The sequence below is a fragment of the Meleagris gallopavo genome, chromosome 4 (genome assembly GCF_905368555.1).
Source record: "Meleagris gallopavo chromosome 4, MGAL_WU_HG_1.1, whole genome shotgun sequence".
NCBI lineage: Eukaryota > Metazoa > Chordata > Aves > Galliformes > Phasianidae > Meleagris > Meleagris gallopavo.
In genome coordinates, this window is record NC_139407.1 from 2,936,654 (window position 1) to 3,008,742 (window position 72,089).

The following is a 72,089-nucleotide window of genomic DNA, read 5'->3' on the forward strand; positions in this document are numbered from 1 at the left end:
CCTTGATGTTTAGTAGTTTTATATTTTAAAAATCTGAACAAAATACATTAAAACTTTCAGTGTTCTTATTTCAGTTTCCTTCTTACGGAATCCTTTTATGTCAGCCTGCTTTCATGCTTGTCAGTAAGTGACTGTCTAAAAGGCTCCTGCAATCCGGAAAGTGACAACATCTCCATAACTAAACCCCACTGCTGGTCAGAATCAATCATTCATTTTCTTTTCTGTCATCACTGTGGTCTATACCTTAGCACGAGTTAGAAAATCACATCTTGGCTGTCTGCACTGGAAGGACTTGAGCAAAGTTTCTGATGAACTTACATCATTGAAATGAAATGGGAAAAAGCCAAGAGTTAACCACTTGTATTTACACACTATGATATTTTGTACATACTGTTCCAGTCTGACAGCATCTGGCCACATCTTGGAGAATGGTGTCAACTTAAGAAGGAAATAGGAAATAATATGATTGTGATTTTTTTAATTTTACTACCTGCCCTTTGCTCCTGATGTATGTGCATTGTTCTTGGAGACTATATAATCCACAACCAAAAAATAGTCTGCTCATTATTATTGGGAACCTGTAATGTTCTCCTGTAAGTTGTTGCTTCTCCACTTCAATCTCCTGTTCTTTAACTGCATTTGGTTTCATTGTTTTCTTTTGTTCTTTTCTGTAGCCTTCCCTCATTTTTTCCCTTATGAGAATTTTTACAACCTACTCTTCACATACAACATACAAAAACAGTCAGAATAGACTCTACCAGATGAGACCCATTTATACTGCTTTGTTTAATTTACTGTAATGTTATTGGCTTAAGGATGAAACATTTTATACTTTGCAGAGAAAGAGCAGCTCCAAACCTTTCCAAGCCTAAATTGCACACTGAATCCAGTCCAGAATATGTGAATAATTGCACTTTCCTCTGTTTCACAGAATGTTCAATTCTAGACAATGATGAAGAGGAACACTAAATACTACATGAAGATGGAGAAAAGCAAGATAGGGGCAAAGTAAAAAAATATTATTTCTAATTTTTTTTTCAGTGTTACGTATCTTACAAACCTGAAAATAACTAGGTTAAAAGTTACCTGAAAGAGGATAATGATTTCTGTATTTCTTATATGTCCTTATGCAGGTATTACACACTGTCATTCTGACTACTTTAGAAATCTAGAAATATATGCATTCATATCAGCATATAGGTTCAAAATCCAGCACCGAAGAACTCATTGAAAGACATCAAAACAAAAACTTCTTCCTGGGATGAGTAGCCTGTGTGCATAGGCATACTGCTGTGTGCAATACTGGGCATTGTTTGGGTATGACATTATTTAAAATAATAATAAATAATAATATTTTTAAAAGATTATATACACTACCTCTATAAGCCTATAGCATTCTCTTTGTAAGTAAGAGCTTCTTAAAGACCATATCTCTAGACATTAATACGAGAAGAATTAGGACTGTCAATTTGACTTGTTATTAGTGCAGTGGAAAGAACATTAATACAGCAGTTAAAAGTCTTAAGAACAAGTACCAAACCATTAATCTTTTCAGTGATTCATTTTAATCTTCTGTGTGCTGCTTATCAGTAGCTGGGAGCAATTGTCCCATGTTAACAGGTCTTAGTGAAAGTCCTGCCCTCAGAGAGTGAGGAGAGCTTTCCTAACAACAGTCCAATTCTTCTTTATTTATTTCCAACCATTTCATTAACATTTTAATTTCACATGTTTCAGAGGTGCAACAAAATCATCATGCACAGAGTCAAATACTTGGAAGACATAATTTCACAGAACCAAGCCACACTTAATGTGTGAGCTGTCAGTTTGAAATATTGTTATATAAGGCTGCATTTTAATGAGCCTTGAGGCCAAATTTATCAAGAACTTAGAGCAAACATTTGAGTATTTTTTAGAACTGCAGTCTTAACCTTTTTGCAAGAGCAATAATATATGTATTATGTTCTTTTAGTGAACCTGATTGCCTTTTATAATATCTTTTGTTCAGATAATCTTGTTTTCTGTTATTTTCAATTTTCGGGAAGAATAAGAAATGCTTAAGAGAGCAGGATTAAGAAGTTGCAAGGTAAAAAAGACAAAAATACTTCTGCGTAAGTTGAATTCTATTTTTGAAGTTCTTTGGAACTAAAGAAGTTAAACAGAATCTGTCTTAAGAGTGACGACATGAACAATTCTGCAGAATGATGAAGCAAACCGGGGAGAAGCAAATGTATGCACTGAAGGAAGAGTTAATGAAACTTCCACTTGTGCTGTGATTGTATTACTGATCAATGTAGCTGTTTTATTTTTTAAAAATGATACTGAAAGTTTTAGAGAACCATTATAGAATGGTACTTCTATCACAGTCCCTTCCAATGAGGGGGAACATGTAACACAAGGAACAAGGCACAGTTTGCCTAAGACATAGCAGGCCAACATATAGGATTTTCTGGCCACAGCCAGAAGGGACTGTGGCTGGCTCCTGCACTCTATCACAATGCTCTTTTCTATCTTGCATCCCTTAACAGACTTCTTACACATGATTAAAAAAGTTCTGGCTTCTTGAATAGAGAATTTAAAGGAAAACTTTGTGAAATCTTGGATTTCTGGCTCAGAACAAATCCACAATAGTACATAAAGTCGGTCTCAGCTATGAATCACATACTATTAAAAAGCAGCTGTGGTGTCTCAGGCCTTAAAATCCTCTGAATTTTACAGGACATCTGTGATTTATTTAAATGGCTTTTTTACCCCCCTCTATCACAGAACAATAACATTCAAAAGATTTCTTTCTGCATCTGACAAATATTCTGTCTTTATGATTTCTTTCACCATTTTCATACACACAAGTCTGAACTCCAGGGGTCTCCATGAAAGCTTATTTCTGTTACTTGAGATACTCTTACTTTCATCACACAGCAGCAAAAGTGTAATTTTAATACTATATTTTGAACTACGTTAATATATTGGAAAAGAATGATAAGAGATTTACTGTGTGGGAAACAGCCTTCTGGAGGTACGTTTTTTTTTTTAGTAGTTCAATGTCAGTGGTTAAATGTTATTGCTAAAGCTATTGACATGCACTTGAGTACTTTAGGAAGAATAGAGTAAATAGCTCAAAGGAATTACTGAACAGGTGCTCCTCCTTCTAATCTCCCTCCCCACCCCAGCTCTGAGATTACTGGAAACAGTATTAAATTGTCCACTACATATTTGTGCAATATATAGATGAGTTTGTGTTGTATTTATAGAAATGTCATCCTCACATACCCAAAGATGAAACAACGGCCACTCCCATTATTGCAGGTGAAAATAATGTGCTAGAACATCATAAAATAGTTAAAATACAGTGCACTTCAAATAGAGCTAGAAGGAAATAATAAAGCACAATAAAAACCTGAAATGCTAAGTAGGAGCACAGAAGTGGAGATGAAACTGGTGTGGCTGTTTCCTTACGTGGCATCCTGTAAACTGAAAAAAAAAAAAGAAAGGATAATGCAGATAGACCTGTGGTAACTTCAGAGATAATTTCTTGAAAAGAGGTAAATATCTGAAAGATGTGATCACTTAGCTTAAAAATGTGCCAGTCATAGGCTGTCAAGATAGAACAAGGTTTAAGGATACAGTTTCTGAACTAGTCATATATAAAAGGAAAGCAGGAAGAACACAAAAGAGAGGCAAATTCTAATTTAATTCTAGAGTATCTCTGTGGGAGATCACAGAATTAGGAAATAGAACTGGAAGGAAACTTGAGATGCCATTTCTTGGTCAGAAGATATGATCCACTAAACCAAAGCTGTTCCTTAGAGATATTGTCTAATCTTTTCTTAAAAGTATTGCAGAAGCCCAAGGTCTGGGAAAAGCTGTAGTGGAAAATCAGTAGGAAAGAATTCTATGACATTTGCAAAGCAGTCTGTTTAATAACATCCAAAATAATTAAAAAGCTGCTACCCGAGGCGAGGCTTAAATTTTAGGGGTAAGGCATATATACCAATGTGCTTTTTACAGCATTTTTTTCTCAGTACTACTTATTCTTTTTTTTCTTTAAGCTTTTATCTTAAATACAAGAAAATAATAAAAGCATGCTTCTATTCTTAAAAGTATACAGCAAAAATAATGCTTCTAATAGAAACAATAGCAAAGATTAATATTTTATTATTATTTATTTATTATTTTTGAATATATTTAGCTACTGGAATTCCTCTCAAAAGTGATTCTCCTTACTACAAGACTGTTTTCAGTTCCACTAATCTCCATGGGATGAAACTGAATTGCCAGGCATCCTTTTCCTTTGTCTTTTTTTCTTTCCTTTTTTTTTTTTTTTTTTTTTTTAAGTTACTTATAGATGGCAAACTGTTAGCAAATTCTTTACAGGGCATCAAAATCCCTTCTGATATCAAGTTTGTAATTTGGTCTAAAAATGACATTTCCAGTAACAGGTAAATATGATCACCTGAGGTTATAACATATCCTTTGAAGTATTTAAGCTATGGTTTCAGGTTGCTGGCATCCTCCTCCCTGTTTTGAGCATTACTTTTATTCTAAACAAATCTACAAATTTGAATATAGCATATTCCCAGAGAAATTAGCATATGTTCCCAAGAAATTAGTTCTGCATCTCAAAGCAAAACACTCCCCTCTGCCCCACGAAAACGTTAAAAAGAAAATGTCAGTATAGATTTTTTTCAAATAAGATTCTCTCAAATATTTGACCTAAACGAAGAGCATGCTCTGTCATTTTTTGCTGTTTTTCGAAGATGATAATGCTACACTTCAACATTGGATCAAAACAAAGGACAAAGTACATAGATTACTGGTTGGAGATGCACTTCTTTGCTACTCAGTCTATTTTACAGCAATTTCTCCTTGGCTGCTGACTGGAACTGATGTCTTCCTGAGGCATTTGGTCATCTGCCTTTAAAAAGTAGGCATGAAGCCACCATGCATCTCTATCCTTCCTTCTCTCTGCCTCCTGCCCCTCAACACACCTATCTATCTTTGATTAAGAGTCTAAGGAGAATGTAAGAACTTTCTTGAACTCATTTAAGAACACTTTAATTGCAAATCTTTTGTCTGAGTATGTATATGAGGATAAATCACATTACGGCTTTTGCAAATGAAAAAATAAGTAGTCATGAAATAATGAAGTTCTGATTAAAACCAAAAATACCCACAATGTGGTCAGAAACAAAGTAAATGATAGTAGTAAGGTAAGAAACTAGAACACAAGGAAAAGCACACACCAAGCCCAGTAAGAGTTATAGGAGCTGGAAATGAACAAATAATAACCATGCAGTCATAGAATCATAAAATAGATTGAGTTGGAAGGAACCTCAAGGATCATCAAACTCCAACCCCCCTGACACAGGCAGGGCTGCCAACCTCCATATCTAATACTAGACCGGGATGCCCAGGGCCTCATCCAACCTGTCCTTGAACACCTCCAGGGACGGGGCATCCATAGCCTCTCTGGGCAGCTGTTCCAGCACCTCACCACTCTCTGTAAAGAATTTCCCCTCACCTCCAACCTAAATCTTCCCTTCTTCAACTTAAAACCATTTTCCCTTTTCCTGCCATTGTCTACCCTTGTAAGAAGTTGACTCCCCTCCTGTTTATAGGCTCCCTTTAGGTACTGGAAGGCTGCAATGAGGTCACCCTGCAGCTTTCTCTTCTCCAGGGCTAACAAGGCCAGCTACCCCAGCCTTGATTACTTGATTAGGGGCTTCAGATGTAAACATAAGCTGGAGAGCTGTGAGGGATGGCTACCGACTTTTCAAAAAAGATAGGCAAGGCAGGAAAGGCAGCAGCCCTCTATGCAAAGAAAGAATGTGAATGTACGGAAATTAATGATGGTGATGATATGGTTGAGAGCTTATGGGTCAAAATAAAAGTGAACGCCAATAAGACTGACATTATCACAGGAGTCTGCTAAGTCTGCTACAGGCCATCTAATCAGGATGAAGAGGTGGACAAGACACTTTATAGACATAGTTATAGTTGGGTGAAGTCTTGAGGCCTGTACCCCTTGTTCTTGTGGAGGACTTCAACTTTCCAGACATCTGCTGGATTTATAATACAGCAGATAGGGAACAATCCTGGAGGTTCCTAGAGTATGTGGGAGATAACTTCCTGACACAGCTGGTGAAGGAGCCTACAAAGAGAAGCAAAATCCTGGACCTGGTGTTTGTTAACAGAGAAAGTCTTGTGAGGGATGTAAAGGTTGGAGGCTATCTTGGGCATCGTGTTCATGAGATGCTAGATTTCTCAATCCTTATTGAACCATGGAAGGGAAGTGAGCAGAACTGCCACCTTGGACTTCCGGAGGGCAGACTATAGCCTCTTTAGGACCATGGTTAAGAGGTAGTTTTGGAGAGCATGGGAGCCCATGAAGGCTGGGAATACTTTAAGGAAGTAATTTTAAAGGTGCAGGAGCTGACCATCCCAAGTCACGGAAGATGAGCCAATGGGTAAGGAAGCCGGACTGGCTGAACAGAGACTTTTGGCTGGATTTCAAGAGCGAAAGGAAAGTTTATGGTCTTTGTAATAGTGGGCAAACAACTTATGATGATTACAGGTACATAGTGAAGCTGTGCAGGGAGAAAATTAGAAAAGCCAAAGCCCAGCTAGAACTGAACTTAGCCACTAAGGTAAAGGTCAACAATAAATATTCTATAAATACATCAACAGCAAGAGAAGGGCTAGGGAGAATATCCATCCCTTGTAGGATGCCAAGGGCCTTCTTTGCCTCAGTCTTTAATTGTAAGACTTGTTACTCTCTGGGAACACAGCCCTCTGCACTGGTAGATAGGGATAGGGGAGCAGAATAGGCCCTGCATAATCCACAATGAGATGACTTTGGACCTGCTCTGAAAGCTGGATGCTCACAAGTCCAAGGGGCCAACGGATTGCACCCTAGAGTGCTGAGGGCATTGGCAGATGTGGTTGCCAAGCCACTCTCCATCATTCTTCGGCAATCCTGGCTAACCAGGAATGTCCTGGTAGACTGGAGACTGGCAAATGTGATGCCCATCTTCAAAAAGGGCCGGAAAGATGATCCTGGTAGCTACAGACCTATCAGTCTCATCTAGGTGCCAGGGAAGGTTATGGAATGAATAATCTCAGGAGCCATTTTTGACCAATTAAAGGCCAACCAGGGGATCAGGCCCAGTCAACATGGGTTTACAAATGGTAGATCCTGTTTGACAAACCTGATTTCATTCTGTGACAACATGACCCAATTAGTGAATGAAGGTAAGGCTGTTGGTGTGATCTACCTGGACTTCAGTGAGGCCTTTCACACTATCCCTCACAACAATTCTCATGGAGAAGCTGGCTGCCCACGGTTTGGATGGGCGTATGCTCCGCTAAGTGAAACATTGGCTGGATGGCCGGGCCCAAAGAGTTGTGGTCAGTGGAGTTAAATCCAGCTGGTGGTCAGTCAGAAATGGTGTCCCCCAGGACCACTTCTATTTTACATCTTCACTAATGATCTTGATGGGGGGATTGAATGCACCATCAGTAAGTTTGCAGACAACATCAAGTTGGGAGGGAGTGCTGATCTGCCTGATGGGAGAAAGGCACTACAGAGAGACCTGGATAGACTGGATTGATGAGCTAAGGCAAACTGCATGAGTTTCAATAGGGCCAGTGTCGGGTCCTGCATTTTGGTCACAACTACCCCAGGCAACCCTACAGGCTTGGAGAGGACTGGCTGGAAAGCTGCCTGATGGAAAGGGACCTTGGTGTACTGATGGACAGTCGGCTGAACATGAGCCAGCAGTGTGCCCAGGTGGCCAAGAAGGCCAATGGCATCCTGGCTTATATCAGGAATGGAGTGGTGAGCAGGACCAGGGAAGTCATCCTGCCCCTGTACTCGGCACTGGTGAGGCCTCACCTCGAGTGCTGTGTTCAGTTTTGGGCACCTCAGTACTGAAGGGACGTGGAGGTGCTGGAGCAGGTCCAGAGAAGGGCAACAAGGCTGGTGAAGGGCGTGGAGAATATGGCCTATGAGGAGAGAGTGAAGGAACTGGGGCTGTTCAATCTGGGGAAGAGGAGGCTGAGGAGTGACCTTATTGCTCTCTTCCAGTACCTGAAAGGTGCTTGCAGTGAGAGCGGGGCTGGTCTCTTCTCACAGGTGACAGATGACAGGACGAGGAGAAATAGCTTCAAATTGTGCCAGGGTAAGTTTAGGTTGGATATCAGGAAAACCTTCATTACAGAAAGAGTTGTTAAGCACTGGAATAGGCTCCCCTGGGAGGTGGTTAAGTCACCATCCCTGGATGTGTTTAAAAACCGTTTGGATGTGGTGCACAGAGACATGATTTAGCAAAGGGCTGTTAGAGTTAGGGTAGTATAATTAGGTTGTAGTTGGACTTGATGATCTTTAAGGTCTTTTCCAACCTGAGCAATTCTATGATTCTATGATTTTATCTTCCTATTGATTGGACCAATGTCTACATGTCTTGGGGGAGAAAACGCTGCACAGAGAGAAGGAATCAGTCTCTGTGTCATCTGGAGCTTTTTCCTCTTTCGCCAGTGTGATACTAATGCTAGTCAGAGTGAGAGCACCAGAAGCCCCAAGGGCAGCATAGTGATAACGGGAGGGAACTCATAAATTCTTCTCCCAGGACACAGAGCAGCCATATGGACACTAGCTGTGCTTGTCTTCATTCGGGGAGCTATGCACACCTCAGGCTCTGAAGAGCCATGAGGGTTGACTGATTAAAGAACATTTTCTGAGACTAAACATTGCACTTAAAGCTCCATAACAATTAATACAAACACAACTGAGAATGTGAGCTCAGCTGAGCATGGGTAATCGTGGCTTTCAAAGCACTTGCTGATTTTGTAACGGCTCACTTGAAAGTCCAGCTGTGAAATACAGCTACTACACATTATAATTATTTGAAAGGGAATACACTAAATGTGAAAAGAAAATGCTAACGAGTTGTTTTGCTTGTCATTACATTTTATTGTATCTTCTACTGGCAGCCTTCTCATGGATTATGGTTGTATGTCTTTCAGAATTGTAAGTTGTGCTTTGTTTGTTATGTGTGTCAGAAAAGAAGCCCCCATAATGCGAAGACTGTACTTATTTCAGAAAGGGGGGGAGGAAGGGGAGTAAGCAGTAGTGTAGCTCCTTGATTACTATAAAAGACAAAGAGATATCATTTTAGAGGGTGTATGGGAACTGTTGAGTCACGGCCTGAACCACTCATTGAGCACCTGGAGGCAAGACCCAGCCCTGGGATCACAGGTGAAGGCAATTCACCTGTGTGACTGGAAGGGAGTGGAGCCTGGCTGTACCTCTCTTAGACCTCATTTAAGGGCTGACCGCCAATGAAGAAGGGTTTCTTGTTGGAGATTCTTCCTCTGTAGAGTTTCTACTGTGAGCCTAGATCCTTGTAGAAGGGTGGGCATTTCTCTTTTTTCTTTTCTAACATCTTCTCATCACGCTGGTCTCTCTGCCATTACACTTGGCAAGCCAGGCAGATTAAAATATTAAAATGGCTTTTTTGATAACTATGTTTAATGGGTCAAGGGGGAGAATATTGCTCCTTTTGATAAAACTCTGCCACGGTATATCTCAGGATTTCTGGGATCCCTGTATTGTGAACTAGCAACTGTAGTTAAAAAAAATGGGGGCCCTGGTTGGATAGTGGGAATATCTTTCAATCCCCATCCCATGTGGCGGAATGTTTCTGTGGAATAGATAAAGACATCTTAGTTGCAAAAGAGCAACAGCTGGCTGCATCCACTGTGGTGTGGCCATTACTGAATCACGCAAAGCTCTCAAATAATACCGTAGAGAATGAGAATCAATTATTACATGATTACATTGAGAAACTAGAATAACAACTTGGTGAATTAACGAAGAAAAAAACGAAGCTTAACTTTCTCTGTGAAAGAAATCTGAAATATTGGGTTGGAAATTAACCAGGCTTCTGAATCAATGGACACGGGTAATCCAAACGACAAAATTTCAAGATCCTATCTGAAAGTCACTCCTGAAACAGGCCCCTTTGAAAGCCAACCTACAGGAACACAAAAAACAAAGTACAGGATAGGCTGGCAGGGGTGTCCCTTGATCAGTGGCCCCTTGTTCAAACCCACCTTCACATGACAGCCTGCCCTTATACAGCACCTGACTATTGCATCTACTAGTGGATCTAGTGCAGTGATTTCGACAAAACCATGGGAAAGCATACCAGCTTGGCTTTTAAGGTTATGGGACATGGAGGTAGAAAGTATTATAGTTAACAGACCAGAAATTTCTAAACACACATCTATCGTCTTACATCCTGCCCTCGGGCAAAGATTATATGCTGCTATACAACACCATGATGAAAACCATTTGTTAATGGATTGGTTAATGGTGGTATGCCTCGTTACTTGGCCTAATAAGGCTGATATATCACTACATATGGGTTTATGGACCTCCATGGAGGACTTTCAAACATCTGTGAAGTGGGCATGAAAGAGGCTATATATGAAGAAGCATTTGAAAACCTGGATTTGGTAAAATTTCTGGCCGGGGTGAGAGACCTAATATTACAACAGACACTTTTCCACCACTATGGAACATTAGTATCCATGTTGAAATTCCTGGTGGCTTTGGAGACCACTGTCCAGCAGGCTGCCCAGTCAGTGACCAATCTGAGGGAGACAGAGCACCGAAGAGCAAGGCATAATGTTAGATCGGTAGAAGGAATAGAATATTTCCAGTTATTAAAACTAGGTAAGCTGCCCCACAGATACCCCAATCAAGCCCCATACGGGTGTCCTAGAAACATGTTCAGTTATCTTATATGGGCCAGGGTGGCCTTTGCCAAAGTTGATCGGCAACTGAATCATTTTTTACTGCAATTATGGAAATAATTAAGAGATGACCAGAAATTTCAAAGTATCCTCAGAAGAACAGGGGTACAGATAATTTGACAAATGCCAACAACAACTTGGATTCTGGAGGACTTTATAGTCCCTAATAAAAGGAAAAAGCCTCCTCAGGTGACTTGGGCTATGATGTCCGAGTCACCTGAGGAAAAAGACTTGGCAATTGGGCAGTTTATGGTATGAAAGGGGATATTAGCCCTCCTGTAACGAGGGTCTCCAGATGGGACTATTGGCCCTATGTCAAACTATTTCTTGGTCCCAAAAGAACATATAGTGGGTTATGGCATTGATTGATATGGGTGCAGAAACATCAATCATTTATGGTGATTCAAACTAAATTCCAAGGAGATAGATACATCTTGGGCGTAGAAATAAAATGTGGGTCTGACTCTCCAAACAACTGTAGGAGAGTTCAGACTGAGAGAGATATGTAGTAGTATCTGGTCAGTGCAGATGAGATTAAGAAGTGAAACAATTTGCAAGCCCAATCTGTTCAGGATCACTAATACTAAACAGTATAGACTCCCAGGGTTGCAGGAGGATATACCTAGAACAATGCAGGAACTATAAAAAGTAGGGACCATAAGGCCTGCCCACAGGCCAAATAATTCTCATACGGCCAGTGCGGAAGTCAGATGGCACATGGAGAATGATGGTGGAATACAGAGTTAAGTAAGGTCAGAAATTTTACATCATGAAGTAAAGAATGGCAATTTTTCATTACTTCAGCTAATACAATTTGTTAGTTTAGGACTGCTATTAGGGTCAACTGTTTTATTTCCATAAAGAGCTGCTAAATATTACTGTAGTGTATTTAGGAATATTTCAAAAAAAAAAAAAAGAAAAAAGAAAAAAGAAAAAGAAGAAGAAAGAAACAGGAATATTTTATATTTTTGCCATTATTGGCATATTTTGGTATAATTTGTTATTTATAAATGAAAATGAATTTCTTCAATATTAAGTTTTATGACTCACAGAAAATGACTTATATGGTCCCTTATATAAGCAGAAAAAAAAAAAAACCAACAGAAAAACCTTTTTCCTTCTCTCCCTCCTCCAGCAGAAAGAAAATGCTGATTTAGTAAACTAAAAGCTATGCAGAACTCACTGAGGTTTTCAGGTAGGTTTTATATTTTATTCCTTGTATGATAGCTATCCTGCTTTGCACCAGATACACACTGAAGATAAAATGAGGTACAATGATGGGGAAAAAAAAAGAACAATCAAACAAAGGAAAGATTCAAGCAAATATTATTAGACAAAATGAGACTTGCGGGTACATAACCAACATATGAATAAAAGGACTGAACCAGGCTGTGAGACATTCTGCTGTAATCATTGTCATTTTCTAAAATTGGGCAGTGTCCTGAAGTGTCTGGTTTCATCTGAATTTTGATAATGTTATCTTTTTGCAAAGTATTTGTATTTTCTGAATGATATAATTGTATTATTTTTTAACAGCGAGCACAATTTACAGCATTAAAAAAATACAGTGATAAACATTTCTAGCAGGAAGCTAAAGATGAACACTGCCAAGGGAAGGAAAATAAAATAAAAAGACATTAGAGGTAGGAAGGAAGCCTCTTGTAAGGGTATCCTTAATTGAATTTAGTAGATTTCAGTTAAATTTCAGTGGATATTATTTCTGGTATTGTCATCTTGATCTGTCCTTTTGGTGATGCTCTTTGCAGTAAGTTGATGTGCATACAGACAATGCGACACAATGAGCTTCTAAGCAGCTTTCCAAAATACTTACTTGCATATTTTGGATCATGGCAGAACTTTTTCTTTGTGTAGCTTATGAGAACTATCAGTAGATTGAAATGTTGCTTGATATAATATGTATTTAAATTTCATGAAAATGTAGGCCTCCTGTTCAGTTCCTCCGAACATCATCTTTGTATACACAGCACATTCTTGGTCAGATACTCAGTGAAGATTCAGGTTGCCCAGTTATGCTGCTTCATGCATAAACCATAGGTGTTTGGCTGTGGCATATTCATTAAAATTATCTTAACTTATGCATCAAGTTCAGGTGAGTCTCAGCTGCCCTGGTCAAACTGAGGCAGGTCAATCTTGGTAGTTACAGATCTGCTAGCTAAGAGTTTAGAGAAAAGCACTTTGTCTTTTCTTGGAACTTCCTTGATCACATTGGCTGTTCATCATAAGATGCAGCAGGAAGATATACAGATTAATGCAAAACAAGCACACAGTCCTTGGGCTGTGTCTACTACCTTATTTTATGATTCAATATGTATCTAAAATCCTCTTTTGTTCTGCACTGAAGTAATTTTATTTGGAAGAGATTTGATTCTACTTTCTGGCATGTAGTGCTTTATGCTTTAGTCCTCATTGAATTTTATCTTATTGATTTCAGTCTGTTTCTCCAGTCTATCAAGAACATTGTGAATTTCAATTCTGTCCACAAAGTACTTGCAAACATTTCCATTGGATTTTATAAGGACACACTTTATTCATAATGAAAATCATTAAAGGAGATATTGACCACTTTCTTGTCCAGTACAGGCCACTACTAAACTCTCCTGATGTAACTGAAAAGTAAGTAGTGAATCAATAAAGTCAGAGTGTCAAAAAAGTAGTGATTTCTAACACATCAATCTATAGCTTTCCTCACTGTTGACCAAGTCTCTTCTCACACTGAAAAGCAGAAAAATAATTGCACTGGTTTGACTTGATTTCTTCCTCAAAAAATTAACACTGGCCGTTTCTTATCATCTTGTTATTCTAACCAATCCAACTCTGTTCTTTTAGAATGGATTCGGCAATTAAATTTACGCTTTGTTTATGGCACTTTTTTAATGCAAGTGACTTCACAGGAGATGCAGACGTGTTTAAGAGCTCATTCTATGAGGCATTAATGTGTGGAAGCTGAAAATGAGTATGTTACATTAATTATTCCATCATTTTCACAGCTTAGGAGGGATATAAACAATTAGCAGAGGCATCCTTTTTTATACTTTTGGCATAAGCATGTACTATACTCTTCACTTTACTACGTCGTTTTTCGTAGATTGAAACAAGAAAGATTTTTTTTTATTATTAAAAAAGAGAGAGACAGAAGTGATTCAAAACTGTATCCAACTGAATTCCTCTTGTGGAATCAGCCTTCGCTGACATCTCTCTAGCCTGTTACTTGGCAACCTTGACACATTAGGCATTGGATGTCATCTATGTTGCTTTTTCACCTTAAGAAAAAATAGAAAGAAAGAAAAGGGGAAAAAGAAGAAAATATAGAAAAAGAAGAAGCTTTAAAAAGGTCAGATCAAAGTTGGACTTTGTCTTTCCAGTGCAGTAAAATATACTCTTTTCAGACAGCTCATACTGTGAAAGTCCATGCTAATAACAGTTATTCAAAAAAGAGCAATATACCTCCACCATCAAGTCAATAAACAGAGAACTAACTACAAGCATCTAGACCCAATAGACTTTTATAATTCATGCAGTTATTAATGTCCAGTAAGTTCTTTTTATTGTATCTTTTTTTGTGTGTTGTTGTTTTTTTTGTTTTTTTTTTTTTTGTTTTTTTTTTCTTCTGGAAGGGCAAGATACTCTCCAAAGACTATCATATTGGTAGGTAGAACGGACTATATATTCAAATTTAAAGAAGCATCATAACAGTTAAGAGATAAGGTTATGTCTTTTGTACAGTAAGACTGAATTCTTAATGAGGATAATGAGTATTTTCTGTGTACACAAGGGCCAGAAAGGTACTGAAATGTTTTATTCATGTAAATGTGGAAATATGCAGTGATTGTATCTTTGATCTGTCCCAAAGATGGGACAGTCATTCTGAAGTAAAATACGTGTCATTGTGAAAGATGTGAGAGATTCAGTCTCTAAAATGTAAGAGAGTGTAAAAGCCTCACTATAAATCTAACCATGAGATAAAGCACATCTGATTGTAGATGACATCTGATGAGAAGTAAATCATTCAGCTTTAATTTAAAGTAAAAGATTTGCTCATTACACTTAAAAATAAACTGTATCATTGAAACCCCTTGCTTTGATTTACAGAGAACCCTTTATTTTTGTTATAGCTTCGGCTTTCAACACAAAATATGTCACATGTCCATTTGCTTGTCATATTTATATCTGCATGTATATGCACACCATCTTCTTTTCCTTATCATCCCACCTTTGCTGACTTTCAATAAAAGCAGATGGACTATGCTTTGAAGAATACACACAGGACAGAGCCTTTAATTCAATCTTAGTTATGCTGTTTGAACAGTTGGTAGGTAGAATTGTTATCACCTTCCCTGGTGATTCAAATAACTGATTTACCATTTGAAAATACTTAAGGGCTTTAACACATGCTGAAGCTCTCACTATATTGCAGAGCAATTTACAGTTGCTTTTTTTCATCTAAAGGATCTCAGATTTTTTATTATATATATATATATATATATTTCTGATACTAGAGTCATTTAGGAAACCTTTCGTTTAATTTTGAGGAGCTGGACTATAGTTGATAGAGCACTAGAATATGCTGTGAAATTTCCCTCTCTGGAGATACTAAAAACCTTCCTGGACACTTTCCTATGCAACCTACTCTAGGGAACCTGCTTTAGCAGTGGAGTTGGACGAGGTGACCTCCAGAGATCGTTTCCAACCCTATGATTCTGTGATTTAATCATTTAATTATTTATATTTGATTTTAATATATACACTGCCTGCGCCTAGAGAAGGATGAGGTTTCTATTTCCAAGTAGTTTAACGTAAAGCTCACATGCTGTCTTAAATTTGGTTAGATAAAGTGTAATATGACTGCTGTGTGGGGAAGTTGCTAGTGACTAAGAAATACAAATAACCCCAGAGGGACTAAAGTGGCACAGAGAGAGCACAATTACTACTGTCTTCTCTACCACCTCACTGGCATGCTGCTTTATCTGCTGTAGCTCAAAGCTTCCCACTGAGATTTCTGGCAGAGTTATGAAAATCCCTGAATCTCATAAATGAATTGTGAAATGGCACCTGGTCTGGAGATGAGAGGTATGATTGCAAAAAGCAAATGTACTAAAAGGTAGGATGCAAAATTTTCAACTCACGGTGGTACCGTGTGCAGAAATGATTATTAATAAGATTTGGAAGAAATGTAACAGACTGAAGAAAATGTGAGGATATTGAAGCACTCAAATTAGACGATTTTACGCACTAAATTGGTGCACAGTTGAACACAGAGGAGGAAAATGCCATGGAGCAGAAGAACAAAATGTATAATTAGTGCAGACTTATAGAAGAGTCAGAAATCCCAAAACATGGAAATGACTAAATAGAAGCTGCAAAAATAGCACAAATACAAAATATTTCACAACAAGAATTCAAGACCAGTCGGAGTTCCTGTGTCCAAATGATACATCATAATTTTTTGCCTATGGCAAAGAACTTCAGTTTGCTAGAACCTCTCTCTACCAGTTATCTTTTCTGTCAAACAGCTTCTTTGCCTTGACTTGCTCCACTGGGGCATTGAAAAAGTATGTCCAAAATTTACCAGCATTAAATTTCTGGTAGATGAAAAAATGCATTGTATAGAAATGCTAGCGATGTTAACAGATGGTATAATATTGCTTCCATATGCGATACTGAAGCATAAAGAAATGCTGAAGGAAGAGCTGCCTACTGAAATAATTGTGAGGTGTCAAAACGGAGGATGGATGTTTACAGCGCTAATGAAGGATTACCCGAAAATCATTTGGATCAGGAGACAAGATGCATGCTTAAGGAAAAAAAAACCCACAAACTTGGACAAGATGTATGCTTAAGGAAAAAAAAAAAACTTGTCCTGGATTCATTCAGAGGTCATCTAATGCCATCTGTGAAGAATACTGTCAAGGAAATGAATATTGATCTTGTGCTTATATCAAGTGGAATGACTGCTAAACTACAGGCTCTTTACGTAGCAGCGAACATGCCCTTTAAAGACCATTTGAAGTCTTCATATTCAGAATAACTAATGGCAGCAATTATGCTTGAGATTCTCAAGGAAAACATGGAACAGTGCAAAACTCTCATTATGTTAAGAGAACAGTGACCAGTTAAATCCAGAACTTGTAGCTAATGATTTCAAGAAATACTGTATTTAAGATTCCACAGATGGAACAGAAGATGAGTACAAAGAAGAAACTAGTAATAATGAAAACACTACTTAAATTGAAGATAGTGAGCATAATGACAGAAATGTTGGTCTGCAGAAAAAGTGAAAAGCAATGGTAGTAAAACATATTAGAAAAATGTAGATTAAGTTTAGGCAAATTGTTAATGCAAATATTTTTATGTCTATTCTAGGAATTCAGTGAGAACCTTCCTGTGTATAAAATTCAGTGAAGGTCATCTTAATTTATCTCTTCCTTATGTTAAAGAACTGCAGGAGCTAGTAGAGTAGGTTTAGTCTTTATCTTGTAAGGGGCACAGTACTTCCTCTGAATGCTGGTAGTTATTCATGTTATACTAATGTTAATTCTGTGGCAGGAGACTAAAAAGTCAACATGTACTACATAAATGTGGATATGTGGATAGTTTTTATTTAGATTTTTTTATGGCCTAATATTTTGTTTAGAAGAAGTGGGAAATTAAAATATGTCACCCTTATAAATGTTGCTTCCAATTAAGACTCTAAACAGTTTAAGTATGAATCAGAGGAATAATTTTTAGATACCTAGTCTGAGATAAAACTTGCTTCATCCAGTGGATGACAGCTATGATATTCTTTGCACACTCCTTTTATTTTAACTGAAGCTTTCACAGAAGCTAATCAAAGTAATTCATATTCTACCAAGGCATACTTTCTGTTGGAAACTTCTGTTGAAGTTTTTTACAAACATAATAGAAAGAGTTAACTACAATATCTATAAAACTCTCAGTGAAATCTATTTCAGTTAATATTAGATTAGTTACTATGCAGTGCAATTGATGCAACACTTCCATAAAATTGATTAAATGAAAGAAGATGAAGGATTCAAACTATTGGGATATATAGGCTTCAGTAACAAGCTTTGGCATTATCAGTCACTAAAAATTAATCATCACATACTAATTTGGGCAAAGTATGGCAATTCAAATGAAAAGCTCTTCAGAATTCTGGTCAATTGAAATATTTACCATCAATATCCTTATTCCCTCCTTCTCCACTAAAAAGCAGTTTATTGTATTGAGAGTGAGGTGATAGAAGCTGTATGATGCCCTGGAAAAAAGAGAATGTAGAGAGTTTATGAAAGAGAACCTCAAAAAAAAAAAAAAAAAAAAAAAAGGATTTTTGGCATGAAGAGAGTGGAGTGAGATGAAATCTTCACATCTCTGCCAGAGTGACCCTTACAAGATTCAGACAGACTCATAAAACTGCCAGTCAGTAGGGTCAGTAGGAGCCAGGTTGTAAACATGAAAAAGAGTCATTTCATTACAACAGATTTTTGTTAAAATATGTTCTGGATTTAAGAAATTAAGAGGGACTCAGGGACAAAGTTTAGAAAAATCTGAATGGTTCAGACAGTATGAGATGATAAACAGACCTACCATGCTACAATTGGAAATTCTTTTATTTGACAGTACTTTGAGATTTAGATGTTACTGCAGGCAAATATATTTGCCTTGTTCGTAATCTTCCTTAGACATCTGCTTATCTTCCTTAGACATCTGCTTAGCTTCATTTTTGGAGAAAGAATGCTGGTTTAGACTGACTCAGTCTGGACCAGTGAAGCCATTCTCATATTCTTTCACCAGATCAAAGCCTACCAAAGCCAGTGCATGGGTAGTGTGGATCACATCCTGCACTGGCAAAAAGATGCACCCATCCTTCAATGGATGGACTTCTTCAAATCTGTACTCATCTGTGCACCTAAGTATTTTCATCAAACTGATTATTAAACAGTGGTACTGGTCTTAAGCTGGATAGGCTGGTCTACATAGATTCCTTACTGCATGAAAGGGGCTATGCAACTGCCACAGATTCTCACTGAAATGTGAAATATGATCCTTAGGGGATCAGATCCACTATTACTTTGATTATATTTGCCATCATGTAATCACTATGTTGCACTACATTCCTAAATTATTTCAAGAAGCACCCAGATTTACACTATTTGTTGTTGTACCTGAAAACATGCATCAGATCACAGCTAGAGGCTAGAGTTCCACTGCTGAAAGAAAGACAGAGGTGACTGTTTTGGCAAAGGAGTGGTCTGCCAGACTGTGGAAGTGTTCAGTTTTCCACAAATCCAACAGCAAATTCTTTCAGCAGGCATTAACCTAGCATGAACACAAAATTTTATTTCCCATTCTTTTCCATCCTTCCTGCCCAGCCGCACCAATCCATGAAAGTACATAGATAGCTAGAATATCTGCCAGTTAAACCCTATGATTATTTTCATACTTAAAGATGCACTGAAGTGCTTTTCTGGACCAGGGCCAGATGCTCAGCATCATTCAGGATCAAGTTTATATTTATGAGTGCTTTGTAAGTGAAGAAAATCATAAAATTGAATGATTTCCTCCACACATATATATATTCTCCTTTGTTAAACAAGCAAAATTTTCATCTGGGTGGGGCATTTCCTGGCAGGTGATGTTCAGATGAGAGTTATGAGTTTTAAGTACCACTTAAATCTAGGGCATCTTATTGAGTAAACAGGTGGAGCTTATCCACTTTGAATGTATACAGAGAGCTTTCTTTATCGTAGATGTGAGAATTAGTTTTCTGATTGATTATTTCCTTTTCATTCCAAGCAGACTGTGGGTCAATCGCAACCAGTGCAGATTTTCTGCATGAAATGTGACACTGTATACACAGAGAATCATTTCTAATTGAGCCCTTAGTGTTCTAAAATCTGTACTGACATGAAAGAAAAACAACCAAGCATATTCTTTTTATAACTCGTAGAAATGGGATTTATTAATTGAGACGTGGCTGAGTAGGCAAAGAAACTATTTAAGTCTGACAGGAATCACTGGCAGCCATTTCTAGTCTGACAGTTTGTATGATATAAGCATTAGTTACGAACCAGCTATTAAAGTATGTTAAATCAGTTACCAAGCTACATCCTGTATTCTGGAAAACAACTCAGTGCTCAAAATTTTACGTACACAGAAAGAGAGAATGCATTTGTGAAATGTATCCAGTTTTATTCTAATAATAAGTGGTTAGCAATTAAAAAAGCTTTCCCTCCTCTAAAATAGCTGCCAACACAGAAAGTATCTCATATAAACAGCTTTCAGAGGAAACATACTAGCTCATTGCATTTTCAGAGGTTTAAATGAAGTGGTAAGAGTGGATACGTAATTATTTTACCTATTTGAGGCAAGTCTGGAAAGTAGTTCTCATCCTTAGACCTAAGGATGTAGCTATACACTTGATATACGTTAGTTTATACTTCTGATTTTCAGTCACCAAAGTCCACGATCCCATGGTCAGTGTGAATATGTGAGAAGTGTAAGTTGACCTCTGCCTGTGTTAGCGCTGTCACTCTTTTTGAAATGTACCACTTTACTTATGGCACCTGAACCTGCGAATTTTACAGTGCAAACTCACACGCTAGCCTACAAAGGGCTGCATTTAACATTATTTTCTCTAAGATAAGACAATATTGCAAAAATATTAACCACTTTTTTTTTTTTCTTCTGCATGAATATATACGCATTAGCTACATCCAGCATTCAATAGTTGTAGTGCTTGTTCATGCCACACAGAATATTAAATGGATGCTATTTTTGAAAGGAATGTAATATCTACTTTATGATATGAAGCTTATGAATTAAAAGATGGTTGTTGATTTTAGGTTCCGTTTTCTTTTCAATTTCACAAATTTTAAAGAATTAGTGGAGAATCAAGGCCTTTCAGGTAGAAAAAGATGCAAACACAGATTCCTGTGGTAATCACATTAATGTAGTGAAATTGAGATCACCACTTCTGCTGTATTTTAGTTGGGAAATGACCTGTGCTCTGAGAATTTGTGTATGATACCTTAAGCTTGAATGCTTAAGACTATACTGTGTTTAGTCTGAAGACAATGTTAAATATAAGGGATGAGATGAGCAATTATTGAAGCCACAGACAAAAGGGAAGGACTTAAAGACAAGAAGTAGTCTTGTGGTTCAAAGCAATCCAATATGTGGTAAAAAATTAATATACCGCAATATAAAAGCAAAAAGCAAGAGCATGTTTAGAGGCCAGACATATGGACAGCTAAATGGGGAGTCACAGCATTGAGAAGGGTCTTGCAAAAGGATCAAGAAGGAAGCAGAGGAAAGCAATGTGGTTCTGGATATAAAGGAAGGATGGGTCACATGGAGAGCAAATGTCATGTGAAGAGAGTATCAACAAGGATCTCAACCAAAGAACAGTTCTCCAGTATCATTCAAACAGTCCTTGCCAAGACATCAGCTTGGGATGCTTTAGCAATAACAGTATCTCTATATACATAATATAAACAAACAAACGAAGAAAAGAAGGATGTTGAACTCTATTTTTTTTATTATCAAGTGGGTAGATGGAATATTACTTAATAGAGTCTGAAAAAATATTGTAATTTACATCTACTTAGCATATAACCACATTTTATAACCATGCATGAGGAAACACAATATCAGAATTAGAGTTAGCAGTGTGATCACAGTGACAGTCTTCAGTTACCAGAGGAAGATATATGATTATTTACATGGTACCACATCTTTGAGATCAGCTTTAAAATTACCTTCCTCATCTCTCTTGCTTAAGATTGAATTAAATTATTTTTGTCATGTATTTAAAAGGATTTGTTTCCCAGTCAGACCTTTATCATCAGAGCCCATATTTGAAGGTGACTATGACAGTTTTCAATGATGAAGAATAGAAAAAGATCACAAGGATCAATGACAAAAACATTTTGTTTTTCAAAAGAAAGAAACGTGTAAAAATATATGGACATTAATTTTTTAGAAAAAGAAAATTGAGATATTTGAATACATTTGAACAATGTAAAGCTTGAGCATCTGTTTTCCATTTTTCACTTTATAGCGTCTTGAGTCTTTCAAAAGTATTACTACTCTCAAGGGCATAGATTCCTTCCCGCCCCCCCCAATTTATTTATTTATTTATTTATTTATTTATTTACTGAAAGTAAATAAATTAGGAGTAATGACAGCTATTCAGATATTTGTGTTCAAATAATTAATTCTGCATTAGAACGAAAATTAAAACAGTTACATAGGTTATAATAAGAGGTTGATAATTTCTCTTGGTGTTCTGAGTGACTGTACCATATGAGAAATGGCCTAAAATGAGAAAAGCATGACATGATGAAAGCTAGCTAGATATTACTGAAGGCTAGAAATGGTATTTTAAGTAGTCAAACCTAGATAAAAATACCTAGATTAAAATACCTATGGTATTTTATTTTAATACCATATTTGAAGAACAGAATGCAATAGTGATAGAGATGTTCCTTTAGTACTGCAAGGCTATTTGAAGAAAATATTTTTTGGTGTTTAAAAGCTAGGCTATTCAAAATAATGTCACTTTCAAAAAAAAAACCTGAACTATCTTATGTTCCCACAGTGGACTAAGCCAGAGGTAAGGCAGGTCTTTCTATGCTTAGTAGGAGATAGCAAAGATGGAAAAAAAATACCTTTGAGTAGAAAAGTATGGTGGAAATATGGGACATTTTTCAGTTTTCCAGAGTTCTGGAAAAAATGTTTTATCTCAAGATAGGATCTTATGCACCTTGCTTCTTTCAGAGGACTTGACTTCAGACATTAGCTGATGTTAGGTAAAAATTAAATATCTCATCTAAGACCCTGTTTCCCCGCAACATAGGAGAAAAAGTGAAGCTCTGAAAAACATAATGCCAATATGGAGTAAAATGTGCTTTCAGACAGAAAACCTACCACCTTAGTCCTTCCTCAAGGAGCGTACTAGAGGTTGCTGCAACTTCTGTCATATTACCAAATCAAACTTAATATAAACAATGTTCAAATTGCCTTCATTTTCCACCGTGTACTGCTTATTTTTGTTAGGACAGTTGATTTTCTCCATAGTTTCTTGTGTGGTGCCATGTTTTGAATTTGGATTTTGCATCTGTCTTCCCAGGTAAGCACAGCTTTGCTCAAAATGGCTGAACCTCTGCCTGATGATGGGCAGCACAGAACGAATTCCTTATTTTGATTTCCTTCTGTGCACAGCTTTTGCTTTATCTATGAAACTCCACCCAGACTTCTCCCCATTGCTTCCTGTGTGGGGGCATGAGTGAGTGGCTGCCCCCTTTATTTGAGTGATTAATTTGATCACGTCACATATAGAGAGGATGTATGCTGGCCTCCTCAACTATGACATGCAAAGCAAAGGCAGCAGAGCTGTACAAGAAGGAGTGCTTCATTCAGACTCATCCCTGCATCTGCTTGATATCATTCTGCAGCTTGCATCATCTATGTGTATATATCACGAAACGACACTGTTTTCAAATTTGGCTGAATGTTCAGTATTTCAGGCCTTTTCACCAAGAATAGCTGAGTTTCCCCTTCTGAACATATATGGTAATAGACCTTCAGAAGATTTTAACGTACTTGTTTCATTAGTGCCAGCATAACAGTCTTGAAAAGGGGAGCATTTAAGTTAACCGTGATCTTTTTTAATATTATAGTTTAAGGTTCATCTTTGTACCAGTTTTCAAGCATCTATTTATTGTCTCTTACTAATGCACTACTGTCTGGTATTTTTCTCCTGAATTTATCCTTACACTCATAGCTCCCTTTACAAGAGCATTAGGTACTTGCAGATGTACTTACACATTTGAGACGCTATTCAGGAGTTGCTCCTATCTCCATTGACTAGGCAAATAGCTTAATACAATATGCCTAACTTTTATATAGTTACCAGGATAACAGCTCTTAAACACTTTTTCTCAAACACCGAAACTTTCCAAAGTTTCTTTTTCCTTTTTCAATCTTGTGTGCATTTTTTTTTTTCTGCCTCTCATAAAGATTCATTTCTCTGCAAGCAAGCTCTTATTGCTTCACTGTTCTTGATAATTTATTATCTTGAAAAGAGTTGAAGGGTTTTATTTCCTGCTTCTTTCCTGCTGCATATTTGGCAAATGCTATCCTTTGCTTTTGCAGCACTGCACTTAACATCTGTCTAAAGAAATATAACCAAGTACTACATGACAGAGAGCACTAAGATTCGTGAGAATGTTTTTTCTTCTAATAGTATTACAGTGGAGTTGGATAGATATCACTTTTAATGATAAATTTTTTTCAGAGAAGTTTTTATTACCTCCTTTTTCTAGAACTTTCATCTGAATTTTATGTGTGGATAATTCTTAAGACAACCTGGCTCTTTCAATAATGGAATTTTGCTCTAAGATTGAAATGTTAGTAGTATTTGTGGAGATATGAATTAGAGACACATTCAAACCATACCAATATTAGCATCTGTATGTTGATTTACTGAAATACTCATATAAAACTTTTATTAACGATAACACCAGAAAATTTTAAGCAAGCAGGTCATTGCAAAACATTTATTTTCATCATTAGGTTTTCAAAAAATCTGCTTCTATCTATTTTTAGAATTTTAACAAGTATATACTTCACAAATTTTACTAAAAATTCAAAATATTTATACAATAAAACTTAAAATCGGTCAAAGCAACAAAAAAGGCACTAGACTTGACATCTCATTTCTAAGGCTCTGTAAGCAGTTTCCTTTCAGTGCCTGATAACTGCCTGATCCATGTTTCTTTTTAGACTACAGTAGAGGAGTTCTGAAAATCATACGGGCTAGAAATACACCAGCAAATACTGTTTATCTTATCAGTGGTCTATAACATTACCTATTTGTAAGGTTGTTCAACTGTGGTACGTAAGAATGAAAATATGATATTATTTCAATTATAAAGTAATTGTTTTCTGCAGAATTTCACCCTATATGTTATCACTTGGAATAAATTTTGGAAGATTTTGATAATAATTATTCAGAAATTGCTATGTAAAGAAAGGTAACTTTTAATATTGGTAAGTGATTTGAATTATTTCTCTGATTAACTGAATCATTGTCTTATGAGAAAGATACCTGGCATTTGATAGGATTTGATCAGGAATACCTCACTCATTACAGAGAAGGGGAAAGGGTAATACAGAAATAGAATGATAGCTGAGGTGTCTGCCATTAATTCCACTGAGACAGATTGATCCATAAGGAGGGGAAGCAGAGAGACACTCAGGTCACACAGACACTGACTGTGAATAAAAAACTGTGATGAAACACATGAGATCATGAGCTAAACAGGGAAAGCTCTGATATGAGATGCATTGACTTTAGATAGGGCAAAGAAAAGAGAAAACAACTTGATGAGAAACAGGAAACAGTGTTGAAATCCAGAGAAAGACATAATCTATCTGCTGGAGAGCTTGTAATTCAAAACATCAGTCCTATAAAGAGCTCTTGTGGGATTTTTCTACTATAATGGCTAGGTCTAAGATCTCCTACAGTTGTTAAAGAACATAAGATATATAGTTAGAGATCAACTTTCTAACAGTCATACACCAAACTAAGCCTCTAATAGAGCCAATTCAAGAAGCAACCTACAGTAACTTCAGAAACATTTGGGCCAGTATAGTTCCTTGGGGAACCGTACAGATTTCTGGATGCCCGAAAGAAGAATTTCCACTGACATTAGCTGGAAGTGCTTCAACTGAGTTATTCTGAAACAGCCCATCTGTAATCAGCCACAGTAATGCAGACCAATATCAACATGATAAAATGCCACTAGAACCAAGACCGGCTGACTCCATCAACTCTGCTAACTAGGTAAGTTTCCTCGTGCCTGAGAAACAGCAGCTTCTTGAAGGGAGGAAAAATAAGTTTAACCAATGACATTTTCTCATCTATTACAACATTTTTCTTAGTAGTATTTGCTAAAAAGAAGAAAACCACTACCACCCAAGACCATCATGATATCTCTGGTCAGAAAAAAAATCAGTTCGTGATCCTACTCACTAGCTGAAATTAATCTAATTTCTGGAAAGACCTGATCTCAGGTAGATCTATAAGCCTTGAATCATGCTGCAGTTTAAGCATCTCCAGCAACAGTCTGTGATTTTAAGCTCACATGCTTTTTTTTTCTTGTAAATCCAGAGAAATAGGTCACTGTAAGCTTAGTCTGGAACAATCTTTTCAGCAATAGATGAGAATATGAACAAGCAGGTGCATATGCAAGTACCTAAAGCTCAGTTAGAGCAAGTTATGAAAGCAAGGATTAATTTAGGAGAAATGAGTCACAGCAGGTGCCTGCATGTGCATGCAGCAGTGGGAACCTGTATACACATGTGTGTGCATGCGTCTACGGGTGTATAATTGCAATTTCTTGGGATCAGCTACAAAAAGCACTTAAAAATTTGTCGGTATTTCTCAGCATTTTGTAACAACATAAAATGCTGTTTGTCTGTTGCACTGATACAGATTTTGAGTCATCCACTGATTTCTGGTTAATTATACATCATTAATAAATCAATAAACTCCTTTGATTCTGAGTTGTCTGGAGCTACGTCAACTGCGTAGATTTCCCCTGTGACAGTCAAATTTCTTTAATCAGAATGAAAATTTATTCTGGAAGGCTTTTTAACACGCAGTTTATATTATTACTTTTTTTCTTTTTTTTTCTTTTTTTTTTCCTCATAGTAAGTGAAGTGGAATGCTACAGCTGCAACAGGTAGCAGGTAAAGACCGCAACATCAAAGAGGAAGCAACAATTAAGACAATTGCTTTATGGTGAGGTGAGGACAAGAAAAACAGCATGAAAATATGGCAAAAAGTATTTTAGCATTTCTTTCATATGAATGCAAAACACGGGTTTCCATTATAAAGTGAAAAACGTTCTGATATGTAGTTACTGAAAGGATAATACAGATATATTTTGAAAAGGAACATAGAAACATTAATGGCAATGTAAGTAAGTGCTATTTTTTCACAGAAGTAAGAAGAATGGGCAGGTAGAGACTTCTCATGGTGCTACACTTACACATTCTGTATAGCCAAGTACATAATTCGTGTCTATCTAAGTTCAGGAGATCCTAGAGCTGTCTTTAAAGTTAATGCAGCAATTTAGTTTCCAAAAATTCTCCATTTTTAACCTCTTCCTGAGCAATCAAATTACATTTCAGCTTTTCTTACTTAAAAGTTGATCTGAGTTATTCTGAACCTGAAAAGCTCTTTAATAATCTTACTAATCAGAGTTCTAAGAGTGTGAAACTCTCCACTAAAAAGAAACACTTCCTAAGACAGTTTTCTTAAATAAACAAATATATGATTAGCCAAAAATAACCCATACACACACTTATTCTTCTATATCTCAGATTGTTAATTCTGTCTTCTATTGAAGACTCCTTTTGAAAGATCCAGAACTGATTTCTTTTTAACCAACAGATAGACATGGCAGAGAAGGAACTTTGTAATAGTCAGTTTCTATATTAACTATTGATGTTATTTGGAACATGATTGGTTTCTATCACAACGCCACTGATCTGCCATGATACCACTAATTCTTACAATGGCAGAGAATTACTGGATTCTTTTTACTTGGCAGATGTTTAGAACTGAAGCAGAGGTGGTACACACTGGATGGAGATTATTTTTTGAATTTCTATGGGATGGCACCCAGAAGCCTTCAAAAAAACATCAGCATGATTTTGAGCAGATCAGAAAGCTTACAAAGAATTAGTATTAGGTATTAATATTATTAACCATAACTTAAATATAAAAGGTCCAAAAAAAAAAAACAAAAAAACACCTCAATCTTTCTGATTATGATCAGACTAAGTTGCTAGGGCAACCAAGGTGTCTGCCTGCCATTTGCAGCCAGCACAATTTGAACTCCTACCAGCTAACTTCAAATCCAACAAACTATTAGGGAAGGCTGATGTAGTTTTTGCCCATCCTCAAGAATGAAAAGCCTATGATGTGTATGCTACTGAAATAATTAAAATGTTGATTTAGTGGTTTTGAATAGAAATTATGAGTGGGTTGAAGATCTTTATGTACCCACACTAATGAGTAGGTTGTTCAGATTATAGTATTTTCTGAGCAGATGCTTAAGAAAGTCAATAGGAGAGCAGCCTTTTAAGATTTCTTTTGGCTGTGAGACCAATTCCTAATTATGTCCCTGACTTGAGGCATTTTGGCTTATGTTCATTAAAGTTCTGAAGTGCTGAGTAAAGTCAAAACCTAAAGCTTTCATAATCTGCACAAGACAGAATGGGAAATAAACATGGAAGTGCACCAAAATTAGCAGACGGCAGAAATCTGTGCCATAATTCCCCCTCCCCTGGGTTGACTTGGAGCTGCTTTTCTCTTATCTCCTTCCTGAGATTTTACTGAGAGGGAAGCATTCAGCTCCTTCATTCTAGTTGTTTCAAGTGCTTGAAACATATTGCTTTAAAGTAGAAAAAGTAGAAAACTTTATAAGCAGATCTTGCAATGAAATTTTATAGAATACGAAGCAACAAAACAAATTAAAAAAAAAACAACAAATCCATCTGTAAACTAAGTACAAATGTCCATTTCCTGAGGTCTGCTAAATAAGTCAAACAGCATGCATCAAGCTGACAAGTCTTTGATAGAGCTATTAGACTTCATTTAGACTCGTCAGAAAATGTATACTGTGCAATACTGCATCATGTTCCTAAAATACTGTCTTTTACTTTTCTACTGAGTAAAGAATTTTCATTTTGTATGTAGCCATAACCTTCTAGAATGATCCCTTAGAGTCTATTGATCCTTAAGGTAAAGCAAAGTAAAAGCACACTTCATCTTTTGGAAGGTCTGAAATTGAGAACAGAAGCTCTCAAAATCTGAGAATTATTAGCATACTGAGTGCTGTTGCTGATTTTATTGCTCCTACAGCTTAAAAATCATAACATGTATTTTCAGTTAATACTGCAATGGAGAAGCTGAAGATAGTTTCAGATGTGCCATGGCAAAGCTTCTGTGTGCTTGTCTGTTGATCTTACAGGAGAGAAGAAATTGCATGCTGATTATTTTAATCAGTACTTGCTCAGCTACTTTCAAATTATCTGTTTTCCTCTACAGGAAAGCAGACTAGTTTATTATGGTGTTTTAAAATGCATATTTACAGCTAGAAGGACATGATCTGGAGGCATGTTATAAAATATTATCAGTACACAACCTATCAAAGTCTTTGGACATTCATCTTGTTTCAACTCATGTCCCCTTTCTGCTGGTTTTCAATTAATCATCTAAAGAGTTTCTTATGACAGTAGGAAGAAGACTGTGGGAAAAGGGTTGCAGGCTGTTCTCTAACTGCTGGGTTTTGTTTTTATCAGTGTATTCCTGCAGTTTTTTCATTCCCCTCCATATGTCTGATTTAGTCAATGATTCTTGTTCTGTTCATCTTTAGATTATTAACTTTTTAGGATAGTCAACATCCTTCTTCCTCTTTTGTAGTGTATAATCTATGAGCTATTGCTTAGACCGCTGAAAAGTACCATAGAACTATTGTCTGATGAGTTATCCATACTGCATTACATAATGTATTAAATAATATATAATGTATTAAATGCAATCTCCTGTAGAAAATAGGAAAGCAAAATTTATGTTTTCTTTAGAGGAGAATATAGAATTTTATTTCAAGATTTCTTATGCCCTTTAAGGGCTGGAAAAAAAGAGAAAGAAGTATTTATCTAATATTTTAATTAGGTACTTTTATGCATACACAGTCTTGGTCATTATAACACAATATTATAACTCAGTAGGTTAGCAAAATATTTTTTTTTCTTACCTCTTAGTAGCCACTTTTTTTTTTTTTTTTAAATGTTCTGGTATGTGTCTCTGCGAAGTGTCAAAATCTCAGCTTGCTACAGACATCCTGATGGTGGTTACTACAGCTTCAGACACGTCAAATGTGGAGAGAAAAAGAAGGAGAAAATAGTTTGAAAATGTCAGCCCAGTCACAGGCATAGAACTACTGGAAGACTTTGTAAGGACGCAAGCTTTTTAAACCTTCACCCTGCAATATGAAAGCTATGACAGTACCTTAGGAAAAACTACTTTTACTTTGGGTTATCCATATGTACACATTATAGTGTGGAAGAACATTTCTTTTTCAGGGTTGACATTATTAGGTTCAAAAAGATTCCATCTCAAGGAACATTACTGAGGACACATCTAACAGATTCTGCTTTAGTAATACTTTGTAGAGTCTTGGAACAAAGAAAAAGTACAGTGATGTGAGTGCTAATTTCTACTAATAAAATGAATTTTTTATGCATGTAAGTAATTGCATGGAGTAAGATCACTCTCAGGTGCTTAAATCAGCTCTTTGTGATTGTGACAGGGAGCCACTAAAAGCAGGTAGGTCAGCGAGGAGGACAGTGAGGTGGCTTCCATTCGTTTTAGTTAGATCTATTCCAACATCATGGTGCATCTTTTGGGGGACTCCATGCTGAGAGTAGCTAGAAGACACTGAACCACAGGCTCTGCCATAGCCATTTTGTCCCACTTATCCCTTACTTTTGCAGGCCAAGCAAATGTTGCTTTAATTAGCATCATCTCTTATGGTTTTCTATAGATCTAATGATGATGAGCAGATATATGTCCTGTTTATAAAGTAGAGAACACACTAGCCTTAAAAATACGAGGTTTTCCTTGTAGTGTACTTCTCTGTTTTCCACTATGATCACAAGACTTCATCTAAATGACAAATTACAGATAGGGTATTTAAGCTTACGCTATATATTTTTTTTGTTTTTTTTTTCTTGTCCTTTTTCTGCTTCAACTTCAGTGTCCTATCAAAACAGTACTCTTTCCTACTAACTCTAAGTATTATGCACAATATCAAGATAATTTGCTTGATAAACGTGTACATGATTCCCTAAATGTATCATAAGAGTGACCAGCTTTGAAAACATACATTACTGCTAAGCAGCAAAGTCTTCTGAGCATTTTTTGCCTCAGATTACAAACAACTCCTTGAATTAAATTACAGCCAAACTCCAGCTGTCAGACAGAAGTAAAATGTGAGGGAGAAGGTCACCGCTCTAGAGAAAATCTTTTATGTGGTGCTCAGACAGACTCAATAAGGGAAGAATTAATTGTGACAAAATAATGTAGCCTTTGTAGGTACATCATCAGTGAATGATCCCCATGCTGAAGTCTACACCTGCTAGAATTATAAAATCCAAATGGGGATTCTGCATCATATTTCCTAATTGAAACAGGTATGGAAGGGAGAGATACCAAAATTTGTCCTTTTTAACATCTAAGGAGCAAACTATGAGCTTTCATAATGATATTACTCTTTTGGAATTCTGGGATGAAATGTGTGAACATAACTTTGATAATATTATGAAAGCATGCAGAAAATTGTGCAATTTGAAGACAGTAAAATGTAACATTTTAAGTAAACCTGGCAGTAATAAAGTAATGGAATTTTCTTCACAAACATTAACAATTAACATATTGAGAGAACAGCTGAGTCCAAACAGTTTATCTGCTTTCAAACACATTTTCTTTCTACCATAGAAAAATATTTTCTTTAATATTCTCGACTTTATTTAATTTCACTGGCATTTTTTCAAACTTTGTAGAATACTGCCTTCAGGTGATACAGGAAGACCTTATTCTGAGACTTTTTCAGGCTACTATTTAGTTTTTCCAAAACACTGTGAATCAGGTTAACTCTTGGTTGAATCAATCAGTTCTTGCTTTTCATTGAAGGAATAAAAATTCCTTCAATATTGAATATGATTTCTAATCAAAGCAACCTGTGAAACACGAAAAAAAAATATCATAACTTTTATGAGCTGAGGCATTTAATTAAAACCTGCTTAGCTACTCAGAACAATCCATAAAATTTATCTTTTTAAACAGAGCATAGAAGGACGTAGTGAAATTTCTAACTACGAAAAGTGCTTAGAGGAGTCAGTTTTCCTTCTGTTTCTTCCCTTTATCCTTATTTAATAAAGATTCTAAGCATTTTAAATATGATACGGAAATGAATAATAGAATTATACAATACTCTGAGTTGGACGGGACCCACAGGGATCATGGAGTTCAACTCCTAAGTCCACCAGGAACACCTGAAATTCAAACCCTCTGTCTAAAATGTCATCTGACTGCTTCCTGATTTCCAGCAGTTTGGGTCTCTGACCACTGCCCTGGGGAGCCTGTTCCATGCCCACCACCCTCTGGTGAATAGCACTTTCATTACAAAAATGACAGGGTTAGCAAGATGTTCAAAAGCAAGAGAAAGCTTCCTTTATAAAGCTTTGAGTTGTTCCTATCAGTGTACATTAATTGTGCTTGAAAAACACTTAGAAAATTCAGATCCTAGTATTAAGCATGGATATGCCTGATTTCTGCATTTTAAAGAGCTTCAGAAAGGTATCCTGCCTGCCATTCTAATCAGCTAAACTGAGGAACTGACATTTCTGTTTGATGAGGAGCTATAAAATCATAGAATCACTCAGGTTGGAAAAAACATTCAAGATCATCAAGTCCAACCATGACCTAACCATGCTACCCTAACTCTAACAGCCCTCCACTAAATCATATCCCTGAGCACCACATCCAAACAGTATTTACGTCTATCTATCTATATATATTTGTATGTATATATATATATGTGTGTGTAAAAGAAACATTAACGATGGGCACTTTAAAAGATTTCTGTTTCAAAATTTGCAGCATGTTCCATTTCTTGCTGAAGGTTCTTATTCACCTTATTACAAGTCAAGAAAATACTTCATATTCAACCTATGAAAACTTAAAAAACCTTGTAAAAACTTATAAAAGCTATGCTATTGTTTCCTTTTTTCTTTTTCTTCTCCCTAAACATGGTCTTTCTATTCTTTTACTTGAAAGATTTACAGAGGAGGTAGAATTGAATAATTCAATTCATTGGAAGATGCCTACAAAGACTACCTTGTCCAACTATCTGACCACCTCAGTCATAATTAAAAGGCAAAGCATGTTTTGGAGGGCATTGTCCAAATGCCTCTTGAACACTGACTGCATAAGGCATCAATCACCTCTCTTGGAAGCCTGTTGCTGTGTTTGATCACCCTCATGGTAGAAAATGGTTTCTTAATATCTGTTCTGAATCTTCCCTCGTGCAGCTTTGTGCAGTCCTCACCTGTTCTGTCATCGATTTCCAGGAAGAAGTGACTTCTCCACTTCCCCTCCTCAGGGAGTTGCAGAGAGCAACAAAGTCATCTCTAAGCTTCCTTTTTTTCAAACTAGACTGCTCAAGTGTCCTCAGCCTTTCCACACAGGACATGCCTTCTGCCCCTTTTACTAGCTGGGCTGTCTCGTCTTCCCAGAGCTTATATGTCTAAATTACACTTCTATGAATGGCAAGATCTAGAACTCTTTTTTTTGGAAAAATAAATCCCTTTATGGCTGACAGAAATAGGCAGAATTGAAAACAAATAAAACAAAGTGCCCCAGCAATCCTTCCAAAATGTTATGGGAATTAGTTATTCGGAAATAGTCACCTGCTTATAATCTGTCCATGATCAGATCTCCCTCTATATATGTGTTATATGAATTAAATTAGATTCTTAACTGCATTGAATAGTTATTATCCAAACATTTAGGAAAATCTGGTCCTGAAATCATGTACTGTAATGCAGATTTGGCAGCATGGCATTATTGCCTAATAGACCTAGGCATATACAACAGATGTTGTTATGCGTTGCCCTTGAATTGTAAAATGGTCAAACTCCCTAAGAAAGCTGCAAATGTATCATATCAGATAGAGCAAAATATTCCCCCACAGCTCACTCTAGATGAGAAAACAACAACAACAACAAACAGATTCAAAATGAAACTTGCATTTTATTTCTTCATTTTAGGATTTTAATGTTTTGCACTTTCTAGAAACTCTAATTTCATATACCTTGATATTGATTTGAAAAGTGTACATAAATATATATTTGAATTTTTTAGTTTTTACACTGTTCTACTATATATTTAATATTAAGTGCACCAAGCCATCACATAAATCTTTCACATATATTTGCTTTAGAAATTGACTTTAGATTCCCTCTTTGTTTCATTGCCTAGACCATTGTTTACTAGCTAGGGAAATTAATAATGGTGATCATAATTTTAATCTTCCTACTAATTTCTTTGATATAAAATTATGGCAATGAAAATAGATAATAAATAAGATATTTTCATTCACTTTAGGTGTTGTTGTGGTTGTTTTTAACTTAGATTGTCATGTTTTGAAACTGTCATTCACTCTCCCATGAGAGCTACGGTATTTCATATAATTCTGTGAGTTCATCCACACTTCAGATGGCAATAAATAAAACTATGTATATCTTAATGATCAGTAATATCTATGATTCAGTGCAGCAAGTCACATTAAGAATTATCTTACTAAGAAATAGCAATTGCACTGTATAGAAATTGAGCAGTTATTCCACACCAAATTAACTTCTTGGTTTGACTCAGCATCAGGCACAGTGGAAAAGCAGAATGTAACACATATTTGATTCCAACACATGGACGCAAACTTCAAAACAGTAATAAATTTACGGAGGCTTTCATTACTTTTTTACATTCCTTAATTGATTTCCTAGTGTGTTTGTAGAGAGCACACTGAAATATTTCAGAAGCAATTCTCTCACAAATTTTCTATAGCGGATACCTACAAATCTACAATATAATTTAAATAGACCTCTAGAGATTAAGATTTCGGAGGATGAAAGCCTTTAGAGCAAAATGCAAGAAGTCTTAAAACAGCAGCATTCAATAATAAATATTCTTGTATATTTTAGGGATGTTTTAGACATTGTCTGCTTTTAAAGGAGATTTAGTCTTAATTTCCTTACTCTGGATAAAGTGGAGAACTTCTCACTAGGTGGTTTTACTGTCATACAAAGTTTATGGCACATACATTTTGTCTATCTTCTGTATCTAGAAGAGATACCTACATATTAAAAAAATATATTTAATAGACCTCTGGAGATTGAGACTTTAGAGAATAAAAGCAAATTTGCAAATAAAAGCAATTGGCTTCAAAGCAAATTGCAAGAAGCATTAAAACAACAGCATTAAATGAACTCTGGAATACCTGGGAAAAAGTTCTCAGCTTTATTTCCTTATGGTGCCACCACACAGCTTGAATGATGTGAATGATGTTCTAAACATCTTAACAATTTATAAAAGAAAAAATGGGATCCTAAAAAAAAATCCCAAAACTATTTTCAGTCCTTAAGTTCTTTCTGATGACAGTTTTTTCCTTATTTTTTTAAATTAATTAAGCTTAATTAGGCTACCATTTGGGGGAATGATATATGTGGTATCAATAAATAATTTTTCAGCAAGCTTTAGCTATCCCTTAAAATAGATAAACATATGGTAGGTACTGATACTTGAATCCACATAGTGCAACAAAACTATAACTATAGTACTTAACCACCTAGATCTGACTGACAATGGCCTCATAACACAACTGATCATGGACATCTCAAGGATATGCACGCCATGAGAAGCATAGAAATATTTTGCTTTTCTCCCACCTGCATAACAGAATCCACCTTTTGACACTGCAAGAATGTTCTTCATTTCATTGCAGGTCACAGGTTTTGGTCACAGCACATATCCGTGGTCCAATCCTCCTGAGTGAAATAGCTATTAAAAAAAATAAAAAATAATAAAAATAAATAAATCAGTAATTGCCACATTCTCTATATAAATCTGAAAAGAATTTCAGTATGCCATGGCACAGCAATCTGTATCAGGACAAAGTAAAAAAGACAATAATAATTTATTCCTTAAAATAGCGCTTTCTTTCCTCAAAAATGTTAGAAGGTAAGGTTGGTTTTCTGTTTTTTTTGTTTGTTTGTTTGTTTGTTTTTAATTGCTGTTGTTTGTTCATTTGTTTAATGACAACAGAAAAGTTTGACAGGGTATCCTTTCATTTAGATTTCTAATCTGGCCAGAGAAAATGTAACAGAGTCTGAAGATAGTTCATTTTAGTTCTGAACCCTGGTTAGTCATCATTATAACACTGCCTTCACTTTTTTCCATGTCTACAATGACAGCACAGCCAGTCTTTGAGTACAAAATCACATAATTTCAGTAAAATTAAATTTTCAAGCACACTGTCTATGCTCAGTACTTGCTTTAGTTTTCATAATTAATCATCGATGTCTAACAGGAAAATTATCAGTTTAATTTATTTTATTTTTTTCTCCACTTTTTATTTTTTTTCCCCATTGTTATTTTCACCCACTGAGAACACTTCATCATTTTCATTCTGCTCCATGTACCAGTATAGCTGGTGACTTTCTACAGAGAATTACTTTCTGCAGTTAGGAGAAGAGATAGGTCAGATACACTTCAGTGCAACAACAGCTTAGAAAAAGAGATTGCATAGAGCCAGAAATGCAGCCAGCAGGCTGCTGCAGCTATACTTCTATTCTGACACGTGTGAAACTTCTTCCCAAACTGAAACTTCTGTGACCTAAGACATTTGTTCTCAGCCCCTCTTTTTACCAGTTTAACCATTCTAATTTATATTCTCATACTGAAACTGTGAGGAAAGTGATGTTTAACACTTTAATTTCTATTTGATTCTTTGAAAATGTAAAATCAGCTAGATAAACATCCCCATTCTTTATGGTCTAGGCTTATATCAGCAATCTTGGTTCAGTTGTCAGAACTGTAATCACAAAAAAGTCATCCACAGTGGCAAGAAGAACAGAGAGGAAACCAACCACACATTCTTAAAAGTGTTGGCATAACTTTTTACAGTGATCACAAATAAAAAAGAATCACTTCTAAATACATCGAAATTCCAGGATTCTAATGTTTTAAGCTACATGCAGAAGATCTTTGCACTGCAGAACACAGGTTACTCTACTAGCAGTAGCTCTGCTACTGCAGAAAGCAAGGCTGATTAAAATGCTGCTGTACCCTTTTCCATGACTAGGACACTTTTAAGACTGAGGTGTGTCCCTGCAATCATTGTAATAAGTCAGCGATTAAATTGGACTATCAGAACACGTCAGTTGTAATTACATTTATCAACATTAAAGATCTTTTCATCAATTTGTGTTCACTGTATACATACTCAAACACGTTTTCATTTGCTATTATATAGGTTAAGCTTTGCCTCAATATTTGAAACTATGCATAATCTGTCATCACTATAGATAGATCCCAAAACACTGCAGGCAGCATGCAGTAAGCTTGAAGGATAACATAATTTTAAAGACAACTCTTCAAATTGCCCCAAATAAACACATTCTTATTCGAAGGCTACAATTTTGGTCTTGAATAAAAGCCTTCTGTCTTGCATGTACCATTCATCTTGGACTTCCATGTAACAGAAATCATAAACCAAGTTCATCCAAAGCCTACCCTGTACTATAAAATCTCCTAGAAAGTTGTCAAAGTTTGTAGATCCTAGAAAAAAGGACATATCAGGGCTCCCATTAAATTTTGCAGCAGAGAGCAAACTGAGTGACCCACATACCATCAAAGGGGCAAAGACTGACAAATGCATTCTGCTTCTCAGTATTTTGATAGGGGACAAATAATAAAAACATTCCATATCTTTCTCATTTTCCTTGAGGAAACACATATCTACCCATGGCAACTGAAGGTATTTATATTCCCTTGGGGGGAACAGAAAGAAGAGTTATGCTATTTTATTCTATCCTAGTCTTCAGATTTACATTAATCAACATTTTCTTTGGTGCAGTAGTTGCCATAGTGAAACTGCTACTTAAGTCCCTATGTTACTCCTTTCCCTTTCTTTTTCCTTCCTTTCCTCTCCCTACTATATATATATATATATATAAAACTTTGGAAGTGGAAGGAAAAAATAAAACAACTATCAAAGTTTTGGGTAAATTCTCACAATGCAAGTTGATATACGCTTTAAATTCTGGAACTACTCTTGTCTAATTGTGAAAGACAGAAAATACCACCTGTCACATACACTGCTACTTATGGGTCCTTCTACGTTGTTATTTTACTTTTTTATTTGGTTTGTTTGTTTTGGGGTATTTTTAAAAAATCTTCTTTCCTCAAATAAGCCAAAATGACATTAAAACTGTCACACAGAATACCTGATAGTCTTAAGTTCAAAAGTTAGCAGTAACACAGGCAACAGTCAGACTGGTCACAAAAGAATATATTTCATTTCATTTAACTTAATATGACTTTAACTAGTATGGTGACTTGAGGTACTTTAGATAACTTGCCTCCTGTATAGCCATACTCATTTCATCTCCCAAAATGAGAATTACTACATTTTTTTTCTGACTCTGTATTCATTTTTAAACTATTTAGAATGAGATTTACACATCTATCAGAAGATTAATATCTAATACATTGATAAAGCATTTAAAATGTATTCTGTCCTCTCTGGCTTGCTCCTACGTGGACCAGCGTAAAGCAGATGAGAAAGTTAGAAGACTTTACATGATGCATGAGTGCTCAGCTCTGCAGGCTTACAGTCCTAGGTTATGATTCGTTTATTATCATTATTCAGAATGTCATTACTGATTTATCTACCTACTGCCATATGCCTGAAAAAAATTCAGATAATTATGAAACCTATGTTCAAATCTTACATGCATCTCCGTGTACATGAGTCAGAAGTCCTTTTGTCCTGGATTTAAGGCAATATGTGTATAACAGGATTTGAAAACTGAGTTTAAACTATCATATTCACATGTGAATGGTGATGGAGAATGGAGATGTGAATGGTGTGATTTTCTTTATAATGACACTTTTTAATGATATTGTTATTTTTATTGACTTAACATAATTGTAGTATCTTGCTAGATTGAAAATAAATTGGGCAAGTATATCTAAAAATAAATTACAGAATTGAAATGAAATTGAGTTTCACAACTGTTTTATACAGAGTATTTTGAAGAAAGAATTAAATGACTGAGGACTACATACAGAATATAGAAATGAGAAATACATTAACGTAAAGAAGACACCTGAAATTAGGCCGAGTATTGTCTCAGAAAGATTAGTTCACATAATGCTGCAGAGAATTATATAAATAAAAATCTTAATTTATACTCAGAATTTCTACAACAAATGTTACTATGCCTTGTAGATGACCAAATATTATGAGACAGGTGGTAAAAACTGGGACATTAAAGAGATTTTTTGACCATCCTGCCCATAGCCTATTGTCCAAAGGAACTGAAATGCTCCACAAATACCTAAGTTAAAGGTGAATGGAGCTAGTCTGAACCGATGCTAAAAATGTTTTGAATCAATGTAGCAAACTTTGTGTGGAAGCAGATACTGAATGTTCATAAACCTTGTTCTTCCAGACAAATAGTGGTGCCAATAACCTTCAACTGGAGGAGCAAAACCAAAGAGTCTGTAACTTGTTAACAGGTTTCACTGATGCAAGTTGTTCTATGGTGTATCAACGCTGTATGAGACTACAAGAAATTTCCTGTTTAAATAAATCAAGTAAAAAAGTAATAGTTTAAAATTTTGATCAAGAAACTTTGAAAAACAGCTTATCCAGTATTTTTCTATACTGTTCAAATGGGAAAGTTCCCATTTTAAAGCAACTAAGAATCCCACCTTTACTTCATTCACAGATTTCCTTTTGAAATAGGGAAGAACAATCTAAAAGATTTTTCATGGACAAATAAATTTGGGATAATTTTCAAACTTCATGATTTTAATTAGAAATTTGTTAAAAGTTAGTATGCTATCTTACAGTAAAAGAGGAATTACAACAATCATTTTATCTGCACAGAAAACATTTTATATTACCTGTTCCCAGTTTGGTCATTTTTTTTTTTAATTGTATTTCTTTGTTAATCTCATCCTTTATAAATCTTCAGCATCTCTCCTATTCTGTTTGCATTTGACTTTAAACTCATTTTTCTTTTAGTTATGTTTTCCCCATGGCTTAGTCATGAAATTTTGACACTGAAATTCATTTCAATCATTTTAAATGTATGCTGTTCCAGGTACTGAAGCAGCATGGAAAGAAATATAACATTTTAATTAACATCAGGAATAACTATTAAACTCAGCAAACTACTTGTAACATGCAATAAAAAAATTCCAAGCAGCAGACTGGAGGAAAATGTTACTTCATCCCTTAAATTGTCATTTCAACCAGAAAACCTTACTCACTGATGGAAGGATCTAATGCTACAATGTGGGTGATACAGGTAGCATTAAGTGTGATGATTTTACAGCTAAAAGACATATTTTTAAATAAATCAGCTTTGAAATATGTATTATTCTTTCTTTTTGCTTATTTTCTCTTTCTCCTATGCTATGTTTTCCAGTACATCCCTTCATTTCAAACTGCAAGGAGAACAGAGCATTCTTTTTAACAGCAGGTAACATACACTGGAAAAGCAAATATATATTGAGTGGTGGCATAAGACAAAGGAAAAAAATCAACATTCTAATGCACCAGTACTTGTCATCACATTACATAATTCTATTATTTCTGGAGAAAAAAAAAAAAGGATTAAATCTTTAGTGGAAGGACTTGTTCACAGTATCTTTCTGGTGATGTTGAGAGTACAAGGAGTACAGCCTCTAAGAATGCATGGCTTTGTAGTTGAAGTCCACATAAGAAAGTAGGTGGGTAAAGTCAAGCAGAAATACTAAGTTGAACAGCTTTTTGAAAGATTCATATAATTATTTTATGTGTGTGTGTGTGCTCATATGTAATATATATACACACATACATATTATAAAAGTTTGGCTGCAACAGAAACTGAGTACAGGTTATTTCATAGTAATAGCACTACTGTGAAATCTATTGAAGCCTGCTCCCCTATTCTTTGGGGCTGAATTTCATTCTTTATTATTCAACGTGCATACTGCCTTCAAGGAGAAAGCACATAAATAATTTTTTCAGTATTTAGTGCATATTTTATATTGTAGTTGAGAAGCATTTGTGCAGCAAATGAGTAATATTTGTAGCATTTTCTGCTGGATTAAAATGTATGGGTAAAGTTTCTTTTTCACTATAATATATACTTTCAAATTAAGAACTCATTTTGTTTGGCTGGATGTGTATCCATTGAAATTACTTCAGCTGAAGACAAGTAGTTTTGATTAAAATCTATCTCCATTTTCAGACAATTATATTTGGCTATAGGAGCTTTGATTTCTGACAAATATTATTTGCATCAGGGACTTCAGCTGCACAATGTGTGAACTGCTAGATGCTGTGGCAAATATTATCAATGTTATTATTTAGAATCATAGAATTGCTCTGGTTGGAAAAGACATTCAAGATCAAGTCAACTGCAACCTAACCATACTACCCTAACTCTAACAACCCTCTGCTAAATTATGTCCCTCAGCACCACATCCAAATGGTTTTTAAGCACATTCAGGGATGGTGACTCAACCACCTCCCAGGGGAGCCTATTCCAGTGCGTAACCATTTGAAAGCTCCCTGAATAGTTCTGCAGTTCAACATCAATAATAATAAAGAAAAACTACTTCAACTGTATACTACTGTAAGAGTAATCCAAGACATACTATTTTTAAGCTTTTTCTAAAGTCCCTGTAGGCTGCATCCAACTCAACACATAGATAAATTAACAGCTTCAGGAAATAATCATTTCTGTGGTATCACAATTCCTAAGTGTCTCCACTCTTATCTTTTTCTAAAATTTCCCCAGAGGCAATACCTGTTAAAGTGATGTCTGAAAAAATTTTCTAGATACTATAGAAATTGTCACTAGTATGAAATACTCATTTTCAATCTTCGCTGACAGGTATCTTTAGGCTTAAATCTTCCCCAGCCATTGAAGACATTTACAATGACGTTTGGTTGATTAACAGCTCTGGTGCAGCATATTACCCACGGTTCTAAGCTAACAATTAACTATATATTTTAATAAATAAATTATCTTTGGAGTCTTGTATATATTTTAACGTGTGTGTATGCAGCAAACCAAAGGGTTGTATAAGCATCTGTTTTAAGTGGATTTATTTATTTATTTATTACTGACGGATGGATGAGGGTATTTGTTGACACACACACACACACTTGGCAATTTCTGTTTAGAAAAGTGGATGCTTCGACATATAGTATTAAATGAACACATACAGTTTTAAGTATTCACAGAGAAGATTTACAGCAAGACAAAAATATTTCATCTGAAGCCAGATCACCACTTCAAATATTTTTTTTATTAGTCGAGATGAAACATTCTTTGGTCAATGAAGTATAGAGTATATTTGCAGTTGAAATGTGGGTTCCCTAAAATGAAAGTAATTTCACATTTGCAAAGCATTAAGCAGACTTAATGCAGGTGAGAATAACTTATACCCCTGCATCTTCCTCCCTCAACACAACCAACTACAAACTAAACCAAAAAGCAAAGAAATAGAAGCCTATCATAAAATAAGCATTCAGTAAAACAAAAGTGAAGTGATACGTATGCCATGAAAGAACCCATGTACTGGTAGTTAAAGCATGATATGTTTAAGCCTGAGGATACAGTGAAGTGCATATGTGTTATTCTTTGAATAAAAACTAATAGTTTTGCCATAGAATCATAGCTGCAAACTTTTTAGGAGCAGATAAGATTACATCAGTTTTAATGTGCCATTCAAGGTGTATCGTGGCTTTTAGCTGATCTTGTCTTTGGATGAAGAAGTTCTCTTTACTGACTTTACTAATTAAGAATAATAATTTTTGGTTTACTTCTTGTTTGCTGTTGTATTGTTTTTTTCCCCTTTCATAAAGGACCATCCTACTTTTGCTTGACTACTTAATAATCGATGTTTTGCATTCTAGCACGTATTCAGGAATGAGTGATGATGAGGAAAATGGTCTTGACACAAAGAAAGCTACTCTAACTTTAAAAATCCTATGCATAAAAACTTATATGTGGTTGTGCTACAGAGTTTCTAAGCTATCTCTAACAAATTGGTGGAACCTATTGTAATTACCTGATGAACATGTAACTAACTCAATCTTACAGCATAGAGTTGGTCATTATATTTAACCTGCAATTAATCTTCACTTCTTTCTTCCATGTCCCAAGACAAGCTCTGTTAAAATCAGAAGGTGCTTTCGTGGAACTTTATTCTCCTTACGTCCAGCAGCTTGAACACACTTATCTGACCTCCTGTGAGAGTAAGATGTATTGTGACTTCTAAGAGGTAACTGTCTCTTCACTCTCTTCAGACATTCACTTGCCTATTTCCATATATTCTAGTTGTAGAAGTACTTTTCACTTAATGATCCTCTCTAAACAAATTTTAAGCAAAGGTCTAATAAAGCAAGCAAAGGTATTAGCTGAGTAGAATGTTATTACTGTGTTTATTCTTGTATGAGACTGGTAAGGAATGTATTGTCCCAGATCAACACAAGACAAAACATTTTGTAGACAGTTGTACATTTGAAAGCATTTGTTCAGAGTTGTTTGCTTTCAGATGGGAAGGCCCAGGAGCGTTTTCTGTCTGAAGACTTGGCCTGGGAGCAAATGCTTCCAGCCTGATACAGGGGATTATACCGTTGTATCCTATGAAGGCAAAATAGAAACTAGCATCTCCCTGCTTCCTCTTCTTTCTGCTGATTTAAATTTCCATGGCCTGGAAGACAGGAACAAAAGAGTTCCTGCTGAGATTTCTGAATCCAGAAGCTGTTGCTCCAAAAGAGCAGGCTTGACCACTCTGGACTATAAAAGTAAGAATATGTACGTTTGTTGTATCACCGCAACCCTGGACAATCCACAACTACCAAAGATCAGCACCCTCTAACATCGCTGGATTGAGGAGTGGTCAACTGCTGTGCTTTGCTGGTTTTGGATAACTGCCTGTCTGTCTCCCTTGCTCCATTTTCTATTTTTTCTCTTCTTTTACTCTTTCAGTCTTTGTAGTAGCCGTTGCCCAATATTGTATTACCTCTAACACTTATTAATCGCTATTAGCAAATAAGCCAATTTTACCTCCAAGTATTAGCTGCTGTTAAGAAAGCTCTCCATAAATGGATGTGTATTATTCCTCTGAGTCTTGGTTGACTACATCATTGTAGCGAGCCCTACTGACTAGGGGAGGCATGACTCAGGAGATAGAAAAGCATCCACCTCTACTGAAACCCACTGAGTGGGACAACACAATGCTATTTATGCTTTCTGATGCCGCTATAATTGGCTGTATAGACACCATCTCAAATGCATGAATTCAAAAAAACGGAGAAAGTCTGGGAACATGGAAGATAACTTTTAGTTGTGAAGAATGTTTTCTACTTTCTGCACGTTATTTTTTTCTGTACATTTTTTTATGTAACAAAACACAATATTCCAGGAGAGAACTCTTAGATATATATATATTTGTTTATGTAGAGAGAGAAAACAGAGTGTTCTGTGCAGAACTTGACAAACAAAAGTTGTGGTAGGAAAATAATATGCAAAATTAAATATTTTTTTTTCTCTTCATGAGGGCATTCACTTTCATTAATTTTATTTTTGTGGTGTTGTTAGCCATAGAAAGAAAAAAGACTACTACTGTCTGCTAACCAGGATCACCTGGAAGCACATTTTTAATGCTTGTTACAAACAATATTAGAGAAGATGGAAAATCTCTGTTTTGCATTGACATCAACATACAATTCAAATCTCATATACGCAGTCCTAAAAAGCAGGAAACTGTAATTCTTCAGCATACTTTCACTATCAAAAATACAGTTAAATATGGCAGCATATTTAACAGCTATTATTGTTTCTGCTTAGGTGAAAATGGATTACGTTTATACAGTAGAGAATTTTCCAAATCACTGTCTATGATTGTTCTTCAAAATAGAATTAAGAAAAAAACATAGTAGCAGCATGACTTCATGATAGACTTGCATGTAATTTGCTGTACATGTTTGAGCTTCATTTTCTCCCCTGATTTCAAGACCAACTTACTAGTTTTATTATTGTTATAATAAAAATCTTCCAAGTATCATGAAATAGCCTAATATTGTGCAGAAGTGTGAACTGTTGTCCTATTTTAATGGTAACAATTTTAATGTTCCCTGAATTTTAAATTTTGTCTAATTGCAGGGAACAAAAACCCAGGCAGGCAAGCTAAAAACCAGTGTACTATGCTGAATCAGTTAGAGAGGTGAAAATATATTTCCTGAAAACCTCATTGTGTGAACCCTATTCACAGGAAGAATATAACTTTTTTTTTTTTTTTTTTCTTTTTCCCCTTCCAAACGAAGTTCAGGACTTCCAATCTGGATTTCATTAACTTCTCTAAACATTCAGGAAGAGCTGTTCTAGGATAGAAGCAGAAAATAGCAAGTGAAAATTACCTAGTCCAAGTTATTTCCATTTCACCTTCTTGCTTTTCTTCATATAAACTGTGGAAATCTATAAACATTATTAATTAACACTGGGATGTGATCTGTATTTCATACTAGAATATGCAAATAACACTACATTTTTCTAAGCTTAAAATTCTGCACAAAGCCTATAATGCTGCAGGTCAGAACAGAGCCTTTGGCTGTTTATCTATGAAGGTGAGTGATAGGAATCAGCTCAAAACAAATAAGAGCAGAGAACAACCACACTCTAAAAAATCATTCCCTAGAGAAAGAAAAATAAAACAACATACTAAAAAGACTAAAAGCAAGAACAACAGATAGAAGACGTTGTTTCCAAAACTGAGTCTTCTCAAAATGAAAATGAAGTCAAAACTAACAAACAAAAGAAAAAAAAAAAGAAAAAGAAAAAAAGATTATGCAATATTGTGAATGACTATATTAAATGAAAGTGATACCAGCCACAGACAGAAGATGCAAAGGGCAAGAGGCCCCTTTCCTGCTCTATTCAAAACCTGGTTGATGGTTTACACAGCAGTCACAGATGATCCTGTTTCCCCACCTCTACCACAATGGCACTCACATATTTTGCTATTGGCAATTTCTTCTCTTTTGCCCTAAGGGAATTATAGCATTATGACTCCTATACTAAACATTACCCAGGGGTAGAAGAAAAAATGATGAATACTCCTGTTTATTATTTTCTTTTCCTCCTTCACTGTTTTTCTTTTGCCTTATTATTTATTGCTTAGTTAGTACTGAAGTCATCCAGCCAAACAGGATTTTTTGCTCTACAAAATACAAAACATATTGCTTGGAAAGATTTATAATTTCTACTAGTTTTGGAGAATGATTAATTCCACAGAAATGGATCTACTAAAGCAAACTCCTGAGTCCCCTTGGTTATTATCATTGAACTGTATCTTAACATACAATGAAATACAGTCCTATGAAAAGTTTGGATTATTCTAGTAAGTGTTCTCTACAGCTGTTCAAACAGCAGTAGCAACTTAAGTCAGCTTTTTTTCCCTCTTTTATTTGTCTTCTATTAACATATTCTTTCAGTCATTTTACACGGAAATAGTACCATGCAGCAGCTGAATTTTTCTTTTTTTTTTTTTCAACATTCAGCTAAACTTTTGCGAAAAACTACGAGAAGGGGGGACTTATGTCAAATATTTTTTCAGTGAATGCTATAGGGAATCATTTCTAAAGATAGCTTGATAGAAAAAATAAAAGTATTCCCCTCCTCCCCAAAACCAAACTCACAAAACCTATAAGAATGTAGTTTTTGAATTCATATCAAGATTACTGTTCTGAGTCTACATAGTCCTGGTTTGTTGAGATGATTGTTATTTCATTAGTTTGCTTTGCTGTGTTTTGTATTCAGTGGTGAGCTTTTGATCTTTATAAAATGTGAGCTTTTTGAGTGCTCACACCATCAATAGTATTGCTATTGACTGCTTTTATGTAACTGGCTTAAATTGTAAGAACAGAAGCTGCAAAAGCACAAAACAAGAGCTGCAAACTATGTTAGGCACGTTGAAAGGGAATTACATATACTAAGATAAACCAGGTAGCATGAGAAGTGGATACAAATGTAAAAGCAAGCCAAGAAATAAAAGAGTAGGGAGTTAATTAATCATTACAGAAATAGTCCAGTCCTACCTTGATTGGCTGATATATCTTCTTGAAATTATTTCCAATATGGAGTAGAATTTCAATGCTAGTTTATGCAGAAATAGCAACAATAAAAGCAGGCTTTTTTTAGCCAGAAGCTGAAGTGGATTTGTATCATTTAACTGCCTACTTTACTAATAACACAATCTCTCAATGCTTCAAAAAACAGGCCTTGTTCATGATCTGATAGATTTTTTAATGCAATATTAGTGCAATCAAGAAATTAAATAAAAATAAATCAATAAAAATAATTACCCACTAGGAAGCAGTATTTTAATATATACTAGACGATTGCTCTTGCTCACTGTGACCTGTTTGAGTCTCCAACTCTTTCCTCACAATTTCTATGCTCCCACACACGTTTAGGAATTTAAAGAATAGGTTGGCTCCAGCAGAGCAGTCTGGAGAGGGAGGATGCTACCCATGCCTCCTTGGAACTGCTGAGCAAAATCAAGGTGGGAATGGCTAGAAAACTGTTAAGAGGGACCTGAAGCTGAGATTAGAGCTCAGGCAGGGATTAAGAGACAGCAGAAAGGATGAGCCTAGATGAAAGGCCACAGACAAGATGAAAAGAACTTCTTTGGGGCAGGAGGAAAATGAAGAAATATTACTGATATTGAAAAGGTAACAAGTTGATTGAATGCAAATGTAGAATTTAAGTCCAGTCTACATGGACACAATGGGCAGCTGGAGAGTAATGTGCTAATCATTACATTTCTTTTTTTTTGTTATTGATTTCTCTTGATTTCCAAACTTAATTGATTTAATTCGAACCTTAAGCCTTTTGTTTCTGGGGGGAGTTTCTTTAAGAAGAGGGTAAAATACATTTATTCTGCTGCAGTACCTAAACCATTATCATATTTTTATATATACACAGATAAAGAAAAAGGCTACTGCTATGACAGTGTGCACACAAAAGGTAAAGAAAAAAAAGGGTATCATGCCAACCTTATGAAATGATGACAAAGATAGCTACTAACAGAATGTTTCTGTAAATGGTGAGTTTCAGGCAAAACAACTTCACCTTCAAATTTCTTGAAAGTAGGTGGCTAAACTCAAGTTAATCCCCTCTGTTCAATTGTTTCTGCCTTCATCATGTTATTACCATGTTGTCTGAAACAGCATTTGTGATGCTTTCTTACTCTTTCTATTGAAAACATCATAAATACTGTTAGCAATTTCACTGTCTTGGAAGTATTTTTTACAAATATCACTGACTTAAATCCCACAAGACTAGTCCATTTAATAACACACTAATAGGTTTCAAGTACTTGAACAGACGCGGTTTCTTAAGATTTTTATGCGATGTTATTTTCTAGCTTGCTAACCTCACTTTCTTTATTGTTGGCTGATTTCCATTATTTCATCTGCTACAATAACTTCATGTCATTTTCAACGAAGTCTTGAAACCCCAATCATACCTGTCTTACATATATTTCTTTTCCCTACAATAAAATTCATTTTTATCCATCAATTTTCTGCTATATTCTTTCATCCTCTTGTCTTCTACAACAAACACAGTACATTTTTACATGTACCCTTTTTAAACAAAAATAATTTAGATTTTTATTTTAACATCAAAACTTAAATTAAACAGATTATCAGAAAGTCACTTAGTACTATGCACATTCAAATCCCTGATTTCAGTCTGCTTTAACATCACTTTTTTTCTCTCTCTTAAAAAATTAAAATGTGTATGTCAACTGATATCCCTGCCACTTCTTGTTAGAGAATTCAGGAAAATACTAGCTGCTGCTTCTTACTTTTTGTAGAAGAAATTTCTTTTTCACTTTGAACTTTTGACCTGTGCAGAAAACTATCTCCCTGTTTGCTTCATTATTTCTTTAGAAGTTTTCAGGAAAAGTCTATTGTAAACTCAGAATCAATTTTTTTTTTTTTTTTTCCAGTTAAGTGATATAGTTCAGTAGTTGCTTGGTACTCTACATTGCACAGTGTCTATGGAAATGAAAAACTTCTACTAACTGTGTAAAGTAAAACTTTCCCCCCAAAACTTCCCAACACAAAAAGATCGTATGTTTTATCTTTCCCCTCTACGAAGAAGACTACCTCGCCATTTGTTCCTTTTGCAAAGGTTGTATTAAGATTAGATTATTGCTTTCTTGTTGACGAGTTGTGGGAAGTATTATCAGTTGCCATCACAGCACTCAGGAATCTCACCTTCGTTTTGTTAGGTACAGTATAAAGATTGGAGAAATTGTGTGTTGCACCACAGATTTTCAACATAAACACATGGCACAAGCACAAACATTGCTTGTATTCTTCTCTAGTTTTCTTGTTCCTGTAATAATATATCCCCAGTCAATTGGATATGTGTTTACTCAAAGAAAGCTTTCTTTCTGAATGACTTTCTTCAATGATATCTCTCTACTTTCACATGTAATTTTTCTTCATTTCCAGATTAAACTTTTGTGTTTATGCTGTAGGTTACAAGTGTAGATGGATATAAAATAAAGTCCCCTGAATAGCCATCTGCTATTTCATTAATGGCAGCTGGAGTAGAAGACTAATTCTAGAATAATTTTAATATTATTAACAAAACTTAAAGAACAAAAGTAAACAACCTTATCTAAATTATTTTAACATGTTGAGAACCTATGGGAGATGACGCTAAAACTTCTGCATCACTTATTACACATCAAAAACACAGAGAAAAGTATAAATAATACATACTGAAATCTTCTTTTTCCACTTGTTTGAGATAAGTGTTTTATATATCTTCACAATAATGTTTCAGAAAACCTACAGCAGCTGACACTTTAAATGAAGCTATATAAACTGTAATTTGAGATTCTATGGGCATTCAGTTTCTCCTAACAGACTAACCAATAATGAGAGCCACGTTTGCAAGCTACACAATCAAAAAGAGAGGGAGAGAAGAACGTTTTACAACCTCACTGGTAAGGGCTGTTTCTAGAGACAACTACAGAGCAGGTAAATGGAGGCATGCGCTGCCTCAAAACATAAAAATAAAGGATGGGGGAAAAATGTAAAGTTCAAATTCCACCAAGATTTTCCTCAGAGAACAAGAACTTAGTGTTGTACAGAAAGGTAGTAGGTACACGGTTAAACCCCGGGCACATTTCAAAAAAGTAAAATAAATGTGGGTATATCACAGTTGTACAAATGTGATAGTAAATAGTTGATCTTAAAATGTTTTGTGAGCTTTCTTAAGCTACTTTGAGAAATGGAGTTCCAAATGAGAATTTATTTATTAAAAAAACAATGAAAGGAGGGATTCAATAGAGGAAAATTCACAGAGGTGAATATTATCAGCAAACTGAAAATAAAACCATCAATCTTAAAAAGAGATTTTTGATTTTTCTTAAGTCTGTCGTAGACAAGTCAAAACAAGTGAACAGGATTTGACTGGCATAGAGCAGCATAATGGGAAGCACTGAAAGAGGAAAGCTAAGTCTACAATATTTATGGGTTCTTATGTGGCCAACAAGATGTGGATTTCTCAGAAAAGAAACTGCAAAAGCTCTAAGTTTGGCTTAATATATGTTCTTCTATTTAGCTTTCCTTCAGAGAAAGCAGTATTATTAGCACCAAGCTTTTGGGAGGAGCACTGAAGTACAGGACCTCTGTGTCAATGTACTGAGCAGTCTGCCTGAGAATCTTATAGATTCCGAGCAGCTTTACAAGGTTGGAGAATTTTAAGAATATCCATTTTACTACTATAGAGAATTCATCAAGAGCAGAAACTTTCATAAATTTCCAGATCTTAACATAGAGAAGTAATAATAATAATGAATTAATAATAATAATGAAGGTCTCATAAAGCTGCTTTGAATCTTCTCTCTCCTTAAAGGACTAAAGAGTAATTGCACAACTGCAAAAACCAAGACAGATGAATGCAGTGTTGTGAAGTCCACCTTTTTCTCACAACAAATGCTATTCTTTCAATGTTGATTGCAATTGTTATCCATAGTCTTTGTGACCTACAGAACTTAAAGCCAACTTAAAGCAAAAATGATTCAGCGGCTGATGGGGTCCTGAGATGTTTTCATTGCTATATACAACCCCATGTATATGTATGTATGAAATAAGCAGACTTCATAAGCAATAATATTATGAACACTCATAGTTGTTCTGTCTCCCCAAGCCTTTTCCACATAGTGCTGTGGTAAGCAGTACGTAATAAGGTGCTGGTCTGAAATTATATAAACTAAAATTAGATTTTAATTCTTATCAATAAATATTAGGGAGGAAAACCTATAAAGAGAACTTCAAAATTGTAAAGAAATAGCTAAAAGAGACCACTTCCAGACTTCCAAGATCATGTCAAGACAAGTTAAAAGGAACAAACTGACCCAAACTGAAGGTTTTGTGATTAGTTTAGCAGAGACAGGGGTCTCTGAAACAACTTCAGATTAAATTTCACAATAGCAAGGATTTATATATTGCCCTTAGCATAAAATCCATGCAAAATTCCTGGAATTCCACTTTCAAATAGTTTTCTGGATTATATTTATGAACTTTAAAAGCAATGCTGACAGATATACCTGCATCAATTACTGGTTACTCAAAATACAATAATCCCAGCCAAGAACAGAGCTGTAGAATGCACAGAGTAGAAAATGAGGCTTTATGAGAATCTCATAAGATAAAACAAACACAGGAATTTAAGCAGTAAACAAACAATAACGTATCAAATTTAAACTTGAAGAATGTCTTAACATAAATACAACCTTTAGGTAAGCTGACTTTAAGATATATGATAAAACTACTTATCTTATAGTAGTTGATTGAGTGGCAAGCTTTAGAAATGTGAGAGTTCGTGAACCAAACACCTTCTATCAAACCTTATAAAATGAGAATACAATTGTCTTGTAGCATAGGGAATAAACTTACTCGTGAGTATTGGAAAGCTTTTAAAACAATGAAAAAGGGGTTCTGAATAACATAACACTTTCATATGCCTGAAGACTTAGATCTGTTTGATTACACCACTGATCTCTATATTCCCCAAATGCCAGTGGTGCAGTTTTCATAGGAAATCTTCTATAATGATCAGGCCCTAAATGTAATTCCATGAAATAATTCCAGACATTTTTATACTTTAAAATACAGAAACAATAAATGCTGATAACTTTTTGCAGAAACAGTAAAGACATGCAATATACCTAAGATACACTTTACATAAGTATTCTTAGAATACAATTTTCCTTTATGCTCTTTTTTTTCTTTTTAACTTGGTCAGTGAACATAAAGGCATTTTTATTCTTGCATTCATGTATTTTTTAAAATCTCATCCAGTACATCAGTGAAATTATTCAAACTCATATCTGCAGAGTGGAAAATGTTGGAGTACTTTTCCCCTTCTATTTTTTTTAATAAAAGTCCCAGGTAGAAAGAGAAAGTTGAACTTACTGTTTAATACGCTGATTATTTTTATCTTTGTTCACTGATCTGCTACGGTCTCCAGGCTCATTTTGATCCCATTGGAGTTTTGGGTTCAGAGACTGTAGTGAATTCTGAATTTATTCTCTGTTTCCACAAAGGTCATTCATTTACTTATCAGTAATAAAGATTGCTTCTAGACAGAAAAAAAAAATCTTCTTTTTATTTTTTCCTAGTATTTGAGTACAACAGCCCATTACAGAAGTCACTTTAGATTTCTAGAAAATATAATATGAAGATCTGAAAGCAAGATATATCAGCAAGGCCCAACTGAACAAACAATTACATCAACAGAAATATATATGTTCACATTAATGACACTGAACCACATTCTAGTCTTAGGAAGAAAGACATTCAGTATATTTAGGTTCACATCTGAACCTAAATCTGAAGAAATCAGTATTCAAACATCATCCCGAACAAGACAACCATGTGAAATTCAAGTTACTTGATATCACTGTATGAAAGAATTTAAGATGGAAATCATAAATAGGATGGAAAAAAAAAAAAAAAAGCATAAATCTGGAGTTCCAACAGCTAAGCTTAAGAGAAGGAGGGAAAAAAGCAGAAAACTCATGTATAGATTAGAAATGTGTCTTTGGGAATTCCAAGCCATGAATGATGATTAATCATTTTGCATTCCACCTTGAAGTATTTTTAGCTGCTTTAACAAAGACAGAAAATTGGTGCATTTTGTACGGAGCAGTGTAAGAAAATAAAGATTATGAAAACATCCTGAAATTCATATTTTCCAGAAATCATAGAACCATCGAATCATAAAATGTCCTGGGTTGAAAAGGACCACAATGCTCATCTAGTTTCAATCCCGTGCTGTGTGCAGGGTCGCCACCTACCAGACCAGGCTGCCCAGAGCCACATCCAGCCTGGCCTTGAATGCCTCCAGGGATGGGGCATCCACAGCCTCCTTGGGCAACCTGTGAACAGTGCCTCACCACCCTCTGGGTGAAAAACTTCCTCCTAATATCCAACCTAATCCTCCCCTGTGTTAGCTTAAAAACATTCCCCCTTGTCCTATGACTATCCACCCTCATAAACAGCTGTTGCCCCTCCTATTTATTTGCTCCCTTCAAGTACTGGAAGGTCACAATCAGGTCTGATGTCTCCCCAGAGCCTTCTCTTCTCCAAGCTAAACAAGCCCAGTTCCCTCAACCTTTCCTCATAGGAGAGGTGCTCCAGCCCTCTGATCATCTTAGTAGCCTTCCTCTGGCATCTTTCTTGTACAGGGGGCCCCATGTCTGAATGCAGTACTCCAATGCTTTGATTTCTGGGGAAACGTAAACCTTTTGTATCCATCAGCATTAGGCGTTCCTTTTCTTGACATTACAAATCTGAGAGAAGCTCAACTTTTCCTTGATGTAAATGTCTGTGGCTTTATTAATATATAAGTAGGCAATGTATATTCTTGGTTCACAGACTACTACAGTTATCATGAAAATTCTCCTACACAAATGAAAAAAATCTTGTTAGTTCTTCCCTAAATTCTACAGATGGACAAAATCAACTCTTATGCATGGTTCAAAGAGTAAAACTTAACCTCAAAGAAAGCATACAGTTGAAAAAAAAAAAAATCAAATATTGGCAATTTTAATGTTATTCAAAATGTTCATTATATGATGTCATGAATATTTGAGTATGTATGAAATAGGGATATATAAACAGTAGTGATCTTTATCATTCCTTTCCCATGTGCTATGAAGAATGACAATTAGCTAATTGTTTAAAATAAAATACCTGAATCTAGCCTCTAAAGAGGCTCAGGAAAAGGCTTATATACCTTGGTTAAAATGGAAATTGAAAAGGAATAGCTTAGGGCAATAAAAAACTGCTACTGAAAGATGGAAATGTTTCACTAAGAATGTGAAAGGAGGACATTAATTGGTCTGGCAAAGTAGGAACAGTGAGAAGTTTAGACAATAAGGGTCAAATGGAAAACATAACACAAACAAAAACCACACTATGATAGTGTGAACAAATTAAGTGAAATAATCTCTCAAGGAAAGTAAAAATTACATAATTTTCCCCATTTAAATAAACGTGCTTATATCAAAGCATTAGAACATAAATTGAGCCCCCCACTCCTTTAGCAGCTATGATTTTACACGAATAAAATATATCAAACCTAGAGATAATATCAAAGACTACTAGAATGGAATAACTAGCTGAAAGAAAGAGAGAATAGTACATAACTAGAAATTATTATTTTCTCATTTTCTCATACCTTAGATAGCAACTACATCTAGAAAAATATTTGTTTTACTCCAGTCAAAATGACTTTTTACCTTTTATTTATCACCAATTTCCAAATACATTTACAAATAAAATTTAAATAACATCTTGATTGTATTAAGATCATTATCAGTCACATCATCATTTCAGCATAGTAGGACATTTGATTTCAGGCTTCCTAAAGTCCCATTAAATATATATTTCTTTGATGAAAAATGATACTTTAGATAATTCTGCTTCTTTTAGATGACTAGATATTCTGTCCCTGCTGTCTAGATATTCTGCAGTGTTTCTTATTCTTCCAAGGTGACATCTTTTTTCTAAATTTTGGGGTGAAAGGAGTCCCACCTAGTTTGTGACCCTGTGTTACATGACATTATGTTCTAGCTGCATCAAGTTCCTGAGCCTGTGGCTGCTGGTGAAGGGCAGCAGATATTTAACCTTTGTGAGGTGTGAGTAGGTGGGTGATCTGCCTAGTATGGTGGTGATCTGCCCAGAGAAGTTCTGGATGCCCTGTCCCTAGAGGTATTCAAGGCCAGATTGAATGGGGCCCTGGGCAGACTGGACTTGTATTAAATTTGGAGGTTGGTGGCTCTGCATGTGGCAGGGGGATTGGAAATTCATGATCCTTGAGGTCCCTTCCAACCCTGGCCATTCTGTGATTCTGTAAAACTCAAGGAGGAGGGGGAGAGATTAAGAAGTGTCAGAGAGTATGAGTGGGAGATAGGTTGCTGGAGTAACTCTCTGTTGAACTTGCAAGACAGACACCAGGGTGATACCTATCCAAACTATGGTGAATCCCCTCCCCTGCCATTGTCGAGCAGGATTTAAGGGAAGAGAAGTGGAAACAGGTGTCAGCTTGGTATCACAGGCAGCCCCCATCCTGACCTACCTCGATTCCCCAGGTGTCCCTGCATAATAGGTTTGAGGTTCTGGAACTTGAGGGAGAGGTAAGTGAGGATGCAGTGGCAGGTTCACCCTTGAGGTTGTCTAGGGTGAGACAGCCGACTCTGCGATTCCAGACTGCCTCTGCCATGAACAGAAAGGTGACTGCTGTAGTTGACTCCCTGCTGATAGGAACCAAGGGCTCTGTATGTCAGCCTCACCCTACCTGCAGGTAGGCAGTGGAGTCAGTGTGTCTCTGGAGGTGTTAAAGAAACATCTAAAAGTTGTACTGATGGACGTGGTTTAGTGGGAAATATTGGTGATAGGTGAGCAGTTGGACAGGGTGATCATAGAGTCCTTTTCCAACCTTGGTGATTCTGTGATTCTATGATCTTTTCTTACACATAGCAATACAAAGTTCTTTGAAAGCAGTGATGGATAACAGTTTCCCATGCACAGAACCATACGGTCACATCTTGCATAGACCAGAGAATGAAGAAGGTAATAAATGATCATGAGAAAGTCATTTTGGACTATGTATTTTCAAAGGCAACACTGAAGTGCTGAAGAATGCTGATTTTCCAGACTGTTAAGGGGTATTAAATACATTGAGATTTTCTAAAAAGTTTGTTGGTTAGAAATAAAATGTATTGATGAAATAGAACAGGAATGCTTGAAAAAAAAATACGGTTTGCAAGATCAGATGACCAAACTTGCTGGGTTAACATTTTATAGTCAAATACATTTTTTATGCCTAATGTAGCAAATTTGAGCACTACTAGGTAAATGCAATTAGAGTGCTTTCTACTTATTTAAAAAATGGTATAGAACAGTACACATATCCAATATTTATTCCCAGAAAAGACACTCCAACATATATGAAAGCAGCCACAGCTCATACTATGCACATTTGGACAAACCGTGGCCTTGGAGATTGATTTTTTTTAACGCTCATTATATTAGTAAGCAATTAAATAAATACACTAGTATCATAAAGAATAAATTAGATTGAATTTTATTACTAAGGTTTTACTTCTGCTCGTGTGTGCTTTCCCTAATTTAAATATATATATATATATATATATATATATATGTATTGTTCAGTTTGCAAATTACTTGAAAGAGAAATATTTACTAAAAACAGCAGAAACTGATGTATCTGTTTTGCTGGCCAACACTAATGGGCGAAGGAATTTTATCAGCAGGTAAAAACAGAAAACAAAATCAGCAACGAAAAGTAATTTCAATGTTTTAAAATTTCTAATAGTCATATTTTTTCAATAAATTTCTATATAAAATATTTTCAAGTCTTATGCTACCTTTGCTCTAATCAGTAAGATATATTTTCTTCACCTTTATCATTTTGCCACACTAGGTTTCTATGATAAACTCAATAGACCCAAACAAAAGCATGTGCTCACCTTCAGGTGATACAAGTTATTAGTCCATTTTCTTCACAAAGGTATTTTCCTACACAAAGTAAAACCCCAAAGCTATCTCTAACCTCATTTAATCTTTTCAATACCTTGATAATCTGCCCTGCAGAATTTTGTCTTTATTACACTCATGAAAGAGAATGCTTTCGTCTGCAACTTTTCATGGCAATAGAATTGCACTTCAGACTCCTTCTATAAGACGTGACACTGCAACATATGAAATATGAATTATTTAAAAAGTAAAGGAATCCTGAAACAGAATGCCTTTTCCAGAGGCAAACTTCAGTTCAGGTTTGCAGTCTGGGTAGCTTAATCATCAAATCCAACCAGAACTTGACCTGCTGCAAGATGGGTCAGACCATCTCAGGTCACTTCCAGAAAGAATTTGTACACAGTCCAGCTGCAGTATGAATTTTTCACTGAGAGAGATAACAAAACATAGCTACACATTCATGTTTAATGCTGTCTAATAACTTCCTCTCTTCCTTATGACTCCAACCATGACCAAAGCTACTGATGCAATAAGTGAAAAAAAAACCAACAATGCCCTCTAACCTCCAAACATACACAAAAAAAAATCCACTGTCTCCTTCCTACCCCTCAAAAGACACCTGGGAGAACTCAAAGACCCCGCAGTTTTGAAATGTTAAGATTACTAGTTACACTTAAGGGTCTTTAATCCACATAAAATATACAGCTCTACCTCTAGGGCTGCCTGAGGAGGTGCTCTTGTTTCCATTTCCAGGCTCCAACAGAGTGAGCACTCCCCAGCATCCATCTCCCAGGTGCTCTATGTTCTTGTTATACAACACCATCTGCAGAGTTAGGCAGACAAATGTACTGACTTGCTTACATATCCCTGGTCTCACTTATGCCCCCTTTTAATCCTTTCTTCCGAATTTGTTTCCTTCATCCCTTCTTTTCCAAGCTTTTTCTTCTCTGCGTAAACACTGCATAAATCTTGAACAATACCCACATTCCCTTGTCCAAATCCAGCATGTTCCTCTTCTCCTCTCTCCAGGCATCTCCTAATATATCCTCTCCATTTTTATGTAGTTCTTCCCCTTTGTGTGTGCAGCCACCATTAAGGGTATGTAGCAGAGATAAAGGCTTAGCTTTGGGGGGAAAAGTCTAAGCAACTCACTCATTATTTTTAGTAGCTTGTTCAGATTCCAACCTCATCACTTCTCTAATTTTAATTTTGAAGAATCATTAAGTCAGGTATCCTTACATTAGTCGGTAGTTCTGCTGAATATGCAGAATATGCAGAACTGCAGTATGCAGTTTTCAAATATTTAGTGTTACTAAATTCCCTTATATTTTAAATACCTTTCAACCAAGCTCCCTCAAACTTCATGTTACATTCATTCTGTTTATAAGGCACTGATACGTTACAAAAGATGAATTTATCATCAGCAGCAAATTACTATATTAAAGTATATAGTTTCTTGTGTCACTATGTAAATGTAAGTATTAGGAAGTTCAAAGACTTAAAAGCTTTTTCTATAAGTAGAAAAACTAGCATGTCTAATGGTAATAATTAATAAAATAACAGTCATTGAATGAACTCAAAGACAGCAAAACTGTTAAGTTAGATTTAATTTTAAGTATGATTTAATCACTTAAAAAGTTGGATACAAATAATATATCACAGAATTTGCAACACTAGCACATGCTAGCACTGTGCAAAAATCTAACATCAGGGATTTTCTCCTCCTTCATACAATTTTTAATATCTTTTAGACTAGACACGTCATTCATCTGAATGTGACCTTACTTTTTGATCATACACAAACTGGTTTATCACACTATTATTTGTAGCATAACAAAGCTTCCTGGAAAAAAAAATAGAAAAAGAAAAAAAAAAATCTTAAGATTAGTGCTAATTCATATAACAGAAACTAGAAGTATTGAGGAATTTAATCAAAACCTCAAAGCTCAGAGGGGAAAAAAAAACAACCAACCAACCAACCAAAAACCCACAAAAAATATACCTAAATGAAATCAAAGATGGACTTCTAAGACTTTCCTGTCTAGTTTCTAGTTTCTTTCTTTCTTTCTTTGTCCTGAGATGGATTTTTGCATATACATACTTTTCTCTACCTTCACCTGAACATAGTGTTGCTGATAACTATTCACAATCTCCATGAAAAACAGAGCAATCAGCACTCCCTTATGAAAAAAAAGACCCAAACAAACAAAAGTCCACAAAAACTCTTGCATGGTTTGATGGAACTCAAACCACAAGGCTATGGAAACAGAATAAATCCAGAAATTCATTATGCTATTCCTATTCTCTGTAGGATTACATTTTGTTTGCCAGTAATTAAAAACTCGTGCTTTTTGAAATTAGTACTTCTGACATATTTTGGGCTTTATTTGCACTTCTAGTTAGTGGGATTATTTTGAGATCTTTTATGCTGGAGTGCCCTTAATCACAGGCAAAATGTTTCTGTGAGTGATTTAGTCATTGAAAATGATTTTGAGGTCCTAAAGTGTAAATAGTTTCACTGAAATGTGTGATGAATTTTTCCCACATTAAACCCAATATGGATGCATTCATACAGCAAGCAGTATGTTTCCGCCAAGGTTCTTCTGCCAGATTCCTACATAGCTTTGGACTTCTATTTTTCAGTATGATTGTTCTCTGCTAATTTTGAACTACTCTCAATATAGGATCACTTCAGGAAAACAATCAACAAAAGTCCACGCTAACTTGCTTCTGCAACCATCCATACATTCCAGAGCCCAAGAGAGTCATGTCTTATAGTAGTACTCCTGAAACTACTCTTGCTCCATGTTATTTATCTCCTTCACAGCCTTCTCCACTATTATTCACACCCATGTTAATCCAAGAAATGAAAAACTATCTGTGAATTGAATTTATATATAATATGGAAGTTGCAGTCATATCAAAACTATTTCTATTCTTCTCTTGCTCTCTTTTTAAATCAGTTGCTGAAACTAGCACATCATTCGGTGAATGACAGCTCATAAATATAAGAAGGAAAACTCAATTTAATTAAAAACTTCCTTAAACGTAGATAGAGAAGATAGATAATTATGAAAATAAGTGAATGAAAAACTCCTAAAGATCACAGAGCTGATTTTCTGAAGCAGATGCAAATATAAGCATTGTGAACTCTTCTAGTACCTTACTGCCTGTCACTCTCTCCAAACCAAAATATTTCAAGATTCTTTCACAGTTAAGGTATGTGCCTCTCTCCAGTATTTGCTTTCCAGATATACAAAGATTTGGAATGTTTGCCCATAATTTTCATCCTTACATTTAGAGGTGTTGTTTGTTTGTTTGTTTTAAAATCTTTTTCTTAAATTGGCCCAAAGGTTTTATTTTTAGGAAGTGATTACTAACTACCTAAAAAAAGCATACCTTCTTATGCTGAAGAGAGCACTCTTGTAAATGCCACACTGTAGCTTTGTGAACACTATATGGGTTTCTGGAACAGCGCCATAAGATGCTATCAAATTCTGCCAGCATTTGTTGTCCTAAGTCTTTAGGACTATTTCCATCCTTGAAACACAATTTGCTTCCTTTGCTTCATTGCTCCTGCTTACAGAAGTTATTTCAAAAAAAAAAAAAAAAAAAAGAGAATGGTCATATGAGCTAAAAGACAACCTGCTTTCCCCTTTCTGTACTGGCATAGACCTACTTTGACTGTACTACAAGAGGTCAGGCATGTCTGTAGCACTATCCTTCTTCAATCCACCCTGAAATGACCCAAACACACACAGGCAAGAAGGATGACAAAAGTAAAAACAGGAAATAGAAAGTAGCAGCATGATATAAAGTTGTATAAAAAGCAGGCAAAAAAATAAAAAAAATAAAAAAATTGGGGGTATTTGACAAGCGCTAAGTCCTTTTCTCAATTCCAAAATGATGCAATGTAATATTAATAGAAAATACGATGTGTACTAATTTGGTCAATGTAGGTGCATAATGTATGCATCAGATACTAAATAAGTCCTTCGGGAAAAATCTTACTTCAAATACACATTTGGTAAGAGATATTTAAAACACCCTTAAGATAAGTATATTACACCAAACATTTTCTCAGTTCAAAACTCCCAGTGACCTTCATATCGACTATTAGTAGTGATAATGGATTTTCAAGCTGAGTTTTACACTCCACACTCTTAAAAATCAGATCGCAGAATGAAGTCAATCTAGTAACAGCTTGCTCACATAAGGTGAGCATGAAGAAAGGAGAAGTGGTTTTATTACTGTTGCACGGAACTGTAGTAGGAAATCCAGAACCACTTCATAAAATTTTGATGTGACATTAAGTAAAAAATATATGTAACCACCTACGAAACTAGAATAGCTATTCATTCCTCTTCAGGATTTTTGAAGAGGATTTGTCCTCAAACAAAAGACACGTCAGAAAATATTTTTCAGGGAGTTGCTAACAATCAACACATGAAAGAGCTTGTATTTGCACTGGTTTTCATCTGTAGTGTGTTTTAGTTTTATGTTTTAAATTTACTAATTAACTTCTTAGCTGAATTTTTTTCTGGTTTTCCTTCCTTTTCTCTTTTAAATCTTACATGTGTTCATTGATAGTAAGTAAAGCATAGAGGCAATCCTCTATTTTTGAAGTATTAAATCAATCCTACATTTTGACATTTTTGACCTCCACTTCTATTGCTAAACCTCAAATCTCAGGGTTTATTTATGAATTGTAAATCATTGATCTTTTTCCTTATGTTTTAGTTTAGCTGCAAGAAATGTGTCTGCTAATAATGGTAGCAACGAGTGTTTACAGACTTTTCTACTTGCGTTAGAGGCATCTTCTAGATAAAATAGTAATCTTAAAGAGGTCAAATCTATTGGAGAAGAAAAAGTTTGTGCATTCTACTAAACATAGACAAGTGTAAAGCAATGATAGGACATCTCATATAGACACTGAAACTTCTTTCCTTTGACTGGGGATTACAGAATCACAGAATGGCCAGGGTTGGAAGGGACCTCAAGGATGATGAATCTCCAACCCCCTGCCACATGCAGGGCCACCAACTTCCACATTTATTACCAGACCAGGCTGCCCAGGGCCCCATCCAAGCTGGCCCTGAACAACTCCAGGGAAGGATGGGGCATCCACAGCCTGTCTGGGCAGCTGTTCCAGCACCTCACCACTCTCTGTGTAAAGAACTTCCCCCTGACATCCAACCTAAATCTTCCTTTCCTCAACTTCAAACCATTTCCCCTTGTCCTACAGTTATCAACCCTTTCAAAGAGTAGATTCCCCTCCTGTTTGTAAGCTCCCTTTAGGTACTGAAAGGCTTTCTCATTAAAGAAAAGAAAATTAAAGATTAAGAAAAGCTCAGATCAGATTCTGTACAATTAATGCTGCACATATATATATGTTTTACTATTGAAAATATCAAACAGAATCCCTGAAACATTCTTTTTTTGTTTGTTTGTTTTGTTTTTAAACTAGAAAAACTTTATAGTTGAGAAATAAGGCTGGATTTCTTTCTAGGTGAAGATTAGTCTCTACCTATGTGTCTAAAGAGAGTTGATTGGTTTAAGAGCAGAAATTATAATTATCTTTACAGTAGTATGATTTGCCTTTACACTTTTGTTTTTTTTTTGTAACACAGTGTCCACAGTGGCTTTAGGTACAGATATGTCCAGCACAAGTGCAAAATATTCTCAGTCAAGTAAACAATCACATCTTTGACTATATTTCATCTGTTGTTCCTTTTTTTTTCCTCCTGTTTTCCTTTCTCTGTAATAAATTGATCCAAGTGTATTCTGCAGCTGTCAACCTACCTTTGTTGAAATTTAAAACTTCTGAAAAATTTTAGTTACTGTATGTTCCAGACGTTTGAGAAAATATATTAAACTATAACTCTGCTGTCTACTTTTACATATTTGTCCAATGTCTTTATGGTTGATTCAAGTGATACAGACATGATTTGTTTAATTCTGGGAAGGAAATTTACACTCTGTAATGTGATATTACAGTATTTTACATTAGCCTCATATCTTCTGTGGGCCAATGTTTATTGATAGCTAGATTTCATTATGTTGTAGATACTATGTTATACATACACTTTTAAATCTCTTGGTTGCTTTACAGATGGGAAGTTATTCGATATTCAGTACAGTGCTTGCTGTCATAGAAGCAGTGCAGACCGTTCTTATGGTTCTCTTAATTTTAATTTACTCAATTTTCAACAAAAGTCACTTATGTTTGTTCCATCGGTAGGAAAGTAAAACCAGACTCTATATTCAAACACTAACCTCAGGATGACAAAAAAAGCCTAGCTCAGATTAATCAATAAGAAAACACATGTTTTTGCTTCTTTGTTTATTCTCTTCTGCATCATATTCTGGAGATAGTAAAAATAATCTTAACCACTACTATATCAAAACTGTTGATATTGCATTCTGTGGATACGCTAATGTGAAGGTTCCTTTAATATATCACAGCTAACTCATTTCTCAGATCAACTTCAAAATTCAAACAGTGGTTACTTTCAAAATGTGAAACACTTAGAAGACTAAAAAGCATTCCAGCTGCAAGTTTCACTGAACTCATTCTGTTAAATGACTGAGTACCTTTGATTACCTGGTTTAGAGTTGGGATGATTTATTCACAAAGGCTAATTTTAAGCCAGCTTCCCGAGGATTTTTCAGCTAGAAACAAAATGAGAGGTGTTCTTTTAAAGGACAAATTGAAAACACCCTCTGGTAAAGCCTTTCCATTTGAATAAGCACACACAATGATTAGAATATGAGTCTCTTTTGCAGACATGAAGACCACTGAAATAATACTGTCTTGAGAACCTGAGCATTTGTTAACTTGGGCATTTTTCTTCCTATACAGTTTAAGCAAGCTCTAGTAGAAAGAATGAATACTTACTAAATCACATTAATGTATTGACATTAGAATATTACTTTGAACTTAGTACCTCTTTTTAAAAGCAAGTCTCATATCTTCTCCTGAAGGAAAGAAAGAAGATACTTTAAGACCTGATATTCAGGGAAGTCAGATCTATTTGCCTTCTAAACATTGGTGGCAAAGTTGGCCTTACGTATCTTTTCTCATCTTCTGCTTTTCTGTCCTGCTTTGACAAGTATATACAAGACTTTATTCAAAATGATGCCACGAGTTTGAAAACTATTATTCTTCTATTATTATTCCTAACTGTTACTGCAGGAATGGCCTGTAGTTATTAATGCTGCACATATATATATGTTTTACTATTGAAAATATAAAAATATTTAATGAATATACTTCATTCACAGTGCTACTTCTAAACATGACCTAAACTACAGTATAATAATTCTAGACTATTGATGTTATCAAGAATCAAATTTTAATTTTCTCTGCTGTTGCTAGATAAAGAACAGAGTGAAAGGGAATAAACCAAAGAGCTATGCATGTCTCCAAACAGAAACTGTTATTTTTCTCTTTAAAGGGCATAAACTGAAACAGCAGAGCTAGTGACATAACTGCAGAAGTAATTGAAAAGTCAGCTTCCCTAAAACTGAGGCATAGGAAGAACAACCATGCACAATAGTAGCATGCAAATTTTAAATAATAATAGTACTGTAGGCTTGGAAGAAAATGCATGCCACAGTCTATGTGTTTCCTCAAATGTCATGTGTACACCTTGGAAAGGTATAATGAGCATCCTTCCCAGTTACTGAGGAGGAGCAGAAAATAAGTCCTCTCTGGATATTTAAGGGCTTCTTTCAACAACCTATACTCTCAGTCCTGACACTGATGCTGAGCTGTATCTTGCAGAGCTTCAACTTAACATCTATGTCAGAATGAAAAATTAGCTGTCAAGATTTAACTTCTACAGATTGCATTTATGTGCTGTGAATAAGTAATTCAACATGTTCTTGATTGATTAGAATTTGAAAAATTGCAATATAAAAGTGACAACTTTTTCCCCATAATTTCCTTATTTGGACACTCATCAGATAAAGTGAGTACTGTGGAAATAATACATCATCTCCACACATGCCACCTTTGTGTTTAAGGTTTTAACTGTGTCATCTTTCAGGCTGGATGGGGCACTGAGCAAACCTATCAAGCTGTAGATGTCCACATTCATTTCAGGAGAGTTGGACTGGACGAGCCTTAAAGGCTCCCTTCAACTCAAATGAATCTGCAATTCTTCTACCCCCTTAATATTTATTTACTTCATTGAGAATGAATAGGATACGTGGTGTGATTTGTACGTATGTATTTATATAGATGTATGTATACGTGTCCCTATATATGTGTTTAATATATATGTGATTCTACAGTGATTCCTTGGTTTGACAGGTCTTATGAGTCTCAAAAAAAAAAAAAAAAAAGAGCAATCTTCTGCCATTTCCTCTCAACTATCTTGTTCCTTACTTATATCAATATAGCTCCAATGAAAGCTGCAAAATATTTATATTTGAACATAAAAGAAGCCCAAAAATTAAGATGTCAAAAAAAAAAATCCCAAAAAAGAGGATTGGAAAAAAAAAAAAAAAAGTGTCTTGTTTTATTTCTAATTTGCAAGTTTACACATTAGAAATAAACACTGAATATTTAAAATTGGTGTTCGTTTTTTTTTATTTTATTTTTTTGTTTGTTTTCCCTTTAAATAAAATCGTAAGATTAGGGAAGGGTGAAAAAATCCCATGTGCTCAGAATGCATTTGGGGTATGTACTAATGTGAAATATTTGTATAAGCTTATCTGTTCCACTGTGTTTTTCAGCTCAAGTAAAAGGAAACATTCTCTTGCTTCCTTGATGAGTATGATACAAACACCACCAAACACCACCAAACACCACAACAAGAAGCTACAATAGATCTGAGTGGTTGTGAGGTTGTAAATACACTACAGACACTAATATTGTTTATTAATAAAGCAAAGTTTTTGTAAGAATACTGATGATGTTTCTGTTTTCTTTGGCAATAATATTTCTTCCTCCTTATTTACTGAAATAACAAAGCTCACCATCCTTTTCACATGAATATAATGTAGTTCCTACTGTGTTTTAAGTAATCTATAGAATCTAAAACCTTCTCAATTCAGCTAATGCAATTAGTGGCCTTAACCTTATTCATAGAATCACAGGAGTTGGAAGTGACCATTAGAGTTCACTGAGTTCAACTTTCCTATGAAACCAAGTTCCCTACAGCAGGTCACACAGGTAGGCATCCAGACAAGGACTGTTCTAGTAAAGAATAGCCCACTTTCAATGCCCAAGCACACAACTATACATCACTCAGAGTGATTTTCCTCTCTTTTGAAGTCTTACGTATTATAAACTTACGTAGAAAATATTTCCTTCTCTGTTTTATGAAGAAAGGTTCCTTGAGCAAAACAAAATAATAATTAAAAAAGAAAGTAACAAAATAATCGCATTTTTATCTTTTCCCTGACACTGAAGTTGCTGGATGCATCTGTATCACTATTTAAAAAGCAGTTTTCTGAATTGAGGATTGCTATCAATCATTATGTTAATTAAGAGCCACTCATTGTTTCAGGTCAGAATTATGCATATTTAATACTATTTACAATTGCTTATTGTGTTTGCGAAACAGAACTGGATAAAAATCTGCACAGTTGTTAAGGAAATGTAAAATATTATTCTAATTGGGCAGTTATTAGTGCTGGGAAGGAGGAAGCTCATTAAAAAAAGAGAGAGACAATTTTCTTAGACATATGGAAAATATTAATGCATGCAGGGAAAAATGCATTTTCATCCACAGGCTGTTTTATGTGTACCATCTGCATTGGAGCCTAGAGTTCCTCCATGATACAGAGGATTTCCAGTATCCATGTCTTCAGCAGGAAGAAAATACAGGCAGCCATGTTTGCTGAAAGCTCTCTAAAGCTTTACTCAAACATACATATATACATCCAGCCCTTGCAAACAATGATTAAAAGACAGCCTTTGAACTCTTGCTATGTTTTATTATTATTATTTTTTTAACACTGATATACAAATGCTCATGTGAAGTGACACGTGACAGTATGACAACAATTTTTAAGTACTGGAGGACTGAAGTTCAACATCACTCCAGTTTTAATTCAGAGTAGCTGAAGAGATATACTGCAGACAGCCTAATTTTTGAAATTCCAATGATTAATAAACTACCACTTTGTGCCAGAAAACTGTTTCAGAAAAGATTTGGGCAGAACTGTTCATTTTTATTTATGTTAAAAAGGAAGAAGTATCTCAGTAAGATATATATTACAATCAGTTCCTTATATTTTCCATACATCATAATGGTAGATCCTGATAGAAATTGAAATTACTACTAGAAATGCTTTCTGGTTTTATATTTTCAGATTTATGGAATGGAGAGAAAAGAAAAACATACGTATAGTACAGATTATTTCAAGAAAAAAATGGAAATACTAAAATCAAATGTCTAAATATCTTTTTAGTTAACATAATTTGTGGTCTTGGGGAGCTACAGTGGTAGTTTTTTGAAATTCTCACTTGGAAACTACTGTTATTAAAAATAAGAATAATGCTTGTATTACTTATGTAGGCTTGCAAGCAAAAAGCTTGCTTAAAATTTACATGGTTGCATTCTGAAGTCAAAGAATTCAGCAGGATTCCAGGTAAGTTCTCCACTTAGATGAGTATCTTTCCTTATAGTACCATTTAGACTTTGTGTCTTTTCACTTGAAGAAGCATAGAGATCCCTCCTTATTGTCAGTTAAACCATTTTAAGTAGAAACACAAACATTTAGGTTGGAAAAGACCACTAAAATCCTCTAGTCCAACCATCAAAGTAGATATGAACACTCAAGATGCTATGTCAGAAAGTGATGACAGCAACCATAAACACTATGAAATAAAATAGCCTTAAAATTAGCAAATTTAGAAACACTAAGATATTTTAAAATATGCACCTGAAACTTATTTTCCTTATTCTCTCTCACGTTAAAATCATTCCTTTACACACCTTTCTGTACTTCTAAACACAAATCATAACTGTATTTTTAAATTTTTAAACAATATTGTAGAAGTCCTTTATGATAAACACATTTTTGTTATAACTTTTTTTCATTTAAGGTAGATAGAAAAGAATTTACTTTGTAAACATTTTCTCAGTATTGGTTCCTAATCTTATTTTAATTGACAGTGAAATCTTAATTTAAAGAAGGAACAAGCAGAATCTATGTGCATTTAATTTTGTGGAAGGTAGGTGTTTGATAAACAGATGTGAAAAATAGTAATTAAAGAGTGGGAAAAAATTAGCTTGCATACTTTTTTTTAAGAATAAAACTGAAGTACAGCAGAATTCTTATGTATCCTATTTACATTTAGGCACTGCACACATTTACTATGCATTCTGAAACAGATTTGGAGAAGCAAGGCCTCTTATCTTTACTCTTGCCATCTCAGACTCTATTCTGATGAAGCCACAAAAATGAAATGCCAAGAAGCCTTACCTCTGCACTGTATTATCAACTATATACACTGATTTTGGTTGCCAACACTTCTGGCCTTGATTCTGAGATTCAATATGCTGACAGCTCACATTGGCAAAGCAGCTATTTTCCCCATGCATAGGTAAACGAAGTGTAAAAGGCAGCTGAATAAAGAGACAGTAGTCCACTGTTTTTCTAGTAATTTAGTCATGCAATTATTTAGACCATGTTGCAACCCCTCAATTATTTTGAAGGGGTTTTTCACTGAAACTCAAGGAGTAATAAGAGAATGATAATGCTGAGGAGCACACTTTGAAGCACAAAGTTGACCTATTTTACCTATTCAGCTACAAGTATATAGAAATGAGAAATACTTAGAAAAAAAGAAAATGACGTGTGTGTTTACATTTTAATCTCAGAATATCACCATGTACTTCTCAAACATACACACCTGCTCCTAATATGACTTTCATTTTCAAATATAAATAAAAATATTTGTTTTCTGTTTTAATCTGTGTACATAAAAATTAACAATACAGAGTTTCCGTATCCAAAATTAGTTTAATAACTTAAATTTATAAAATCTTATTTCTTAATGCTTTATCAAATATGAAGGAAAAAAATATTTGAGTTAAATATACCTATCTGTTGGAGCTTCGCTCTCCAACAGCCAAACAGAGTAAGTCTAATCCATTTAAAAAATATAACGCCAAACTACCGGCCAAGAAGATTAGAGCACACTGGACATATGTAAATTGTATTTTTTTTTTTTAAAAAAAGGAACAAGCAGAAGGGCAAGAGTATATTTTTCTCATATGTTCTACCACAGTTGCTTCCAGTCAGCTTCTTCATTGAATCAGTTGGCAAAATCATTCACTTTTTATGCAGACAACATGCCCTGAATTTAAAAAGCAAGTCCAGCACCATGAATAACAAGATAACACTCAAAATGACAAAAACATTCATAGCCATGCTCCTTTTAAGCAAGACCTCTAGTCAAATATAATGCCAGCTACTAATTGTTTCAGAAAGAAATGGAGGACTGCCTAAATTCTTTGTCCATGTCTGACTGGAAACGCCGAGTTATAAAAACTGCAATCCTATGGCAAATGTAGTTTTTACTCAGAGTATTACTTTCTTACTTTTATCAATCATCATCTGTGACAAAGGTACCAATGCCACCTTTCCTCAGGCTTCAGCAAGATGAAGACATTATCCTTCAGTCTTTTTTTTTTTTTTTTTTTTTTTAAAGGTAATTCGTAGAGGTGAACAACATTTACACAGAAATAACTATAAATTGGTGCAATCAGCTATGAAGAAATGCCCCTAAGCTTGGGCAAAGCAGCTATGCAGTTTCTCCAATTTAATTGGTTCTGCTGAAGGAGATAGACTATATTGCTTTTTATTTCTTCATGGAGTTGTGTTTGTAATTCTACTGCTCACTAAATTGTCTTTTAAGACACGCTTTCATACAACATGGTTGTTAACCAGTGCCGTGACTCAAGTATCACAAATATTTCTTTCAGTGATGCCGACTATGCAAGTTCAGTACTTCAGAACAAGGTAGATATTCAATAATTCAATAAATGCTCATAAATTTGGTGCAAATTGTTAATTGCTTCCTGTTTCAGACACACAGACATAGGTAGAATATTTTAAACTAAATTCAGGAATAAACTTACACCCCAAAAGAGGCCAACATACTCTCAGACAGCATTTATAGAGGGAAATTAACACTCAGTGGAGTCTCAGTGCAGAGTAGTTTACTTAGACCTGCAACATTTCCTAGTCCATCCTCCCTTAGTGTAAACCCCAAAGGGACTACATGTGGAATAACTAACACAATGAGAATTCTCACGTAGTTCATGCAACATAATATCATTGTTAATTCTTTAAATGCACCTTTTAACACCTGTCTTAAAACTTATGCTTGAAACAAATATTTAACATATGTCAATATATACAAATCTATACAAATAACTGATGTATAACTAAATATACTATGGATGTTTTTGAAGTAGTCTGTGAGATCCAATGCAGTTTTCTATGACGCGCTATAGAACATCCATCACATCCACAAGGGCTTTTTCAGGAAATGGTTAAATTTTAAGGATTATGCCTTTAACAGCAAGCATAGAAAAAAAGATCCCAATGGTTAGGATTAGTATGAGGGGGAACTGCATGAGTGGTTCATGGCATACAGCAAACAGTTATGATAAATGTTGGTCTACATCAACTTTTATTACAGTCTAGAAGACATCTGCTATACAGAGGCAGATGCAACTCAGATAACTTCTTCAATGGCTGCAGACAGAGAACAGTTGGGACCCATCACACAAAAAGTCACAGATGATGCTTAAGCTGGTATTAGTTAAGTCTCAAACCCCTAATAATCCAGAGGAATCTACACAAGTAATACAGAAGCTATTCCAATGAAGGAGTGAGTAAAACTTTCAGAGAAACAATTTAGAGGGCTAAACTGAAATGAAGAAAATCCTATAGACTTTGGAAATTGAAACCATTTCTTTACAATCGTACACGAAAACAATATGTGTTCATCATAGAAATGTACAGGCTGGATTTAACAGAATTTTATCTGTAAGACTGTACAAGACTGCAGAGGTGGAGGTCTATTAGATTTCAGTGCTAAATTGCTGATTACAGGAATTCACTTTTTTCATTTAGAGCACAAAAGCAAAAGAAAGGTTGCAATACTAAATAAATTTTTGAAATCACATGTCATAAAACTTTTTTTTTTTCCTTTCATTCTATCTACCATCTACACGGCAGACCAAACTCAGTTTTGTGGGCTTGGCACAATAACATGAGTTTGCTTTGCTTAAGAGTTATCAAAATGTTTGCTTTAATGACTTTTCTATTGCAGTTGAATTTATCATTCGTTCTCTAAGATAACAAAAGACAATTTGTAGTTGGGGAAATCCCTACTTATAATGTACACGAGATACTAATTCAAGTCCCTGAGTGAAAAGTAGATAGAACTACTTAGTTTTGGCATGATAACTAACAAAATCTTAATAGAATATTGTATTAACATATCAGTGCAAACACTCCTCATAGACAACTAGAGAGAAGGTAAAGAACATCTTTTCCTAAGTTGCCATTTAGTTCATAAAGCACTGTACAGAGCTGACAATAAAGCTATTACTTTCAGGTAGGATGTTCACTGCAGTCATATTTCTCCATTTCAGAGGCATTGAAGAAGAGACAAAGAGCTAAAATTTTACTGTTGATGGCCCTTCTTTCTTCCTTTTTACTTTTTCGCTAACTTGATGCTTTATTTTCAGCCTCAGTAAACAAAGCTGATGGTTTGCAAAGGAAAAGATTTTTTGGAAGCTGAGGTAAATAAAAACATATTTTCTTTAGATAACAAGTGATAGAAAACTCCTGAATGCAATTGTTTGGTTGTGTTTCTTACGAGGATATACCTAGATAGGTGTACTCTCTTACCAGCAGCTGATCAGAATTACTGATTTACAATTCACTGCTGAAAGAAATTGTTACTGGATATAGAGTATTGCTGTTCTCATTAGATGTTGAGATAAAAAGTTACTCTCTGGTCTCTATATTATTCTTCAAATAGACAGAAACATCTCTCTTAAAATTCCTTCCTTGTTAGGAATATCTCATACTTGGAAAGATGAGTGAAAGAGCTCTGTCATTACTTCATTTGTCACCCTCCCATATCATCTGAATTACAGGAAAGGGCAGATCCTGAGGGAGAGCCAGAAAATAATAGCTCTTCTTATTTTGCAAATGAACAGAAAAAAAAAAAAAATGATCAAAGTGTCA

General features: G+C 35.3%; 1 long non-coding RNA gene across 1 annotated transcript; it reads right to left on the reverse strand.

The window, feature by feature from the left end:
* Positions 1-29,702: 29,702 nt before the first annotated feature.
* LOC109367496 (uncharacterized) lies at positions 29,703-55,475 on the reverse strand. Its single transcript, XR_014882767.1, has 3 exons — positions 55,438-55,475; positions 35,422-35,533; positions 29,703-29,775 (listed from the first exon to the last, which is right to left on the reverse strand). It is a non-coding gene; the product is annotated as an uncharacterized LOC109367496 (long non-coding RNA).
* Positions 55,476-72,089: the final 16,614 nt, after the last annotated feature.